Here is a 72,089-nt window from a genome sequence, read left to right as displayed (position 1 = left end):
ATCTAATTTCCGCCCCATCTCGTTATTAAACGTTGACATTAAGCTTTATGCAAAACTCATAGCCTCCAGACTCAATAAGTTCCTGCCACAATTAATTCATTTAAATCAGGTTGGCTTTGTACCCCATAGAGAGGTGCAAGACAATACCATCAAGATTCTAAATTTGCTCGAGTACTCCCAAACCCATGATATCCCTTCAATTTTCCTGGCCATCGATGCCGAAAAGGCTTTCAATAGGTTAGACTGGCTATTTTTAAAATTCACACTAGCCCGGTTTGGCATAGGAGAGAAACTTATAGGGAAAATTTTTGCTCTCTATCATGCGCCAAAAGCCTGTATCAAATTAAATGATTCCATTTCAGACCACTTCCCCATACTGAATGGAACGAGGCAGGGCTGTCCCCTTTCCCCTTTATTGATTATCTTGGCCATGGAAGTCTTAGCCTCCAATGTTAGGAAAAATGAAGAAATACACGGGATTCGAATTGAAGATACACAATACAAAACAACGTTGTATGCAGACATTTTATTTTCATTAAACTCTCCCCTACAGTCTCTTTCTGCATTAATGCCGGTAATAGAGACATATAGTATCCTTTCTAACTTTAAAATAAACATGCTGAAATCGGAGTTTCTGGGTATTGGGATCACGGGCCAAACGGCTAGCCAGATTACCTCACAATACCAATTTATACCAAAACACAATTCCATAAAATATCTAGGGGTGCAAATAACAAATTCAAGGGAATCCTTATATCAGTTGAACCATCAGAACCTCTTAGACTCCGTTAGAGCGGAATTAAGGGTCTGGCGGAGCAAATGTCTTTCTTGGCTGGGCAGGATACAAGCCTTTAAGATGAGTATTTTACCCCGTTTTCTTTATTTGTTCCAGACTGTACCTACTCAGCCCCCTCCGCAATATATACATACTGCACAGGCGCTGGTGAATGACTTTATTTGGGCTCACAAAAGCCCCAGAATAGCTAAGTCCACACTCTACAGAAATAGAGATAGAGGGGGACTGGGAGTGCCCAAGCTCTTATTATACCAACAGGCGGCACAACTGAATAGAGTGGTTGACTGGTGCAAAAATACTCATGATAAGGAATGGGTGAAACTAGAGAACGATTTAGTTGGCTCAAAAAGCCTAGGGGCATTATGCTGGACATATAGACAACACAGAAACATGCCGCCACTCACTCCTTCATTAGTGACCGACACACTTCTAACATGGGACTGTCTCACTAGACCTCAGAGGGGTATATCTACAATCCCCTTGCCATTAACTCCCTTATTACATAATAGATTTCCCTCCACTCAAACATCTATGGGCAGGAGGCTTATATACTATCGCAGCAGGCTTACCCTGCTATCTAGTTACAGAAAGAGGGGCTATCTTGGCCAGAGCTTCTCTAGTAGAAAAAAATATTTTTCTTTTTAACAGATGGTTAGAGTACCTACAACTATCACACTTCCTTTCCAGTCATAGAGATAAGTCTAACTTAGTACGGAGTCTAAACCCTTTCGAGCTATTATGCCGGCGCCTACAGGCAGTGAAGGGTACACTTTCAGCGATATACAAAATTTTAATAACTTCACACTCTAAAAACCTCCCGTCATACACCAGAGTTTGGGAATCTGAATTAGGCCTTGTTGTTCCTTCAGAAACCTGGGACATCATCTTCCAACAAATGGGTAAAGCACCTTCTTCAATGAGCATCACAGAGACAAACATGAAACTGTTGTGTAGATGGTATTTATATCCAAGTAGGCTAGCTAAGATCTATCCACATTCCGACCCCCTCTGCTGGAGGGATTGCAAGCAGATTGGTACTTTATGCCACATTTGGTGGGAATGTCCCACACTTCAACCATACTGGCAGGATATACATAAGGAAATCAAAAAAGTTCTCTCACAGGAAATCCCTTTTGATCCCCTAACAATAATATTTAATAAACCACCCAAGATTAAGTGTAAATACTATTATACATTATGCTTAGTAGTGCAAAACGACTGGTCCCAAGACTTTGGAAACAGCGTAGAACCCCATCCAAAATAGAATGGACACAAAATGTTACGCTCCTTTTGTCCCTTGAGAGATTTCACTACCTCAAAACCAACAGGATGGATTTTTATTGCGCAATGTCTCTATATTGGGAAACATATATTCATGTAAATGACAGGATACCTCCCCAAATTAATAACTCTAACATAATTCCCCCACATTAAATTAAATTAATACACTCACTGGGGTAAGGGGACTGTTAGGGCTTTGTTTTGAATCTGTGCCTCATATAGGAAACATATGGGGAAAACAGGGCAATTGATCAATATGATGTAAAATGGTTTGTAATACGGTACAAATATATTCTGTTATGGCAAATTATGGTGTGTAACGAAATCATATAACTTTATGCTCCATAATATGATGTTAGTCTTCCTTTTTGATTATTGCTACTATCTACATTATGGAAACTTCACTCAGTCAGTTATCACCACTTGTGTTTATGTTGCGTAACAAAGTTTTTATGTTTTTATGTATATTGTATTGAATTGTTTTGTTTTGAAGAAGAAAAATGGAAAACCTACAAGCTTATGTTCCATGAAAACCTCTTTTGTTTACGATGACATGGACTTTAGTACCTTAACAAATGGACAGTTCTTGCCTCGCTTTTATTTTACTTTACTTTTCATATTCATCTGTACTGTCTTTTATGCCGGATCAGTGTTACGGCACTTGTAAACAATTTTCTTTTTTTTTTTTATATCAATAAAGCTTGTTTGAAAAAAAATATATATATTAATTATATGTTAAGTAACCATTCATTACCTGTCTGTGTGTTTTTATGAAAAACTTGATATGGATTGGGAGATAATTCAATATCCAATAGTGTTAGTGACATAGGTGGAGATAAAGCTTCACTCCTGGGTGTTTCCCAACATTGACCGAAGGTAGCGTGGTGGCTGTTTACACTTTATTTTCTTACTTCGCATATCTATAAACATAATAATATAAAAAAAAATTGGAACTAAAAAATTAAAATATAAAAATTTATAAGAATTTTTTAACAAATTGGAAATTATGCATGCTACTACAATTTTATTATTATTATTTTTTTGTCAAGCATTTAAATTTCATTCTACTAACACAGTTATGCATGCTTATTTTTCTTACAATTAAATTTAAAATCTACTAACATTGTTCATGAAGTTCACTTTTAAAGACTAATTACAATTATATTTTACTCTACTAACACAGTTCTGCATGCTTACTTTTCTAACTTTTTAAAATTGTATATACTAACATTGTTAAAGTGCCACTCAACCAAATTGTTTTCTTTCCTGATTCCGAAAGAGCATGTCATTCTAATAAACTTTCTAATTTATAACAATTATCAATATTTTCTATAGTTTAACTTGATATATTTTTTTAAAGCAGGAATGTAAATCTTAAGAGCCAGCCCATGTTTTGTTCAGCCACATGGATAGTGCTTGTTAACTGGAGGTTTCTATTTCCCAACCAATAAGCAAGAAAGGTTCTCAAACAAAAAATGGGCTGTTCCTATGCATTACATTCATGTATTTTAAATCAAGATAGCTATAGAACGAATACATTTTTTTAAAAGTAGTACATTAGAAAGTGTCTTAAAATTGATTGTTGGTTCTGAATCAGGAATTTAAAAAATTGTTTTGTGTCCCTTTAAGCATGTTCATTTTTTCATAATAACTAAAATTGACATAATCTACTAACAATGTTCAGCATGCTTACATTAGTTGATACTTATATATAATCAATACATTTCGGTTTAGTGTTCTCTGACAGTCAATTTTTTTATTATTATGTTGAAAATAAACATAGATGAAAGGGACACTAAACACAATTTTATTATGTAAGGATTATGATAGAGCATCCAACTATAGCCATCTATACAATTTAATACTCTAATGATTTTAATAATCCTCAATATCACATATTTCTAAATTCAAAATAAAAATAAGATTGTAGATTATTTGTCAATGATGATGCAGTTCAAATTACATTATCTGTTTCTATTACAACAAAATTTAAAATATACCAATATTAAACTTGCATGTCCTTATCAATCTTCTAACAGATTTATAATACTTAGGTTCTCTTCTCTTCAAGTCACTATATTTTCGAAGACATTGTCGTCTTGTTCTTTTAATTTTTGAAATCCGATGCATTCTTCTCAGCATCTCGTATATAATTTTGTCACGGCATTCCTGTCTCACTGCCCTTACACCCCCAATATGTTTATGAAAATATTTATCCATGGCATAAACTAATATTACTAATTCGCCATCACCAAAAGATTTAGGACACGACATGCTTGACGATGACGTCATTAATCGTTAAGTCAATCATTAGCGCATTGATCTTGATATGTAACAAAAAAATGTTTAAAATATAATCTATATGTAGATTTATGTATTTAGTTAATGTTTGTAAACAAAGAATATTAATAGAATGTTCAATAATAAAATATTATTACGTTTAAGTTGAAAGGTTTAATAAAGTAAATTTTTTAAATGAACCATTTGTGTAAACATCATGCCATTTGTGAAAAATTTATAATTTACTCCTATTGTCATAAAAAAAAATGGAATGAAAGATTAAGAATAGAACTAACAAGTATTGTTAATAGGAGTAAATTAACAATTTTAGATAAATTGCTTCCATGTTTATAGTTATTAAAAATAATATTTTGTTTAGTAACAATTTCAGTGTTACATATGTGTATATATATATATATATATATATATTTGAATTTATTTTTGTTTACATTAGTTTTTAAAAATATGATATATAATTTTTTAGTATTGTTTGTCAGTTTGTAATAAAACAATTTTGTTTGCATTATTTGTTAAAGATTTTTTTGGGCTTTCTTTATTTTCAATTTGTAGCCCAACTATTGTCACTATTTGCTTCCTACAAAATTCTAATTGGATTAATGTTACATAAATATATATGTACAATGACAATGTTTAATCTATATGAGCCACAATAACTTAAAAAACTATTGAAGGGAAAGCAAAGTTAATAAACATAATAAGTGATAGAGTAAGCCCTGAGAGATTTTTTAATTTGAATATAGCCCAACCTAGGAGCTGTTAAAACTTTAGATTAAAATAAAACAAAGCAAATTACCTTGTTAAAGTCTTTAGAAAAGTTGTTTAAAATAACAACTCCTATCTGAAAGCATAAAATTTTACTTTGTAATAGCCTGTCGTTTGGTAAGTCTACAATTCAATGAGACAGTACAATGGATTAACACCAGCTATTGAGGGATTACATTAAACAAATCACATTATGTAAAAGAGTTATAGAAGCTATAGACAGTATTGTGATGTCACAAAGACAATATATTGTCCAAAATGTTTGGAATGACATTGATCATAAACTCGATTTATAATTAATATTTAAAACCATTGATAATTGAATAGCAACAACTTGATGTAATTATATGTTTATCAACAGTGATTTTTAATACCCTTAAGTATAAATAAAATTTATTTTTATTTTGTTTTAATTGTAAAGCTAATTCTAACCCTAACCCTAACACCCCCCTAAGTTAAATATCATTTTTATCTAACTAAATAAATTAACTCTTATTAAATAAATTATTCCTATTTAAAGCTAAATACTTACCTGTAAAATAAATCCTAATATAGCTACAATATAAATTAAAATTATATTGTAGCTATTTTAGGATTAATATTTATTTTACAGGCAACTTTGTAATTATTTTAACCAGGTACAATAGCTAAAATAGTTAAAATAATTACATAATTACCTGAAAAATAAATCCTAACCTAAGTTACAATTAAACCTAACACTACACTATCAATAAATAAATTAAATAAAATACCTACAATTATCTACAATTAAACCTAACACTACACTATCAATAAATTAATTAAATACAATACCTACAAATAACTACAATTAAATAAACTAACTAAAGTACAAAAAATAAAAAAGAACTAAGTTACAAAAAATAAAAAATATTTACAAACATTAGAAAAATATTACAACAATTTTAAACTAATTACACCTACTCTAAGCCCCCTAATAAAATAACAAAGACCCCCAAAATAAAAAAATGCCCTACCCTATTCTAAATTAAAAAAGTTCAAAGCTCTTTTACCTTACTAGCCCTGAAAAGGGCCATTTGCGGGGCATGCCCCAAAGAATTCAGCTCTTTTGCCTGTAAAAAAAAACATTCAATACCCCCCCCCAACATTACAACCCACCACCCACATACCCCTAATCTAACCCAAACCCCCCTTAAATAAACCTAACACTAAGCCCCTGAAGATCTTCCTACCTTATCTTCACCATGCCAGGTTCACCGATCCGTCCTCGGAAGTCTTGATCCAAGCCTCCGAAGTGTTGATCCAAGCCCAAGCGGGGGCTGAAGAGTGACGTACATCCTCCAGCTGAAGTCTTGATCCAAGCGGGCAGAAGAGGACATCCGGACCGGCAAACATCTTCTTCCAAGCCGCATCTTCTATGTTCTTCAATCCGATGACGACCGGCTGATCTTCAAGACCTCCAGCGCGGATCCATCCATCTTCACCGACGACTTCCCGACGAATGACGGTTCCTTTAAGGGACGTCATCCAAGATGGCGTCCCTCGAATTCCGATTGGCTGATAGGATTCTATCAGCCAATCGGAATTAAGGTAGGAAAATTCTGATTGGCTGATGGAATCAGCCAATCAGATTCAAGTTCAATCTGATTGGCTGATACGATCAGCCAATCAGATTGAGCTCGCATTCTATTGGCTGTTCCGATCAGCCAATAGAATGCCAGCTCAATCTGATTGGTTGATTGGATCAGCCAATCGGATTGAACTTGAATCTGATTGGCTGATTGAATTGATCGGAATTAAAGTAGGAAAAATCTGATTGGCTGATTGAATCAGCCAATCAGATTCAAGTTCAATCCGATTGACTGAACCAATCAGCCAATCGGATTGAACTTGAATCTGATTGGCTGATTGAATCAGCCAATCAGATTTTTCTACCTTAATTCCGATTGGCTGATAGAATCCTATCAGCCAATCGGAATTCGACGAACGCCATCTTGGATGACGTCATTTAAAGGTACCTCAATCGTCGTTCAGTCGTCGGCTGGGATGGAGGCTCTGCGTCGGAGGAGCGAAGAAAGAAGATTGAAGATGCCGCTTGATGGAAGATCCTGCCGGATGGAAGAAGACTTTGCTGCCGCTTGGATGAAGACATCGCCGGGATGAAGACTTCTTCTTTGCCGCTTGGATAAAGACATCGCTGGGATGAAGACTTCTTCTTTGTCGCTTGGATAAAGACATCGCCCGGATCGGATGAGGAATTCGGCCCGGTTGGGTGAAGACAAGGTAGGGAGATCTTCAGGGGGGTAGTGTTAGGTTTTTTTAAGGGGGGGTTGGGTGGGTTTAGAATAGGGGTATGTGGGTGGTGGGTTGTAATGTTGGGGGGGTGTTGTGTTCTTTTTTTTTTACAGGCAAAAGAGCTGTTAACTTGGGGTAAATACCCCGCAAAAAGCCCTTTTAAGGGCTGGTACAGAGCTGGGTATTTTATAAGTTAGAATAGGGTAGGGAATTTTTTTATTTTGGGGGGCTTTATTATTTTATTAGGGGTAATTAGCTTAAAATTGCTGTAATCTTTTTTTTTTGTAATTTAGTGTTTTTTTTTGTAATTTAGTTTAGTTTATTTAATTGTATTTTTAGATAGATATTTGTAGTTTATTTAATTTATTGATAGTGTAGGGGTATTTGTAACTTAGGTTAGGATTTATTTTACAGGTAATTGGGTAATTATTTTAACTAGGTAGCTATTAAATAGTTAATAACTATTTAATAGCTATTATACCTAGTTAAAATAATTAACAATTTACCTGTAAAATAAATATAAACCCTAACATAGCTACAATGTAATTATTAATTATATTGTAGCTATCTTAGGGTTTATTTTATAGGTAAGTATTTAGATTTAAATAGGAATATTTTAGTTTATAATATGAATTAGATTTATTTAATAAGAATTTAGTTAGGGGTGTTAGGGTTAGATAGAGTTAATATAGTTAATATAAATACTATAGTAACTATATTAACTATATTAACCCTAATATAATTAGGGTTAATATAGTTAATATATATAATGTAATAACTATATTAACTATAATATACTTAGGGTTAATATAGATAATATAGCTGGCGGCGGGGTAGATAGATTAAATTAGGGGTTAATAATTTTAATATAGATGGCGGCGGTGTAAGGGGCTTACATTAGGGGTTAATACTATTAATATAGGTGGCGGCGGTGTAGGGAGGGCAGGTTATAGGGCAAAAGAGCTGTTTACTTTGGGGCAAAGCCCCGCAAAAGGCCCTTTTAAGGGCTGGTAATAGAACTTATTACTTTAGGGATATTAGATTAGGGGTTAATAATATTAATATAGCTGGCGGCGGTATAGGGGGATTAGATTAGGGGTTAATAATTTTCATATAGGTGGCGGCGGTGTAAGGGGTCAGATTAGGGGATAGATAAGGTAGATGGCAGTGTAAGGGGTTCACATTAGGGGATAGATAAGGTAGATGGCGGTGGTTTTAGGGGTTCACATTAGGGGATAGATCAGTTAGATGGTGGCGGTTTTAGGGGCTCACAGTAGGGGGTTAGTTTATGTAGATGGCGGCGAGGTCTGGGAGCGGCGGTTTAGGGGTTAAGCACTTTATTAGGGATTGCGGCGGGGGATCGCGGTTGACAGGTAGATAGACATTGCGCATGCGTTAGGTGTTATTTTTTTTATTTTGCAGGTAGTTTAGGTAGTTACGGGGCTCCAATAGTCAGCGTAAGGCTTCTTACGGCTGCTTTTTGTGGCGAGGTGACAATGGAGTAAGATTTCTCCATTTTCGCCATGTAAGTCCTTACGCTGTATATTGGATACCAAACTGCGCGGGTTTGGTATACCTGCCTATGGCCCAAAAAACTACAGGTGATGGCAGAAATATACGGGCGTAACTTCTAGGCTACGCCGTATATAGGATACCAAACCTGTGCAGATTTTGACGTCGCCGGCTTTTGCGGACGACAATTTATATCGGATCGGGCCCCAGATGCCTACCTAGGTATCTCTTCAATAAAGAATATCATGGGAACAAAGCAAATTTGATAAAAGAAGTAAATGGAGGGTTGTTTTTTTTTTTTAATTCTATTTTATTGAGGACAAGAGAAAGTGTACAAATAAGATTACATCTTTACATCAAAGACAGCATTATCATGAATAAGTAAACACTTGTATAGTTAGATACAGGTAGGTACAAAATAAAATAATGCCACACATCAATTTCTCAGGTCCCATTTCTTGGGTTTCAGTTACTTTCCATTTTTTATGGAGTATTAACAAAACTTTCCTTTTCTCTCCCCTCCCCCCCTCCCCCCCTCAAAACTCAAACTTAACCTATCTACACTTAAACTCATCAACCATGTGGTGTCAATTCTATCATCCTAGAATAAATCTGCCGTGATTCATACTTTGCAGTCTACGAGAAGAGAGAAGAAGAAAAAAAAAAAAAGGGGCCCATAAGGGTCTGGGGAGGGGGGTAAGCAGGTGAAAACAGGGGCAGGTAGACGGTTTCAACTCACTAGATAGTAATACTCTCTCTCCCCTACCCCCCCCCGCGTCTGGTGTAGGAATCCCCACTCTCCTCTCAGAGTGGCTGTCAGCATGTATTCAGTGTGCGCAAAGGGAAGCAATAACTGTTTTTTTGAGTCCACAGTTAGGGTTTCAATATATTTCCGCCATTTAGTAATAAAGTGTCTAAGTCTTCTGTCGGTGTCCATCTTAGTATCTAGTTGTTTGGTAAGCAATTGTTTGTGCAAGTTGTGTTTAAAGCAGCACTCCCGGTCCAGACCCCAAGTATAACCTTTCTGGCAATTAAAATCATAGTAGTGAGTATCGAGTTGTGTCTAGAGTCCTGCTCCCCCCATTCCAGGAAGCAAATTTGCTCCACTTCTATCTTGACCCTGATTTTGATGACATTTGTGATCCAGAAGGCTATCCTACCCCAGAACTGCCTAACTCGCGGGCAGGTATAGAAGTAATGAAGAAAATCCGGGTCACTAATCTTGCACCTACTGCACTCATTTGCCACCCCGTGTTTCCATTTAGCTAGTCTTCGTGGGATAATGTAATCCTTATGCAGCATTCTTATCTGAGATTCTCTCAGCGTCATAGACAGCGTTGCTCTTTTAACATTCTCTATACTGCGTTGAATTAGTTCGGATAGGTCTTCCCTCTCTAAGTGTCCTTTCCATTTATTTTCTAACAGGGTTAAGTGTTTAGATTCAACATGATTCAACAGTGTTTTGTATATCCCCGAGATAGAAAAGCTTCCAAGCTTGAAAGCGGACACTGACGCGCTAAATGCGTGCGGCTCCCAAAATTGTGGGTCTTCCCTAATTAGCTGGTCAATGTAATGCCTCATCTGGAGATAAGCATAGAAGTGGGCCCGCGGCAGCCCATATTGAGTTTGTAGCTCCCCAAAGGACCTGATGCATTTTCTAGAGATGTCTAAAGCATCTCCCACCGAACATAGTCCCTTAGTTTCCCAGATGGTAAACGGGGAGGTATCAATCCCGGGGGGGGAAACAGGTATTGTTTCGCAGTGGGGTTAACCTGGGAGACACATGACGACGGCCAGTGTGTCCAAGGGCCAGCCGCCACACCCTCAACACGTCTTTATAAAGAAAGCTATCCTTGACCTCCGCAGGGATGCTATTAAGCGGGGCATAGGGCAGGAATGAGGGATCAAGTCCCCTCAAAGCATTCCTCTCTAGTTCAGATGTATAGAAGTGCTCTGTTTTTAGTTGCCAATCTAGCATGAGGCGGCTAAGTGTTGCCCAGTTATACAGCTTCAGGTCGGGAAGACCCAGTCCACCAGAAGAGGGTCACGCAAATAGCTTCATGAGAGCTATTCTAGGTCTGCCCCCCTTCCATAGAAACTTAGATAGGGCCTTTGAGTATAGTGCCATGTCCTTTCTAGTAATCAGAAAAGGCAGCATCAAGAGGGGATACAGGATCCGTGGCAAGATTACCATTTTTACCAAGTTGATTCATCCTGTGAGGGAGACCGGTAGGTTCCTCCACCCTTCCAAGGTTTGAGCCAGGTCACGACACACCTGTGTGACATTATTATGGTATAAGGTTTGCCTGCTGGTGGACATTTGAATGCCCAGATAAGTCAGGGTGTCTTTGGCCTCCTGAAACGGGTATGAGCAAAACTGCGCCTTACGCTTCCGAAGCCACAGGATTTCCGATTTAGTTTTGTTTATCCTATAGCCTGAAAAGGACCCGAAGGCTTCAATTGTCGCCAAAATTTTCGGAATGTGCTTTGCTGGGTGCTCCACAAATAGGAGCATGTCATCCGCATATAGTGCTAGATGCATTCTCTCATTTCCCAGCCTCATATGGAGGTTTTTTTTAATTGTAAGCTCTATCTAAATCACAAAATATTTTTTTTGGGGTTTCATATCTCTTTAAAGAAGGGATTTCTTACATGAAGTAGATCTGGTGTTTTAAAAAGTTTGCTTTAGAAGCGGCTGCTATTTGAATATTCCAGGGAGAAAATCTCTAAGTTATGTCACCACACCTGCAACCATAAATTGAAGAAGCAGTACCTGCTTCTTATCCACTTCAGAGGTGGCAGACTCAGCTACATCACCTGGAACTCGGGGGGCAGGATTGCGCAAGAGAGCTGTTGTGCAATCTTCAATTTTGCTAAGAGATGCTGCATTGCAAGTGGCAATTGCAGGTGAACAGGTTCTTTGCTTTAAAACGTGTCTGCTTGCAGCTTGCTAAACCTCCCTTATAGCAATAACGCATACTATATTTAGAATTTTTTTATTGATACCAAAAAGCAGTTAACAGTTTCGAAATGCAAAAATATCTTTTATAAGAAAATGTTAATTTATGTAATATTTTAAATGTCACAATTAAATTGTTAAGTAACTTTAATTATAGCTCAAGTTTCATTAATAATGTGAAATTATTGGATATTCTTAAAAATATCTTTAACGCGTTCAAAATAATCCATTTTAACTGTTGGACTGTATACAGTTGTTTACTGATAGCTGTTTTTGCATGATTTATTACCACTTATCTAGGACGGACTGAGACCAACCATGGCCCCGGTTTTTACATTTATTATTTTGTTTTGTTTATGTGGCATCAGGATGTATATGTCATGCTCATAGACGTGTCAACATGTTTGGTGAGCTCAAGTGCAAAGGTGTCAGATTTTTGTGTACCCCAAAGCATGAAAAAAGGGCCAGTGAGGCAGGCTACCCAGACCTGTTACATCTTTTAAGCATAATAGGGACAAGAGTACAAACAGAAGTTATTTTTTATTTTTTTTTAAATTAAATGTTTTATTGATTTTTCAAAATAGTAAACAAATAAACAAATGAACAAGAGGTACAGAGTATTCGCATTTGTCCAAGAAGTAAACAGACAAGGGTTGAGATCGTCCATATTAGGTAATATGTAACAAATCGTCTCAGATAGAGTATTATAAACAAGTAAATAGCATTCGGCTAGATTACGAGTTTTGCGGTATGAGTGAAAAAGCAGCGTTAAGGCTCATAACGCTGCTTTTTCACTACCGCTGGTATTACGAGTCTTGCAGGTTTAGGGGCACCGCACACTTTTTTTGGCCTTAATGCAAATTAACTTACGCAATTTGCGTAAAAGTCTTTTTTCAATGGGACTTCCTTTGCGCCGGTATTACAAGTCTGCCTGGGAGGCCAAAAAGTGAGCGGTACAGCCAATACCGCCAAGATTCATAACGCAATCTAAAGTCAGAAGTTATGAGTTTTATGTTACAAAGCTGTAGCATAAAACTCATAACTAAAGTGCTAAAAAGTACACTAACACCCATAAACTACCTATTAACACCTAAACCGAGGCCCTCCCGCATCACAAACACTAAAATAAAATTATTAACCCCAAATCTGCCACTCCGGACATCGCCACCACTAGAATAAACATATTAACCCCTAAACCGCCACACTCCCACCTCACAAACACTAGTTAAATATTATTAACCCCTAATCTGTCGCCCCCAACGTCGCCGCCACTATACTAAATTTATTAACCCCTAAACCTAAGTCAAAACCTAACCCTAACACCCCCTAACTTAAATATAATTAAAATAAATCTAAATAAAACCTACTATTAATAACTAACGCCTAGATTTAGAGTTTTGCGGCCGAAGAGGTGCGTTAGCTACGCGTCTTTTTTTTCTAGCGCTGCTTCTAAACAATGCTGGTATTTAGAGTTCTCTGAAGGGCTGCGTTAGGCTTCAAAAAGGGAGCGTAAAGGCATATTTACCGCCACTTCAACTCTCAATACCAGCGCTGCTTACGGTAGCGGCTAGCTGGAAAAACGTGCTTGTGCACGATTCCCCCATAGGAAACAATGGGGCAGTTTGGGCTGAAAAAAAAACCTAACACCTGCAAAAAAGCAGCGTTTCTAAGTCTGCACCTAACACCCTAACATGAACCCCGAGTCTAAACACCCCTAACCCCTAACCGTACACTTATTAACCCCTAATCTGCCGCCCCAGCTATCGCTGCATTACACAATTAACCCCTAATCTGCCGCTCCGGACACCGCCGCAACCTACATTATCCCTATGTACCCCTAATCTGCTGCCCCTAACATCGCCGACACCTACATAATATTTATTAACCCCTAATCTGCCCCCCCAACGTCGCCGCTACCTAACTACACTTATTAACCCCTAATCTGCCGCTCCGGACACCGCCGCAACCTACATTATCCCTATGTACCCCTAATCTGCTGCCCCTAACATCGCCGACACCTACATAATATTTATTAACCCCTAATCTGCCCCCCCAACGTCGCCGCTACCTAACTACACTTATTAACCCCTAATCTGCTGACCGGACCTCACCGCTACTCTAATAAATGTATTAACCCCTAAAGCTAAGTCTAACCCTAACCCTAACACCCCCCTAAATGAAATATAATTTTAATCTAACGAAATAAATCAAATCTTATTAACTAAAGTATTCCTATTTAAAACTAAATACTTACCTGTAAAATAAACCCTAATATAGCTACAATATAACAAATAATTATATTGTAGCTATTTTAGGATTTATATTTATTTTACAGGCAACTTTGTATTTAGTTTAACTAGGTACAAAAGCAATTAAATAGTTAATAACTATTTAATAGCTACCTAGTTAAAATAATTACAAAATTACCTGGAAAATAAATCCTAACCTAAGTTACAATTAAACCTAACACTACACGATCCATAAATTAATTAAATAAATTACCTACAATTACATACAATTAAATAAACTAAACTAAATTACAAAAACAAACAAACACTAAATTACAAAAAATAAAAAAAGATTACAAGAATATTAGGCTAATTACACCTACTCTAAGCCCCCTAATAAAATAAAAAAGCCCCCCAAAATAATAAAGGTCCCTACCCTATTCTAAATTAAAAAGTAACCAGCTCTTTAACCAGCCCTTAAAAGGGCTTTTTGCGGGGCATGCCCCAAAGTAATCAGCTCTTTTGCCTTTAAAAAAAATACAACCCCCCCAACATTAAAACCCACCACCCACATACCCCTACTCTAACCCAAACCCCCCTTAAAGAAACCTAACACTACCCCCCTGAAGATCTCCCTACCTTGAGCCGTGTTCACCGAGCCAGGCACCGATGGACCAAAAGAGGACATCCGGAGCGGCAGAAGTCTTCATCCTATCCGGGCAGAAGAGGACATCCAGACCGGCAGACATCTTCATCCAAGCGGCATCTGCTATCTTCATCCATCCGACGAGGAGCGGCTCCATCTTCAAGACCTCCGGTGCGGAACATCCTTCTTCCCCGACGACTAGACGATGAATGACGGTTCCTTTAAATGACGTCATCCAAGATGGCGTCCCTCGAATTCCGATTGGCTGATAAAATTCTATAAGCCAATCGGAATTAAGGTAGGAAAAATCAGATTGGCTGATTAGATCAGCCAATCAGATTCAAGTTCAATCCGATTGGCTGATCCAATCAGCCAATCAGATTGAGCTCGCATTCTATTGGCTGTTCCGATAAGCCAATAGAATGCGAGCACAATCTGATTGGCTGATTGGATCAGCCAATTGGATTAAGCTTGAATCTACCTTAATTCCGATTGGCTGATATAATCCTATCAGCCAATCGGAATTCGAGGGACGCCATCTTGGATGACGTCATTTAAAGGAACCGTCATTCATCGTCTAGTCGTCGGGGAAGAATGATATTCCGCGCCGGAGGTCTTGAAGATGGAGCCGCTCCTCGTCGGAAGGATGAAGAGTGAAGATGTCTGCCGGTCCGGATGTCCTCTTCTGCCCGGAATAGGATGAAGACTTCTGCCGCCCCGGATGTCCTCTTTTGGTCCATCGGTGCCCGGCTGGGTGAACACGGCTCAAGGTAGGGAGATCTTCAGGGGGGTAGTGTTAGGTTTATTTAAGGGGGGTTTGGGTTAGAGTAGGGGTATGTGGGTGGTGGGTTTTAATGTTGTGGGGGGGTTGTATTTTTTCTAAAGGCAAAAGAGCTGATTACTTTGGGGCATGCCCCACAAAAAGCCCTTTTAAGGGCTGGTAAAAGAGCTGGTTACTTTTTAATTTAGAATAGGGTAGGGACCTTTATTATTTTGGGGGGCTTTTTTATTTTATTAGGGGGCTTAGAGTAGGTGTAATTAGCCTAATATTCTTGTAATCTTTTTTTATTTTTTGTAATTTAGTTTAGTTTATTTAATTGTATGTAATTGTAGGTAATTTATTTAATTAATTTATTGATAGTGTAGTGTTAGGTTTAATTGTAACTTAGGTTAGGATTTATTTTACAGGTAATTTTGTAATTATTTTAACTAGGTAGCTATTAAATAGTTAATAACTATTTAATAGCTATTGTACCTAGTTAAAATAAATACAAAGTTGCCTGTAAAATAAATATAAATCCTAAAATAGCTACAATATAATTATTCATTATATTGTAGCTATATTAGGGTTTATTTTACAGGTAAGTATTTAGTTTTAAATAGGAATACTTTAGTAAATAAGATTTAATTTATTTCGTTAGATTAAAATTATATTTAATTTAGGGGGGTGTTAGGGTTAGGGTTAGATTTAGCTTTAGGGGTTAATACATTTATTATAGTAGCGGCGAGGTCCGGTCAGTAGATTAGGGGTTAATACTTGAAGTTAGGTAGCGGCGATGTTAGGGAGGGCAGATTAGGGTTAATACAATTTATTATAGTGTTTGTGAGGCGGGAGTGCGGCAGTTTAGGGGTTAATACATTTATTAGAGTAGAGGCGAGGTCCGGTCGGCAGATTAGGGGTTAATAAATGTAATTAGGTAGCGGCGACGTTGGGGGGGGGCAGATTAGGGGTTAATAAATATTATGTAGGTGTCGGCGATGTTAGGGGCAGCAGATTAGGGGTTCATAGGGATAATGTAGGTGGAGGTTGTGTGCGGTCGGCAGATTAGGGGTTAAAAAAAATTATTATAGTAGCGGTGATGTGGGGGGACCTCGGTTTAGGGGTACATAGGTAGTTTATGGGTGTTAGTGTACTTTAGAGCACATTAGTTAAGAGCTTTATAAATCGGCGTTAGCCCAGAAAGCTCTTAACTACTGACTTTTTTTTGCGGCTGGAGTCTTGTCTGTAGAGGGTCTACTACTCACTTCAGCCAAGACTCTAAATACCGGCATTAAGAAGATCCCATTGAAAAGATAGGATACGCAATTGGCGTAAGGGGATCTGCGGTATGGAAAAGTTGCGGCTTGAAAGTGAGCATTAGACCTTTACCTACACGACTCTAAATACCAGCGGGCGGCCAAAAGCAGCGTTAGGCGCCCTTAACGCTGCTTTTGACGGCTACCGCAGAACTCTAAATCTAGGCGTAAATAATTCCTATTTAAAACTAAATACTTACCTGTAAAATAAACCCTTAAACTGAGATTACGAGTTTTGCTGTAACAGGGGTGCGTTGCTAACGAGCATTTTTTTTTCAACTCTCCCTTACGACAACGCTGGTATTAAGGGTTTTTTTAAACCCGGCGTTAGCCGCAAAAAGGTGAGCGTAGAGCAAAATTAAGCTCCACATCTCACCTCAATACCAGCGTTGCTTACGGTAGCGGTGAGCTGGCAAAACGTGCTCGTGCACGATTTCCCCATAGCAATCAATGGGGCAGATCGGGCTAAAAAAAAACTAACACCTGCAAAAAAGCAGCGTTCAGCTTCTAACACAGCCCCATTGATTCCTATGGGGAAACAAAAGTTATGTCTACACCTAACACCCTAACATGAACCCCAAATCTAAACACCCCAAATCTTACACTTATTAACCCCTAATCTGCCACCCCCGACACCTGCATAATATTATTAACCCCTAATCTGCCGCTCCGGACACCGCCGCCACCTACATTATACTTAAGAACCCCTAATCTGCTGCCCCCAACATCGCTGACACCTACATTATATTTATTAACCCCTAATCTGCCCCCCAACGTCGCCGCAACCTACCTACAATTATTAACCCCTAATTTGCTGCCCCCATCGTCGCCGCTACAATATTAAATTTATTAACCCCTAAACCTAAGTCTAACCTTAACCCTAACACCCCCTAACTTAAATATAATTTAAATAAATCTAAAGAAAATAACTACAATTAAATAAATTAATCCTATTTAAAACTAAATACTTACCTATGAAATAAACCCTAAGCTAGCTACAATATAAGTAATAGTTACATTGTAGCTAGCTTAGGATTTATATTTATTTTACATCCAAACTTTGTATTTATTTTAACTAGGTAGAATAGTTATTAAATAGTTATTATCTATTTAATAGCTACCTAGTTAAAATAAATACAAATATACCTGTAAAATAAATCCTAACCTAAATTACAATTACACCTAACACTACACTATCATTAAATTAATTACCTAAATTAACTACAGTTAAATACAATTAAATTAAATAAACTAAAGTACAAAAACCCCCCCATTAAATTACAAATAGCCCTTAAATGGGCTTTTTGCGGGGCATTGCCCCAAAGTAATCAGCTCTTTTACCTGTAAAAAAAAAAAATACAATACCCCCCCAACATTAAAACCCACTACCCACACACCCAACCCTACTCTAAAACCCACCCAATATCCCCTTAATAAAACCTAACACTACCCCCTTGAAGATCACCCTACCGTGAGATGTCTTCACCCAGCCGGGCACAAGTGGACCTGCAGAGGGGCAGAAGTCTTCATCCGATCCAGGCAGAAGAGAACCTCCAGATGAGCAGAAGTCTTCATCCAGGCGGCATCTTCTATCTTCATCCATCCGGAGCGGAGCGGGTCCATCTTGAAGCCAGCCGACGCAGAGCATCCTCTTCTTCCGTCGACTCCCGACAAATGAAGGTTCCTTTAAATGACATCATCCAGGATGGCGTCCCTTGAATTCCGATTGGCTGATAGGATTCTATCAGCCAATTGGAATTAAGGTAGAAAAATTCCTATTGGCTGATGCAATCAGCCAATAGGATTGAAGTTCAATGGTATTGGCTGATCCAATCAGCCAATAGGTTTGAGCTCGCATTCTATTGGCTGTTCCAATCAGCCAATAGGATTTTTCCTACCTTAATTCTGATTGGCTGATAGAATCCTATCAGCCAATCGGAATTCAAGGGACGCCATCTTGGATGACGTCATTTAAAGGAACCTTCATTCGCCGGGAGTCGTCGGAAGAAGAGGATGCTCTGCATCGGCTGGCTTCAAGATGGACCCGCTCCGCTGCGGATGGATGAAGATAGAAGATGGCGCCTGGATGAAGACTTCTGCTCATCTGGAGGTTCTCTTCTGCCTGGATCGGATGAAGACTTCTGCCCCTCTGCAGGTCCACTTGTGCCCGGCTGGGTGAAGACGTCTCACGGTAGGGTGATCTTCAAGGGGGTAGTGTTAGGTTTTATTAAGGGGATATTGGGTGGGTTTTAGAGTACGGTTGGGTGTGTGGGTGGTGAGTTTTAATGTTGGGGGGTATTGTATTTTTTTTTTACAGATAATAGAGCGGATTACTTTGGGGAAATGCCCTGCAAAAAGCCCTTTTAAGGGCTATTTGTAATTTAATATAGGGTAGAAATTTTTATTATTTTGGGGGGCTTTTTTATTTTATTAGGGGTATTAGATTAGGTGTAATTAGTTTAAAATTCTTGTAATTATTTTTTTATTTTCTGTAATTTAGTGGGGGGGGGTTGTACTTTATTTAATTTAATTGTATTTAATTGTAGTTAGTTTAGGTAATTAATTTAATGATAGTGTAGTGTTAGGTGTAATTGTAATTTAAGTTAGGATTTATTTTACAGGTATATTTGTATTTATTTTAACTAGGAAGCTATTAAATAGTTAATAACTATTTAATAACTATTGTACCTAGTTAAAATAAATACAAAGTTGCCTGTAAAATAAATATAAACCCTAAGATAGATACAAATGTAACTATTAGTTATATTGTAGCTATCTTATGGTTTATTTTACAGGTAAGTATTTAGTTTTAAATAGGAATCATTTATTTAATAGTAGTAATTTTATTTCGTTTTATTTAAATTATATTTAAGTTAGGGGGGTGTTAGACCTAGGTTTAGACTTAGGCTTAGGGGTTAATAAATTTAATATAGTAGCGGTGACGTTGTGGGCGGCAGATTAGGGGTTAATAAATGTAGGTAGGTGTCGGCGATGTTAGGGACGGCAGATTAGGGGTTAATAAAATTTAACTAGTGTTTGCGAGGCGGGAGTGCAGCGGTTTAGGGGTTAATATATTTATTAAAGTGGCGGCGATGTCTGGTCGGCAGATTAGGGGTTAAAATTTTTATTTAAGTGTTTGCAATGTGGGGGGGGGCTCGGTTTAGGGGTTAATAGGTAGTTTATGGGTGTTTATGTACTTTTTAGCACTTTAGTTAAGAGTTTTATGTTACGGCGTTAGCCCATAAAACTCTTAACTACTGACTTTTAAATGCGGTAGGAGTCTTGACAGGAGAGGGTGTACCACTCACGTCTTCCAGGACTCATAATACCAGCGTTAGGCAAATCCCATTAAAAAGATAGGATACGCAATTTACGTAAGGGGATTTGCGGTAAGCTCGAGTCGCGGAAGAAAAGTGAGTGGTACACCCTCTCCTACCAGACTCGTAATACCAGCGGGCATTAAAAAGCAGCGTTGGTACCTCTCAACGCTGCTTTTTAAGGCTAACACAAGACTCGTAATCTAGCAGTTAGCTAGCTACAATATAACTAATAGTTACATTGTATCTAGCTTAGGTTTTGTTTTTATTTCAAAGGCAAGTTTGTATTTAGTTTAACTAGGTAGAATAGTTACTAAATAGTTATTAACTATTTACTAACTACCTAGCTAAAATAAATACAAACTTACCGGTAAAATAAAACCTAACCTGTCTTACACTAACACCTAACCTTACACTACAATTGAATCAATTACCTAAATTAAATATAATTACCTAAATTAAATACAATTACCTAAATTACAAAAAAAACCCACTAAATTACACAAAATAAAAAAGAAATTATCACATATTTAAACTAATTACACCTAATCTAATATCCCTATCAAAATAAAAAAATCCCCCCCAAAATAAAAAAACCCCTAGCCTAAACTAAACTACCAATAGCCCTTAAAAGGGCCTTTTGCGGGGCATTGCCCCAAAGAAATCAGCTCTTTTACCTGTAAAAAAAAATACAAACAACCCCCCAACAGTAAAACCCACCACCCACACAACCAACCCCCCAAATATAAACCTAATCTAAAATCCACTTACAGTTTTGAAGACAGGGCATCCATCCTCAACGAAGCCAGGAGAAGTTTTCATCCAAGCGGCAAGAAGTCCTCAATGAAGCCAGGAGAAGTCTTTATCCAAGCCGGCAGAAGTGGTCCTCCAGACGGGCAGAAGTCTTCATCCAGACGGCATCTTCTATCTTCATCCATCCGGCGCCGAGCGGCTCCATCTTCAAGACATCCGGCGCAGAGCATACTCTTCTTCCGACGTGCAAGTTTGCACCGCATCCCTCATAACGCAAAACTCGTAATCTAGCCCATTGGCAGGTACATTTCTAGTTTGAGGTATACATTACACCACTTTGTAGATACATAAATATGACATTCACAGTATTTTTTGTTCCCATAAAAAAAAGACATCTGCAAAAAAGTCTTGCTTCCCAATAAACACATAATGTATTATTTCTAACGCTAAGATATGATCTACTTCATTTAACCACATAGGTAGTGTAGGGAGCACATTTTTCTTCCATAGCCTTGGTATCAAGCGCTTTGCTCAATTGAGCATACAATGAAATAACTGTTAAACGCACCATGCCTCTGTCTAACACCATATGAACTGGAATATTTGTAGGTACACCCGCAACACATGGAGTCTGTATAGCATGAGAATCTAACAGACTCGGGTTGTTAAGGAGGGGATATCTGGCTAGATATTATTTTGTCTTGGGCCAATAACCTGTCCAAGACTCGTAAGGTAGCTGCTACAAAATAATTTGTACTAGCTCTGAGGGGTCTTTCTTTGGGGGGGGATCCAGCACAGTTCACCTATATTATGACCTCCTATCAGATTGCATTCTAGTTGGACCCATGGCTTATTTGGGCGAGAGTGTTTCCAAGCAGTGATACATGCCAAATGGGCTGCTCTATAATAATCTATAAGGTTTGGGACACCCAAGCCTCCATGCTCTCTACTGAGGTATAGTGTGTTTTTGGCCACCCAGGTTCTCTTATGTGCCCATATAAATAGTTAAAATTGTTTTTGCTGTCAGGATAAATAATGTAGGGGAAGATCTAATGGGAGAACCTGAAATAGATACAGGAATTTAGGGAGTAGATTCATTTTTATAGCATTAATGCGCCCTATCCAAGAGAGGTGGCCCTGCTTGTCCCAGGTCTCAAGGGAGGACTCTTTGCAAAGGTAAATAGTTTAGGTCAAAGAGATCTGCTAGAGTAGCAGGAACCTCAATTCCCAAATAGCCAATTTGCTCACGATCTGGAAACTGGTATGACTGGAAAGAAATTGGGATTCTACCTCTGAGATATTTAAGGGCATTATTGATTTTCCCATATTGATAGTGAAATTAGAAACCTGTTTGTACATGTCTAGCTCTGCAAGGAGGGGAGGTATAGAAGAGTTTGGGGAACGGATCGTGAATATAATATCGTCCGCGTAAAGGAGACCCTTTTGGTGCTGTTCACCGAAGGAGATGCCCTGGATGTTAGTGTTACTTCTGATCCCAGCCACTAATGCCTCCAGCACTAGGGCAAACAACAGGGGAGAAAGGGGCAGCCCTACCGGGTGCCGTTGTTATTGAAGATCTGATGGGATAGTGTGTTAGCGGAGATTCTGGCAATGGGGCTGAGATATAGTGCCTTTATTCGAGTAATCAACATATCCGAGAATCCAAACTTCAACAGTGTGGCCCAGAGAAAATCCCAGTCCACCCTGGGTTTGCAATACACGTATAGTATTATCTTTGGCTTCCCTACCTGGAATGAAACCGACCTGGTCGGTATGTATAAGTAGGGGGAGAATTCCATTTATTCTCATCGCCAGCAGCTTCACGTATAGCTTAATGTCTATGTTTATTAAAGATATTTGGTGATAATTGGTTACCTGATCAGGCGGTTTGCCCGGTTTTGGAATGACAGAGATCATAGACTCTAATAGAGACTGTGGTAGTTGGGCTACATTATCAATGGAGTTATATAGTTGAAGAAGCTGAGGGCTTATTTGGGATTTGAACAGATGGTAGAATTTAGGTGTAAAACCATCAGGGACTGGGGCCTTTCCCTGAGGAAGGTTCTTAATAGCCACTAGGCGTTCCTGTAACGTAAACTGCGAGTCCAGAGTCTCAAAGTGCTCCACCGTCAGGGAACGGAGATGTGTCTGTGAAAGGTAGTTTTCAATTAATTTATGTTTATGGAGTGGGTTTAGGGTTGGTAGATTATAGAGGGAGGAGTAGTATTCTGTGAATTGGTTGACTATATCCGTATTGGAGGTATATGAGGAGCCAGAAGAATACACTATTTTAGGAATAAAAGATTTGTAGTTCTTATTTTTAAGAGATCTCTCCAGAAGACGTCCTGCCTTGTTACTTTCAATGAAAAACTTGGATTTTGTAGTGAGTGCTCGGAGGTGGGCATTTTTAATCAGGTATTGATTAAGTGCTTCCTTGGCCTGTTGAGATTGCAACAAAAGCGGTGAGGATTTGGGGTTACGTTTTAGCTCTCTTTCTTTCTCCTGGAAGTCAGACGTCAAAGTTGTGTATAGCGCTGCTCTCTGTTTGCATAATTTATGGGAGTCATGATCACGCCTCTAATGAAGCATTTGTATACTTCCCAATTATTAGTTATTAAAGGGCCACTAAACCCAAAATCTTTCTTTCATGATTCAGATAGAACATAAAAATTTAAACAACATTACAATTTACTTCTATTATTTATTTTGCTTCATTTTTTAGATATCATTATTTGAAGAAAAAACAATGCACATGGGTGAGCCAATCACATGAGGCTTCTATGTGCAGCAACCAATCAGCAGCTACTGAGCATATCTAGATATGCTTTTCAGCAAAGAATATCAAGAGAATAAAACAAATTAGATAATAGAAGTAAATTAGAAAGATGTTTAAAAATGCATTATCTTTCTAAATCATGAAAGAAAAAATGTGGGTATCATGGCCCTTTAAGGTCTCGGCAGGATTGTTATAATTTAAAAACTCAGTTGTTTTTTCTATTAAATCGGTGGTTATCAAAGGGTCTGAGAAGATCTGGTCATTGAGTCTCCAGAGCTGCTGGTTTTGGGGCTTTGTAGACCATTTAAAAGTGGAGTTAACCATGCTATGATCAGACCAGGAGGTATGATGTATGCGGGAATCAGTCAGGGCGGTCAGCATGCCTTGGTCACAGAGTAAGTAATCTAGGAGCGTATATGAGCGTTGAGGGTTAGAGAAAAAAGTAAAGTCTTTGGTCATAGGCTGTCTTAATCTCCACGTGTCAAAAAAGGGAATGGCACGAAGTGCCTGCCAATTGGCTCTTATTTGGCTGCTCCGGAGATATGATTTACCCGAAGACGTGTCTAAAGCTGGGGAATAGGAAAGTTGATATCACCTCACAGAATTATGGGGCCTTTTGAAATATCTAATAGGCGATTAGCAACTTTTTGAAAGAAAGGAGGTAAATGGCGTATTTGGGCATATATACTGGTCAACGTGAGTGGTCTGCCATAATATGATGGTCTTGGTATTTGTCCAGGAGTTGGAAGTATGTACCCTTTCTGAATGAGATACTGACCCCATTATGTTTCGTCTGGCCAGAATTAAGGAAGTGTTGGTCATAGTAAAGGAAATAGCGGGTTCATTAGTCTTTCAAGAAAGGAGGGTGTCCCTGTATGGTGTGTCGAGAGTTAAATAGGAGCAAGAGTCACTGTAGTACACAGAAACTTCACAGACCCAATAGGTTAAATGTTACCAAACAGACGTTAGTGGTATAAGTGTACCCCCCTCCTCTCACCTCTGATACATCCGGTCCTGGGGGCAGGATCAATGGAACCTGAGAGCGGTATACGCAGTATACCGGTGGCTCTTCTCCTTCAGCCTGTCCGGTGTAGCTTTCAAACCGCGTCCGCTGTTGGTACCTGTACTCCCTCGTCAGACGTTCCTGGAGGGAGGGGGGCGGGAACCACCTAACACTTCCCTGTGTATTTCCATGCGGGATTGGTTGGAAGACGTCCTCTGCTCAAACGCTCACTCCTGATTGGAGGGAAATCGATCTCAGCCAATCCTCTTGCGAATAGGGGAAGCACGGCTGCAGGGTCTGTTCAGCAGTGTGGAAGTTAGGGATAGAACGAGGAGCAATCTCCTCTCTCAGTGCTCACGCTGGTAGGTCACAGAAACAGCACAAAAGAGGAAGCGGAGCACTGAGTTGAATAAAAAGTTCACTTTATTTCAGCAATTTAAAAACGAAGAACTACAAGGAGATAAAGGGTGCTATTCCTTGCATAGGGTTCAGCTCAAACAGCTGCTGACATGTTTCGGCATTCCGCCGTTATCAAAGCTGCTGAACTGTGTAGGGAATAGCCCTCTTTTAAAACACAATTGCTGAACCCTATTGGGCAATAGTACACAGGGGGAAGGATTTCTTATTAACCCCTTGTAACCTATACAACTGGAGTATATAATAATACTAAAACAGATTACCAAAAACAGGTTATGCTAAACCATGAACAGGTTATTACACACAAAACAACTGAAATAACATTCATAAACTTATAGAAAATTCTAATTAAAGTCATAAATTCTGCATTTGCATATTGAAAAGAAAAATAAATAAACTTTATAATTACTAATTGGATTGTAATAGTATATACCATATAAACAATCCAATGTGTAGAATGTTAAAGTGGTAAGCCTGTACTCGTGTGAATAGCTAGCTCCTAGGAGAGGGTATCAGGATAGCTTGTCCTAGACCTGTTAACTGTCCATTTATATATGGCAATCCTAACATCTTAAATTCACTCAATAAAAAGGATATAATTATTGTGTGTCTGAAATAAACCCATGGAAAGGGGGATATAAATTTGTTAATGTCAAAAGAAATGGACAACATCCTATAGTGGATAAAATATAAGGATATTAACCTTATATTTATGCAGGGTCAGGAGACCACTGTTAGGTCTATTAAAAGAGAGTAGGTATCAGTGGTATTTGTAGTTATATGTACTGTACAAGCTAGATGTAAGCATGTTTGTAAAACATGTATGTACTGTTCAAAGATACACAATTCACAATCTCTCTGTTCAGGAGTTAAGTGGAGTTAATTTGGCATCTCAATCACTCCCAGTGGTTGATCAGATCATACATTGAATTCATCCCTATTGGGTGTCTAGTCTTTAATGTAAAGATCCAAAAGATCTCTCGTTTGGATAATAGTTTATCCCTGTCGCCTCCTTTAGGGGGTTTGAGTGCTTTCTCTATGCATGTCCAACGAAAGGTTTCAGAGCTTTTATTGTGTGCAGATGTGAAGTGTTGGACCAGGGGGGTGCTTGCTGTTCCCACCCTTATGCTCGAGAGGTGCTCCCTAATTCTTGATCTGACCTCCCTGGTTGTGAGGCCAACATATTGTTTGGCACACTCTGTGCATGATGCTAGGTAGATCGTATAGGTCGACCTACAGTTGAGACACATATTAATAGGAAAAGAATGACCAGTTGCTGAAGATCTGAACTGATCACCCATTTCCACTTTTTCGCAGGCAACGCAATCTCTATTGTGACATTTAAACATTCCCTTCTGGGTGAGCCAAGATGACTCATGTCTTATGGTGTCCTTACCAATTCTGGTTGGAGAAACCACATTACCTATTGTTTTACTTCTCCGATAGGTGAAATGGCAAGACTTAGTGGTTAGATCTGCCAGTCCTTCATCAGCTCTGAGCATAACCAGATGTTTCTTGATTATCTCACAGATCTGAGGATACTGCTCTGAATGGTCAGTTACAAAGTAGAGATCATTCTGCATATTATGCCCTCTACTCTGCTTTGGTTTGGGATGTAATAGATCCCTTCTATCAATCTTTCTGACCTCATCTAGCGTTGATGTTATGCAATTGCTGGCGTAACCCCTTGCTTTGAGCCTATCTGATAGTTTTCTTGCTTCATCCTCAAAATTGTCCAATTCTGAGCAATTCCGTTTTAAACGGATGAACTGACCCTTGATGATACCTTTGAATACACTCTTGGGGTGACAGCTTGTTGCATGTAGCAATGTGTTGCCCGAGATTGGCTTTCTAAAGGCTGTACTGCAAATTTTTTCACCAATTACCCCCAAAAGTGTTACATCAAGGTAGTTGATCGTATTGTTGGACTCAGAGGTGAAGCTCAATCCCAAGTCGTTTTCATTGAGGAGATTTAGAAATGTGGATAACTTATCTGTGCTCCCCTTCCAAATGAATAGGAGGTCATCAATGAACCTCCTATAAAAAAACACTTTTGAGCAGAGAGGGTTCCCACCTCCAAAGATGTGGTCCTGCTCCCACCAACCCATGTATAGGTTGGCATAGGATGGGGCAAACTTTGCCCCCATCGCAGTCCCACAAATCTGGAGGTAGAACACCCCCTCAAACTCAAAGTAATTGTGGGATAAAAGAAACTCGGCTACGCGGAGCACGTATTCACAGAAGTCAGGCTCCTGACCATGGTATTTGTACAAAAACCAAGACAGAGCTTCCAAACCCTTAGTGTGTGGGATTGACGAATATAGTGACTTAACATCAACTGTCAGCCAGACAAAGTCTTCCTCCCACTTGATGTTCTCAAGAAGTTTCAGAATATGCATAGTGTCTCTTGTATAGCTCCATAAATTAGGAACCATTGGCTGCAGGACCTGGTCCAGACACTCAGACGCGTGCTCCAAGAGAGAGCCTATGCCACTGACAATGGGCCTTCCTACCACATTGTCAAGTGACTTGTGGACCTATTTGGACTTTAACTACTTTGTTAGGGATAATGGAGAACAGGGTGTTAACAGAAACCGATACAGGAAATATTGTTAGCATGAACTTTTACTCTCTAAGAAATGCTAGCGAGAGGGACTCTAATTTTGAACTTGCTGAAAACTTTTTCACAATGGACAGGACACAACAAAGACTTAACACCCTTTTTTAAGAGATGGAACTTTTGATAAATAAAGAGAATAAATACAAATGGGATGTTTGGACTATGGAGAACTATTTGAAGCTTAAGCTCATACCCAGAGGCTTAAGAATAAACAAATACCCCACTTTTTACACAGAGGACAGGGGCTTTATAAATGTATGGAATGAGACTCTGTCAGAATGCTCCTGGAATCTTATGCGGCTCCTCATTACCTATAAAAATAAACAGATTCAAGAAATTACTATTAAAATTAGTCAGGTACAAGAGGAGCTAAATAAGAGATGTGACCACACAGATTTTGCTAGGTTTGATAATTTGTTACAAGAAGCTGTTGCAGAAGCAAAATCTCTTTTACTTGAAATAAAACATTCAAAATATATTAGAGATCAAACAGACTTCAATAACAACACAATGTATATTTGGAATAAAAGGGAAAAAACACAAAAATACAGAAAGAACAATGAGAATTTTGGTGTCTCCAATAGGGGAAGAGGTTTTAGAGGCAGACGCAGGGGTAGGGGTAGAGGCAGACAGCAACGACGAATCAGGTTTTCTGACAGTGAGGCTGACTCAGGGGGAGAGAGTTCAGCATCAGGGGAAGATGAAGGATTTACTCTAGATCCTATTCCTTGTGGCAGTTCTGCCCCCCCTACCCACTATATACAGAACCAAAATCAACACACTAATTTGTCTAACCAGCCTACTATACCTCCAGAAAAAGTAACAACAGTACCACCATCCATATTGAAAAATGTTGCACCACCCTCTAGGTACATTCCACAAACACCTGACACTGTACAAACCAAAGAAACACCCAACAGATCAGAAAGTGTGGAACTTCACCAGGTTTTTTCCCTTCCCCCCCCCCGCAAGGTGACGGGGGGGGGAGAAGGGGCAAAAGCACCAAAAAAGGGGGGGCTATACGCTCAGGAGAAACCAGAAGGGCCAGAGACAGACGAGATATCAGTAATCAATTTATCTGCTTACAATCTAAACGCCACAGAAATCAAAGTGTTGAGTCTTGGATTAGGATTTGTTCCGACAAATACCTTTAATCTATTTAACACTTTGATTGATGTGAACAGACTGATACGCAAGATTACCTTGAGGAAATATTTTTCCACAAGGTCTGATAAGGACACAATGGAAGATTATGCTGAGGGGGCTATGATCTCACTAAACCCCAACATTGCAGATGGTTTTGAATTTCAAGACCACTGTGGTCTGTCAATATTAGAAGCATTGAATACTTCTGAGGCTGAGACACTAACACATTCTTCTAATAGATTCCCCAGGTTCAAATGTCCCTCACGCTTTTACCCCATACATGCCAGGGGAACCATTATCGAAAGGTTCCAAAGCAGGGTAGAAGCAGACCTAAGTAGGCTCTACTATACTGATAAAAACAAGAAACACAATCTCACTGCCAGGGAGAGGGAGGCTTTGGCTGCCTTGGGCAATAATCCCGACCTGGTGATTAGAGCAGCGGACAAAGGTGGGTCTGTGGTGGTGATGAATAAAACAGACTTCACCAAAGAGGCACACAGACAACTGCATAATGCCCATGACTACCGGGTATTGAGCACTGATCCCACTGCCATCTTCAAGAAAAAACTTGAGAATCTGATTGATGATGGCATAGAGGCAGGTTTCTTAAATGAAGAAACCAGTATTTATCTATCGGTAAATACACCCACCATCCCGACCTTTAACCTTTTACCTAAGGTCCACAAGTCACTTGACAATGTGGTAGGAAGGCCCATTGTCAGTGGCATAGGCTCTCTCTTGGAGCATGCGTCTGAGTGGCTGGACCAGGTCCTGCAGCCAATGGTTCCTAATTTATGGAGCTATACAAGAGACACTATGCACATTTTAAAACTTCTTGAGAACACCAAGTGGGAGGAAGACTTTGTCTGGCTGACAGTTGACGTTAAGTCACTATATTCGTCAATCCCACACACTAAGGGTTTGGAAGCTCTGTCTTGGTTTTTGTACAAATACCATGGTCAGGAGCCTGACTTCTGTGAATACGTGCTCCGCGTAGCCGAGTTTCTTTTATCCCACAATTACTTTGAGTTTGAGGGGGTGTTCTACCTCCAGATTTGTGGGACTGCGATGGGGGCAAAGTTTGCCCTATCCTATGCCAACCTATACATGGATTGGTAGGAGCAGGACCCCATCTTTGGAGGTGGGAACCCTCTCTGCTCAAAAGTGTTTTTTTATAGGAGGTTCATTGATGACCTCCTATTCATTTGGAAGGGGAGCACAGATGAGTTATCCACATTTCTAAATCTCCTCAATGAAAACGACTTGGGATTGAGCTTCACCTCTGAGTCCAACAATACGAGCATCAACTACCTTGATGTAACACTTTTGGGGGTAATTGGTGAAAAAATTTGCAGTACAGCCTTTAGAAAGCCAATCTCGGGCAACACATTGCTACATGCAACAAGCTGTCACCCCAAGAGTGTATTCAAATGTATCATCAAGGGTCAGTTCATCCGTTTAAAACGGAATTGCTCGGAATTGGACAATTTTGAGGATGAAGCAAGAAAACTATCAGATAGGCTCAAAGCAAGGGGTTACGTCAGCAATTGCATAACATCAACCCTAGATGAGGTCAGAAAAATTGATAGAAGGGATCTATTACATCCCAAACAGAGCAAGCAGAGTAGAGGGCATAATATGCAGAATGATCTCTACTTTGTAACTGACCATTCAGAGCAGTATCCTCAGATCTGTGAGATAATCAAGAAATATCTGGTTATGCTCAGAGCTGATGAAGGACTGGCAGATCTAACCACTAAGTCTTGCCATTTCACCTATCGGAGAAGTAAAACAATAGGTAATGTGGTTTCTCCAACCAGAATTGGTAAGGACACCATAAGACATGAGTCATCTTGGCTCACCCAGAAGGGAATGTTTAAATGTCACAATAGAGATTGCGTTGCCTGCGAAAAAGTGGAAATGGGTGATCAGTTCAGATCTTCAGCAACTGGTCATTCTTTTCCTATTAATATGTGTCTCAACTGTAGGTCGACCTATACGATCTACCTAGCATCATGCACAGAGTGTGCCAAACAATATGTTGGCCTCACAACCAGGGAGGTCAGATCAAGAATTAGGGAGCACCTCTCGAGCATAAGGGTGGGAACAGCAAGCACCCCCCTGGTCCAACACTTCACATCTGCACACAATAAAAGCTCTGAAACCTTTCGTTGGACATGCATAGAGAAAGTACTCAAACCCCCTAAAGGAGGCGACAGGGATAAACTATTATCCAAACGAGAGATCTTTTGGATCTTTACATTAAAGACTAGACACCCAATAGGGATGAATTCATTGTATGATCTGATCAACCACTGGGAGTGATTGAGATGCCAAATTAACTCCACTTAACTCCTGAACAGAGAGATTGTGAATTGTGTATCTTTGAACAGTACATACATGTTTTACAAACATGCTTACATCTAGCTTGTACAGTACATATAACTACAAATACCACTGATACCTACTCTCTTTTAATAGACCTAACAGTGGTCTCCTGACCCTGCATAAATATAAGGTTAATATCCTTATATTTTATCCACTATAGCAGAGCTTTCCAAACTTCTTATATTAGTGACACACTTTTTAGGCCTACATCATTTCGCGACACAGTAATTCAGTAGTACTAGAAAAAAGGAGGTTAAACTAACTTGCTTTAAGAGATACAGACACATACATCAATTGTATAATAATGAAATGTATTTACAAATAACAGTATGTATGTGCAAGAATTAAAAAAAGTTTAATAACACCAATAGCTACTTACTATTTTAATGAGATGTATGAGGTTGATGGGATGAACACAGTTTCTGAATATTTGGTGGAATATTAGATAAAGACACTCGAATTTCATCATCAAGCATTTTTAAGCTTCCACTTCCTATCCATATATAAAGAGCAGGAGCAGCAATGCACTACTGGGAGCTAGTTGCCAAAAAAAACCCCACCGACTTCAGCTCAGCATTTAAGCTACCGCCCTCAGAGCTCGGTGAGTCCGATTGACTATTGCCCGCGCTGCAAACACACTGCTGTCCCACTCACTGACTACACATGCAGTCACGAGCCAATTAAGGAGACTACACGTGCAGTCAGGAGCCAATTAAGGAGACGACACGTGCAGTCAGGAGCCAATGTGCCGCCAACGGGAATAGTTTCAGTTCCCACTGAGCTGCGCCAATAGGTTTAGATGATCTGTATCCTCCTAGGTATCAATCACATGTCAACCATGTGATATGCGTAGCAGGCAGGTGGAAAGTCAGAAACCAAAAAAAAAATTTAAAAAAAATTGTGCTGAAGCAGGGACACACCTACACACTGCTGCCGACACACTAGTGTGTCCCGACACACAGTTTGGAAAGCACTGCACTATAGGATGTTGTCCATTTCTTTTGACATTAACAAATTTATATCCCCCTTTCCATGGGTTTATTTCAGACACACAATAATTATATCCTTTTTATTGAGTGAATTTAAGATGTTAGGATTGCCATATATAAATGGACAGTTAACAGGTCTAGGACAAGCTATCCTGATACCCTCTCCTAGGAGCTAGCTATTCACACGAGTACAGGCTTACCACTTTAACATTCTACACATTGGATTGTTTATATGGTATATACTATTACAATCCAATTAGTAATTATAAAGTTTATTTATTTTTCTTTTCAATATGCAAATGCAGAATTTATTACTTTAATTTGAATTTTCTATAAGTTTATGAATGTTATTTCAGTTGTTTTGTGTGTAATAACCTGTTCATGGTTTAACATAACCTGTTTTTGGTAATCTGTTTTAGTATTGTTATATACTCCAGTTGTATAGGTTACAAGGGGTTAATAAGAAATCCTTCCCCCTGTGTACTATTGCCCAATAGGGTTCAGCAATTGTGTTTTAAAAGAGGGCTATTCCCTACACAGTTCAGCAGCTTTGATAACGGCGGAATGCCGAAACATGTCAGCAGCTGTTTGAGCTGAACCCTATGCAAGGAATAGCACCCTTTATCTCCTTGTAGTTCTTCGTTTTTAATTTGCTGAAATAAAGTGAACTTTTTATTCAACTCAGTGCTCCGCTTCCTCTTTTGTGCTGTCATTAGTCTTTCTAAAATGTGTTTCTTGGGTCATGATAATGTCAATATGCTTTTTATAGAAGTCATGGAAAGCTATTGAGCGTTTCTGTGGGGACAAGAATCCCTTTAGATTCTGTGTGGCAATGCTAACAGAGCTGACTTGGGGATGTGAAGGTATAGGGATCTGAGTGGTGGTCTGAAAATCAGGCATTATTTGCTAAAGCTGAGACAATATGTTTCTGATATAACTGAGTTATACTTTGTATGTAGTGTAACTGATTTTAAACAATAGGTAAATCACCTAAAGGTGAGGTTGGGGACAGGTAAGGGTAGGGAAAGTTTTTAAAGGTAGGGGGAGTAGGTACGTAAAGGGGTTAAAGATAGACAAGGAAAGAGTCGTCGAGCAGAAGCTCAACCAGTATGAGCTAGGAAAGGAGAGAAGGAGAACAGAGAGTATGACAGCAGGGGAAATTACAGCTCAACAGAGCCCACTCCAACGGGAGGTTAAACAATAAAATACACTTGAGGGTGCATAGCCCCCAGAAGTTATTCTTTTTTATGGTGTTTTCTTTGTAACTGTAGATTAAGAGAAGAAATTGGACTGGCAACTTAAATGGAGCTAGGTACCTTGGTAGGATGCAGGTACCTCTGGAACTTGGTAGGAGGCAGGTACATCTGGAGCTTGGTAGGAGGCAGGTACCTCTGGAGCTTGGTAGGAGGCAGGTACCTCTGGAACTTGGTAGGAGGCAGGTACCTCTGGAACTTGGTAGGAGGCAAGTACCTCTGGAACTTGGTAGGAGGCAACTACCTCTGGAGCTTGGTAGGAAGCAGGTACCTCTGGAGCTTGGTAGGAGGCAGTTACCTCTGGATCTTGGTAGGAGGCAAGTACATCTTGAGCTTGGTAAGAGGCAGGTACCTCTGGAACTTGGTAGGAGGCAGGTACCTCTGGAGCTTGGTAGGAGGCAGGTATCTCTGAAACTTGGTAGGAGGCAGGTACCTCTGGAACTTGGTAGGAGGCAGGTACCTCTGGAGCTTGATAGGAGGCAGGTACCTCTGAAACTTGGTAGGAGGCAGGTACCTCTGAAACTTGGTAGGAGGCAGGTACCACTGGAACTTGGTAGGAGGCAGGTACCACTGGAACTTGGTAGGAGGCAGGTACCACTGGAACCTGTCAGGAGGCTGGTACCTCTTGAACTTGGTAGGAGACAGTTACCTCTGGAACAGGCTGAGACAGGTTAGACAGACCAGGGTCAAAACAAACAAGAACAAAGAGGAACAAAATCAGAATTCAAGAAACTTGGCCAAGGGTAGTAAAAATGTCAGCAATTTAAAGGCAATGTTAGCCAGAGGTAGCACAAAGGGATGCACAAGCACTGAATCCAAAATCACAATCCAGGTAAGCAACTGGAAATCTTCACATAAAGCCAGATTCGGGGAATATAGATAATAGCGGAGTCCATTGCAACAACAATGTCATAGCACTGAGCCTGTGGGGAAACAACCGCCTGTGGGGGAACAACCTTTTATAGTGTAAGGATTACTGAGTAAACACACCTGAGGAACCAGATATGTGCAAGCAGCTAGAGAAAATGAATAGCTAAAAATAAGAAATGCCTCACTAGTCAAAGTCCTCCAATGACTCACAGCTAGAACACTGGGCTGAGAACAAGGAGACCCACATTCAGTTCTCAGAAGGAATAGTTCAGGCTTACATTTTACCTGGCTTCAGTAAGATCTCAGAATGATTTAGAGGCCAGAAAATTATATATGGAAGCCTGAGGACAGGTTTGAATACCAGTGCACTACACTAATAGGATTTTAGATTCGACTATTAGCACTTGGGCATATTATTTAACACACACATACATACACACACACACACACACACATATATATATATATTTATTTATTTATTTTGGTGATCACAATCCGAAATAGATTCAGGACATTAAAAGCCTATGGCTACGCTATCAAGTTTTCAATAGAAAAGTTCATGAAAACGTGATAGTATTTATCAGGATTGAAACTGGGAATCCAACCAAAACTGACTTACACAATGGCCCTTTCACGCCTCTTAAAATTATATGTTTTATTCTTAATACTTTACTTATACTATACTAATAGAAGAGTAAAATGTTATATCACAGTTTAAAGTGTGCCACAGTTAAAATTTGGCATTGAAAAAGGCTAGGGAAATTTTCATGGGACTAATAGCACGTGGGCATATTTTTGAACGCACACGCACAAACACATATATTTGGGAGATAACAATCCGATAGATTCAGGCCGCTAGAAGCCCACAGCTGCCGAAAATGTGTTAGTACTTATCAGGATCGAAACTGGGAATCCAAACAAAACTGACTTATACAATGGCCCTTTCACACCTCTTTAATCTACATTACAGCTTCCTTTGAATGAACCCTTTTGTACAGAAAAGAGAACTGCACCTTTGTGACTGGGCTTTCAGACAGGATCTCACCTTCATGACTGTGATTTTAATAATATAGCCACAAAAACTGAAAACTACACTGTCGTGAGTGGGTTTTGTCTTTGCAGTAGGAAAGGTTCAATCGTTTTTAAAATCCTGGTCACAAAGGCACAATCCTGTTTATTATCATGTTACAAAGGCACAATCCTGTTTAATATCACAGTCACAAAGGCACAATCCTGTTTAATATCAGGTCACAAAGGCACAATCCTGTTTTATATCACAGTCACAAAGGCACAATCCTGTTTATTATCACGGTCACAAAGGCACAATCCTGTTTAATATCAGGTCACAAAGGCACAATCCTGTTTTATATCACAGTCACAAAGGCACAATCCTGTTTATTATCACGGTCACAAAGGCACAATCATGTTTATTATTACGGTCACAAAGGCACAATCCTGTTTAATATCACAGTGACAAAGGCACAATCCTGTTTATTATCATAGTCATAAAGGCACAATCCTGTTTGTGACTGTGATAATAAACAGGATCGTGCCTTTGTGACATTTCAAAGGCATGATCCTGTTAATTATCCCTCACAAAGGCACAATCCTGTTTAATATCAGTCCACAAAGGCACAATCCTGTTTATTATCACAATCATAAAGGCACATTCCTGTTTGAAATGTCACAAAGGCACAATCCTGTTTATTATCACAGTCATAAAGGCACAATCCTGTTTGAAATGTCACAAAGGCACAATCTGGTTTATTATCACAACCACAATGGCACAATTCTGTTTAATATCACAGTCAGAAAGGCACAATCCTGTTTAATATCAGTTCATAAAGGCACAATCCTGTTTGAAATGTCACAAAGGCACAATCTGGTTTATTATCACAACCACAATGGCACAATCCTGTTTAATATCACAGTCACAAAGGCACAGTCCTGTTTAATATCAGTTCACAAAGGCACAATCCTGTTTTATATCACAGTCACAAAGGCACAATCCTGTTTATTATCACGGTCACAAAGGCACAATCATGTTTATTATTACGGTCACAAAGGCACAATCCTGTTTAATATCACAGTGACAAAGGCACAATCCTGTTTATTATCATAGTCATAAAGGCACAATCCTGTTTGTGACTGTGATAATAAACAGGATCGTGCCTTTGTGACATTTCAAAGGCATGATCCTGTTAATTATCCCTCACAAAGGCACAATCCTGTTTAATATCAGTCCACAAAGGCACAATCCTGTTTATTATCACAATCATAAAGGCACATTCCTGTTTGAAATGTCACAAAGGCACAATCCTGTTTATTATCACAGTCATAAAGGCACAATCCTGTTTGAAATGTCACAAAGGCACAATCTGGTTTATTATCACAACCACAATGGCACAATTCTGTTTAATATCACAGTCAGAAAGGCACAATCCTGTTTAATATCAGTTCATAAAGGCACAATCCTGTTTGAAATGTCACAAAGGCACAATCTGGTTTATTATCACAACCACAATGGCACAATTCTGTTTAATATCACAGTCAGAAAGGCACAATCCTGTTTAATATCAGTTCACAAAGACACAATCCTGTTTGAAATGTCACAAAGGCACAATCTTGTTTATTATCACAATCACAATGGCACAATCCTGTTTAATATCACAGTCACAAAGGCACAGTCCTGTTTAATATCAGTTCACAAAGGAACAATCCTGTTTAATATCACAGTCAAAAAGGCACAGTCCTGTTTAATATCAGTTCACAAAGGCACAATCTTGTTTAATATCAATTCACAAAGGCACAGTCCTGTTTAATATCAGTTCACAAAGGCACAATCTTGTTTAATATCAATTCACAAAGGCACAATCCTGTTTGAAATGTCACACATTCACAATCCTGTTAAATATCACTGTCACAAAGGTACAATTCTATTTATTATCACAATCAGAAAGTTTAATATCATGTCACGGAGGCACAATCCTGTTTATTATCACTGTCACAAAGGCACAATCCTGTATAATATCACAGTCAGAAAGTTTAATATCATGTCGCAAAGGCACACTTCTGTTTACTATCACAGTCACAAATGCACAATCCTTTTTATAATCCCAGTCACAAAGGCACAATCTTGATTAATATCACTGTCACAAAGGCACAGTTCTGTTTATTATCACTGTGACAAAGGGACAATCCTGATTGATATCACTGTCACAAAGGCACAATCCTGTTTAATATCAATATCACAAAGGCACAATCCTGTTTATTATAAGGTCACAAAGGCACAATCCTGTTTATTATCACAGTCACAAAGGCACAATCCTGTTTATTATCAAAGTCACAAAGGCACAAACCTGTTTAATATCAGGTCACAAAGGCACAATCCTGTTTAATATCACAGTCACAAAGGCACAATCCTGTTTATTATCACAGTCACAAAGGCACAATCCTGTTTATTATCAAAGTCACGAAGGCACAAACCTGTTTAATATCAGGTCACAAAGGCACAAACCTGTTTAATATCAGGTCACAAAGGCACAATCCTGTTTAATATCCCAGTCACAAAGGCACAATCCTGTTTAATATCAGGTCACAAAGGCACAATCCTGTTTAATATCAGGTCACAAAGCCACAATCTTGTTTAATATTAGGTCACAAAGGCACAATTCTGTTTAATATCAGGTCACAAAGGCATGATCCTGTTTAATATCAGGTCACAAAGTCACGATCCTGTTTAATATCACAGTCACAAAGGCACAATCCTGTTTAATATCACAGTCACAAAGGCACAATCCTGTTTCTTATCACAGTCACAAAGGCACAATCCTGATTGGTATCACTGTCACAAAGGCACATTCCTGTTTAATATCAGGTCACAAAGGCACAATCCTGTTTAATAAATAAAAAGAGAGAAGCGCTCAACCTGGGAACGAACAATAGCATGATAGCTTGTTCTATGGCTAGTTACCACCCAAGAAGCAGCCTCTTTTTGCTCAACATGTGCCTTTCACAGGGAAGAACTTTCCTTAAGCATATCAGTCTGATCCTGACTTAACAGTACAGTCCAGCCCCGAAATACCAGGCAATCCCTCTCTGAACAAAAGAAACAGCAAAACCCCAGACGCACGTTTCGGCCTATTGTGGGCCTCGTCAGTGAGGTGCAGCCATATCACCCTCGGCACACCAAGCAACGGGTCGACGTCTGGATTCCCGCATCACACTTAGGGAGATTTACCCCAAGTTTCATAATTTGCATAAATAGAAAGAGAGAAGCGCTCAACCTGGGAACAAACAACAGCATAATAGCTTGTTCTTTGGCTAGTTACCACCCAAGAAGCAGCCTCTTTTTGCTCAACATGTGCTTTTGACAGAGAAGAACTTTCCTGAAGCATATCAGTCTGATCCTGACTTAACAGTACAGTCCATCCCCGAAATACCAGGCAATTCCTCTCTGAACGAAAGAAACAGCAAAACCCCAGATGCATGTACCACCCAAGAAGCCCACAGAAGGCCGAAACGATCGTCTGGGGTTGTTGTTTTTCTTGTTCAGAGAAGAATTGCCTGGTATTTCGGTGCTGGACTGTCATTGGGCAGGGTCAGACTGATATGCTACAGGATATTTTTTCTCTGGGAAAAGGTAATGTGTGCTAAAAGAACGTGCACCCTAAGTTGCAATGGAAATGAACAGGCATGGAAGTTATTCTAGCTTTTGTTCTATCTCAGGAGTGCTGTTATCTCTCTTTTGATATTTATGCAAATTACTCATGGATCTCCCTACAAGTAATGGGGGAAACCAGAGGTGGACTCCTTGCACACATGCCCTTAGAGAGATACAACTGCACCTCACTGAAGAGGCCCACAGAAGGCCGAAACGTAAGTCTGGGGTTTGTTGTTTCTCTTGTTCAGAGAGGAATTGCCTGATATTTCGGCGCTGGACTGTCATTGGGCAGGGTCAGACTGATATGCTACAGGATATATTTTTTCTCTGTGAAAAGGCATACGGCTAGATTTAGAGTTTTGTCGGTAACGACCCGCGTAGCTAACGCTGGCTTTTTTCCCCCCGCACCTTTTAATTACCGCTGGTATTTAGAGTTCACAGAAGGGCTGCGTTAGGCTCCAAAAAGGGAGCGTATAGCATATTTACCGCCATTGCAACTCTCAATACCAGCAGTGCTTAGGGACGCGGCCAGCTTCAAAAATGTGCTCGTGCACGATTCCCCCATAGAAAACAATGGGGCAGTTTGAGCTGAAAAAAAACCTAACACCTGCAAAAAAGCAGCGTTCAGCTCTTAACGCAGCCCCATTGTTTCCTATGGGGAAACAGTTTCTAAGTCTGCACCTAACACCCTAACATGTACCCCAAGTCTAAACACCCCTAACCTTATACTTATTAACCCCTAATCTGCCGCCCCTGCTATCGCTGACTACTGCATAATTTTTTAACCCCTAATCTTCTGCTCTGTACACCGCCGCAACCTACATTATACCTATGTACCCCTAATCTGCTGCCCCTAACACCGCCGACCCCTATATTATATTTATTAACCCCTAATCTGCCCCCCACAATGTCGCCACCAGCTACCTACAATAATTAACCCCTAATCTGCCGACCGGACCTCACCGCTACTATAATAAATGTATTAACCCCTAATCCGCCTCACTAACCCTATAATAAATAGTATTAACCCCAAATCTGCCCTCCCTAACATCGCTGACACCTAACTTCAAGTATTAACCCCTAATCTGCCGACCGGACCTCACCGCTACTCTAATAAATGTATTAACCCCTAAAGCTAAGTCTAACCCTAACACTAACACCCCTCTAAATTAAATATAATTAAATCTAACTAAATAAATTAACTCTTATAAAATAAATTATTCCTATTTAAAGCTAAATACTTACCTGTAAAATAAATCCTAATATAGCTACAATATAAATTATAATTATATTGTAGCTATTTTAGGAATAATATTTATTTTACAGGCAACTTTGTAATTATTTTAACCAGGTACAATAGCTATTAAATAGTTAATAACTATTTAATAGTTACCTAGTTAAAATAATTACAAAATTACCTGTAAAATAAATCCTAACCTAAGTTACAATTAAACCTAACACTACACTATCAATAAATTAATTAAATACCTACAAATAAATACAAATAAATAAACTAACTAAAGTACAAAAAATAAAAAAAGCTAAGTTTTTTTTAAGCTAATTACACCTACTCTAAGCCCCCTAATAAAATAACAAAGCCCCCCAAAATAAAAAAAATGCCCTACCCTATTCTAAAATTAAAATAGAAAAGCTCTTTTACCTTACCAGCCCTTAAAAGGGCCTTTTGCGGGGCATGCCCCAAAGAATTCAGCTCTTTTGCCTGTAAAAAAAAACATACAATACCCACCCCAACATTACAACCCACCACCCACATAACCCTAATCTAACCCAAGCCCCCCTTAAATAAACCTAACACTAAGCCCCTGAAGATCTTCCTACCTTATCTTCACCACACCGGGTATCAGCGATCCGTCCAGGCTCCAAAATCTTCATCCAAGCCCAAGCGGGGGCTGGAGATCCATCATCTGGCTGAAGTCTTCTATCAAGCGGCAAGAAGAAGTCCAGAAGAGGCTCCAAAGTCTTCATCCTATCCGGGCAGAAGAGAAGATCCGGACCGGCAACCATCTTCATCCAAGCGGCATCTTCTATCTTCATCCGATGACGAGCGGCTCCATCTTGAAGACCTCCGCCGCGGATCCATCCATATCTGATGAAACAGTGTGTAACACTGAGAAACGCGTTGCTGTTGTTTTTATCATTTTAATAATTTTTTAACAATTAGAATATTAACCCTTTATTTGCTGCCGACTATCATTTCCCAAACTTGGGACCCATCCTTTCATTTGGAGCTTTGTATTCCCTCCCCAGGCCTTTGGACTTGTGGGACTGACCATCACCATACAGAACTCCTCTGTGGTTTCTCTGGACTCTCCCTGGCGAGACGAGGATTCCTTTTTTACCTACTGGTCTACCGGACGACGTGTGGTTCCGGACTGCTGGTATTGCACATCTGTGCTTTACGCCTTGTGAGTAGGATTCTTCTACCATTCCTGTATTTACATCTGAATTACCTTATGATCTGCACTATGTGGCGCCCTCTATTCTGATTTGTTTAGATAATTATAATTTATATTGTAGCTATATTAGCGTTTATTTTACAGGTAAGTATTTAGCTTTAAATAGGAATAATTTATTTAATAAGAGTTAATTTATTTCGTTAGATTTAAATTATATTTAATTTAGGGGGTGTTAGTGTTAGGGTTAGACTTAGCTTTAGGGGTTAATACATTTATTATAGTAGCGGTGAGGTCCGGTGGGCAGATTAGGGGTTAATACTTGAAGTTAGGTGTCGGCGATGTTAGGGAGGGCAGATTAGGGGTTAATACTATTTATTATAGGGCTATTGAGGCGGGAGTGAGGCGGATTAGGGGTTAATAACTTTATTATAGTAGCGGTGAGGTCCGGTCGGCAGATTAGGGGTTAATAATTGTATGTAAGGTAGCAGCGACGTTGGTGGCGGCAGATTAGGGATATCACGTATTAAATACTGCCACAGGTTACCCACTACACAAGTGCCACCTCTGCCTGTGACACTCTAGAGGATCTGGGTAACAAGGGGTTAACTACTTCCTAACTCACTATCCCCTATCACCATAAAATGTGTACCCTTGATTGCTAAATCCCTATCACCATACCCAGTAACACTAATATACAACATGATTCAGATAGAGCATGCGATTGTAAACAACTTTCTATTTTACTTCTATTATCAATCAGCTAGATTGCGAGTTTTGAGCTCTAAAGAGAAATTAACGAACGCAACAAAAGTTACGTTATTTAATTTCCTATAGCGCTGCCATTACAAGTTTTCAAATCTACGCCTTTTGTGTGCGATTTGGTTGCATTGAGCTCCATACCGCACCCAAAACAAGCACTGTGTTTGACGTGCTTGTGCACGATTTTCCCATTGACATCAAAGGGGAGAGCTGGCAAAAAAAAAAACTAACACCTGCGATCGCGGAAACAAAAGTTCCGTAACGCAGCCCCATTGATGTCTATGGGGAAATAAAAATACTGTTTAAACCTAACATAAACTCTACGTCTAAACACCCCTAATCTGCTGCCCCCAACATCACTGACGCCTGCCTACAGTTATTAACCCCTAATCTGCCGATCCAGATATTGGCGCTACCTAAATAAAATTATTAACCCCTAATCTGCCGCTCTCGATATCTCCGCCACTATACTACATTTATTAACCCCTAAACCGCTGCCCCCCACATTGCAACAAGCTAAATTAAACTATATTAACCCCTAAACCTAACCCTAACACCCCCTAACTTTAACATAATAAAAATATAGCTAAATTAAATTTACAATTGTTAACTAAATAAACCTATTGACTCCTAAACCGCCAGCTCCCCCCCACATCGCAACAAGCTAAATTAAACTATATTAACCCCTAAACCTAACCCTAAACCTCCTCTTAACTTTAACATAATTAAATTAGATCTAAATTTAATTTACAATTATTAACTAAATAATACCTATTTAAAACTAAATACTTACCTGTGAAATAAAACCTAAGCTAGCTACAATATAAATAATAGCTGTGACAACAGGGAGAGTACAGGCATTAAAGAGTTAACTACCCAGGGCTTCACTATTGTATCCCAGATCCTTTAGGGCCTATGACTTACCCAGATGAACTCTTAAATCTTACCTACACCTCTTCAAAACTCAACGTTCCAACACCTCTTGTCACAAGCAGAGCTACTTGCCAAACTGTGACAACAGTGAAAGTGTGGGCATTAAAGGGTTAACCTCACAGGGTTTCTGGTTGCCGACAAGAACACAATTCCCTTAGGGCCTACCAGCTATCCCCGTTAACCCTCAAAATCTACATACACTTCCCCAAAAATAAACTTCAGCTGCCACCACCCCAAAAGTTATGATACAGGTATTTTGGGGTGCCCCTAAATTATGGTTATAGTAACACCTAAAGAAACACAAAAGTATACAAATAATATTTTGGTAACGATGCCCAGCTCACGGAAGCCGTGGATTTAGTTTCTAGAGCACAAAGACAGATCTGATTATTTATAGTTTAATCTGATAAAAAGCAGTCCTGTCCACTGCAGATGGACTATACAGTACAATGAATCGAGATTAACTTAAAGGGACAGTCTAGTTCAAAATAAACTTTCATGATTCAGATAGGGCATGTAATTTTAAACAATTTTCCAATTTACTTTTATCACTAAATTTGCTTTGTTCTCTTGGTATTCTTAGTTGAAAGCTTAACCTAGGAGGTTCATATGCTAATTTCTTAGACCTTGAAGGCCACCTCTTTTAAGAATGCATTTTAACAGTTTTTCACCACTAAAGGGTGTTAGTTCATGTTTTTCATATAGATAACACTGTGCTCATGCACGTCAAGTTATCTGGGAGCAGGCACTGATTGGCTAAACTGCAAGTCTGTCAAAAGAACTGAAACAAAGGGGCAGTGTGCAGAGGCTTCGATAGAAGATAATCACAGAGGTTAAAAGTATATTAATATAACTGTGTTGGTTATGCAAAACTGGGGAATGGGTAATAAAGGGATTATCTATCTTTTAAAACAATAAAAATTCTGGTGTAGACTGTCCCTTTATTCTGGACCATTTAAACAAATACACCTCTAAAATGTCATCTGTGTCCATTTCAGAGTGTGTTGGTCAGTTTTAGAAAAACTGACTGAAAAAGTGATACACAGGAATATTAATACATAACTTAAATGAACAGTAAATATTTTGAAATTGTATATAAAATGCTTAATTATGCGTAGTAAAAAAAACTTTGCAATACACACTGTCCTTTCATGATTTATTTTGCCCCCTTTTCCTTTAATTTAAGGCCTGAAAAATTAAAGCGCATATGACAAATTCTAGAAGGACATATGTCTTTAATTTGTTTTTCTTAAATTGTCTTTTATGCTGAAGCCATAAGCCCTTTTGTTAACATAATGACAATGGTAAACAAAACAGGTCCAGACTGCCTTCCCCAAATATGGAAATTAGTAGGTGGAGTTTCACAGCTGAGAAACATTTGCAGCAAACAAAGTGTTAGTCTGTTGTAATAAAGTTCAGACCCTCACCCTTCTGATAAGTTAATCTATTGGAATACTGCCGAAAGATATTGCTAGTACAAGGTGTTCCTTTAAATAAATTATTATCAGTATGTAATCATAGTTGGATCTTAAAAAGCCCAAATACCATTTATTGTCCAGGAAAAAAAAAAGTTGATTTCAAAAACCATAAAAGGATTTGTTTTGTATCTGAATATTTTTATCTCTTGTCTGCATTGTTTCACAATATCTACTGATGTGTTCCAATTTTTTTTCAGTGTTCAGAAATATCCATCTTAATGCTGAATAAGTTATTTCCAAAACTTTCCTGACTTTAGTACTGACATTTCTAAAATATACTTAACAACTGTATAATGATGTCATTGGCACGCCAGGAATGATATAATTATATCCCCATGAAATTATGTATCAAGTGTAAGAAAATCCAATTAAAGGGACACTGAACCCACATTTCTTTTGTGATTCAGATAGAGCATGACATTTTAAGCAACTTTCTAATTTACTCCTATTATCAAATTTTCTTCATTCTCTTGGTATCTTTATTTGAAATGCAAGAATGTAAGTTTAGATGCCAGCCCATTTTTGGTGAACAACCTGGGTTGTTCTTGCTGATTGGTGAATAAATTCATCCACCAATAAAAAAGTCCTGTCCAGAGTTTTGAACCAAATACAAGCTTAGATGCCTTCTTTTTCAAATAAAGATAGCAAGAGAACGAAGAAAACATTGATATTAGGAGTAAATTAAAAAGTTGCTTAAAATTGCTGCTGTATCTGAATCATGAAAGAAAAAATTTGGGTTCTGTGTCTCTTTAAACCAAACACTTGGAAAATGGTCATATTGGATGCTCTGTAGATCAGTGCAGGATAAACAGACAGGAACAGCATTACACTGAATTTATTTATTTATTTATAAAATATTTTACCAGGAAGGATACATTGAGATTTCTCTCGTTTTCAAGTATGTCCTGGGAATATGAACAAGCAGTATATTAGTATTATTATTATTATCTGCAGAACAATATGTACCTTATATGTCTATAGAGTATTACAATTTTTACTCATTTGCACTTTTCTAAAAAGAATTGAAATGTAGGTTATTTTAAAGATGATGTGTATATATTTATAGTAGGGACACAAATATGTGTAAGTTATTGGGACAAACAAATGGGAAAGAGCAAATAATTCAGGAGAAATGATCACAATGGGACATCCACCTGTTTCTAGGGTTGCCACCTTGGTTATGTTTTCCTCGACACTTATGAGTTACACATGCTGCAGGGTAAGCAGGACGGAACATGTATTGTGCCTCTAGACATCACATGAATAGTACTGATGAACAGCACAATACATGTACCTCCCTGCTTACCCTGCAGCATGTGTAACTCATAAGTGTCCAGGAAAACATGGCTGAAGTGACAACCCTACCTGTATCCAATCAGAAATGATTATGCTATCTGCAAGGTAATTTTGGTCAGTTTTTTGCACATACTCACACTGAATTTTACTGCAAGAGAGAGACTTCATACTTAAAGAGATATGAAGCCCAACAATGTTCCTATTTGATTCAGAGAATAAAGTTTTTAAAAAGTTTTCAATTTATTTCTAGTATCGAATTTGCTTTGTTCCCATGATATCCTTTGTTGACAAGATACCTATCTAGGTGTCTGGAGCACTACATGGCAGGAAATATTGCTGCCATCTAGTGCTCTTGTAAATGGATAACATTCTTGCAAAACTGCTGCCATATAGTGCACGCTCATAAGCATACGTCCCTGCTTTTCAATGAAAGATACCAAGAGAACAAAGAACATTCTGTAATTGAAGTAATTTAGAAAATTGTTTAAAATTGCATGATCTATCTGAATCATGAAAGAAAAATTTGGGGTTTAATGTCCCTTTAAGAGAATGGTTTTATTGCTCCATATGTGTCAGCTAAGGAGCTAATGATATATTATTATAAACCAATTAAAACAATGAAAACCAGCTGTGGCATTTGTGCTTCATTTACCTGTTATCATGTTTGTTATTTAAAGGGACACTGAACCCAAATTTTTTTATTTCATAATTCAGATAGAGCATGGCATTTTAATCAACTTTCTAATTTACTTCTATTATCAATTTTTCTTTGTTCTCTTTCTATCTTCATTTTAAAAGCAGGAATGAAAATCTTAGCAGCCAGGCCATTTTAGGTTCAGCACCATGGATAGCGCTTGCTTATTGGAGGCTGATATTTACCCATCAATAAGCAAACATAACCCAGGTTCTCAACCAAAAATGGTCCGGCTCCTATGCATCACATTCCTGCTTTTTAAATAAAGAGAGCAAGAGAATAAAGAAAAATTGATAAAAGGAGTAAATTAGAAAGTGTCCCTTTAAGTTTTTCTTGTTCTTTTCTCCCTGTTTTTAATATGTATATTTATATATTTATTATTAATAATGAAAACAATTAACTGAACCTACTGCAAAAGTTCCTGTGCCAATCTTTATGAATATTTGCATTTATACTATACTGGTTGTTATTTTCTTTATAGATATAATGAATCATTATTCAGATTGAGCATGCAGTTTTCTAATTTACTTCTATTATCTAATTTGCTTCATTCTCTTAGAATCTTTTTGTTAAAAAGCATACTTATGTAGACTCCGGAGCAGCAACGCACTACTGGGAGCTAGATGCAGATTGCTGGCTGCACATATATGCCTCTTGTCATTGGCTCACCTGATACAGTTAGCTTCCAGTAGTGCATTGCTGCTCTTTCAACAAAGGACACCAAGAGAGTTAGAGCAACATTGATAATAGATTTTAATTTGAAAGTTGTTTAAAAATCTATGCCTTACCTGAATCATGAAAACTTTGTGTTTGATGTACATTTAATTTATAGTGAAAGTTTGTTTATGCGCTATAAGTTATTATATGTAAGTTCATGGACTCCATTATTATACTAAGACTTAAGTTTTAAAATTCTTGAGTTTTGATCTTCAAACAGGTTTCCTCTAGGTTTTTTAAATACAAGGTCATTTTAGTTTTTTGCTGTAATTTCTAATTGTTTCTTGCACTTTGCTCTGCAATAAAACCCTCCAAAAAAAACAAAAAACCTTAAAACATTTTTGCATTGAGAAGTCTCAACAGTGACATTTCACATCACATCACATTAAAGGGACAGTCTAGTCAAAAATAAACTTTCATGATACAGATTTGGCATGTCATTTTTAACAACTTTCCAATTTACTTTTATCAACAAATTTGCATTGTTCAATTGGTATTTTTAGTTGAAAGCTTAACCTATAGGCTTAATAAAAAAGTTTCACAAAAACATTAAAAATACAATTAAAAGGGCTTTAACATAGAGATACATGTGTGTATATACATATATATATATATATATATATATATATACTGTATATGTGTGTGTACATATATATTTGTATTTATATGTGTATATATGTATTTTCAGACATATATACGCATATAAACACATAAATACATATGCATAGAAATATACACATATATATATATATGTATTGGAGCCCTTTGCAGTTAACATGTAAAACATGTAAAATCATATTTATGCAATATTCATATTTAATAAAAAAGTGTTTAACTGTGTTGTACTGTAAATATTTCACATTACAATGTTCTTCACATAGGGGAATATTTTCTAAGTATTTTTAAATAGATATTCCTATGTATATACTGTATGTATATATCTATACTTATATATAATCAATTATATATAAAAAAAATCCCAACAAGTTCCCTGACGAAATGCCGTATCGGGCATGAAACGAGTAGGATGTTCAAAGGGTTTTGTCAGCTGGCTTCTTAGCTTTGATACTTCATTGCATTCTTGTTTCTTTTAAATGGACACATTAAACATTATATTTTAACATATTACACTGTCTCCTAAACTTGTTGCGATTGTGTCTATATGCTGATTGCAAGTTAGGAGCGGATTGGCTCCGATACCCAACTCTGACGTCATCACTCACCACCACCTGGCGCATCCCAACTGGGAAACTGCAAGACGCTGATCAGGCTCAGCAGCACTGGGGGATCTGTATTTGGAAGCCAGGATACGGCCAACGGTCTACACAGATGAGATCTTGCAATATGGACTGGTGAATGAAAACATCTTAAATGTTATTGTGCGAATGAGATTGCTTATTCGTTTTTTTTACAGGAACTCATGGAGAGTAAAGTACTGAAGTGCCGTCCACTCGGGTGTTGTATAGATAACAGCAATCATTCACTTTACACTATCACATATTTACGATGAAAAGGTCAAACATGGGGTCACTATATATAATCCCATGCTAATGAAATAATTACATATCTTAGTGCAATAATATCACACTGTCAATGGTCAGGCAGCATGTATGAATTGGCATAACTGATCTTTGAATTCATTTTGATATCATTATATATATATATATATAATTTATATATTATAATTTTTTACCAAAAAACATCATATATACATAGAAATATGTATTTAAGAATACATAGAACATATTCTGCTATGTGAAGAACATGGGAATGTGAAAATAGATTGAAAGGAGCACCAGCTTAATAAAACTAGTCTTTAATAGTACTTCATTAAAAACGGATATTCACAGCACGACAACAATACAAAAGAGCTCAAATACAGCTGACGCGTTTCGGCTTGTGGCCGTACTGTAAACTTGTTGTCATGCTGTGAATATTCGTTTTTAATGAAGTACTATTAAAGACTAGTTTTATTAAGCTGGTGCTCATTTCAACCTTTTTTTGCTATTTTTCCTGACCTTAAGTGAAGCACAGCTACGGCAGAAGAGCTATTCGGAATTACGTCTCCTCTGTTCCTGATTGGTCGCCTTACTGTGAGTGACAGCGCTTTACTCTTATCCGGACACTGCTTACGTTAACGTCTGAAAGAGGATTTTGAGGAGTGTTTGAACTCACAGTTCCCAGAATAAAGTGAAGAGTTTCTTTCCATTGTGCCTGCTGGTGAAGCTTTCATTTGGGCATATATATATATCTGAAGACTGGACGACCCAATAGGTAGTGGGGTAAGCAGTTTGATGAGGTCTGAATTGTTGATTTGGAGCACTGGTTTTCAATCATATGTATAAAGTTTGAGCTTCATTGAGCTTCATTTATTTCATCATCTCACACAGCAAGCTTATCCATACTGTGTATATGACCTTTTTATAGTTGTGTTTTTTTCTTCGAACATTGGAATGTGAAATTTTAATATTTCATGTCAGGTTAGTGCACTTGAGAAAATGCAATCAGGGTTTGTACGACTTATTTGGTGTTTAGTTTTTGTCCCTACTTTTTGCGCTCGATTGAAGTTTATGGGAGAATACATTAATGCAGTCAGAATATTCTAACTTCGGCTAAGATTTTATTTTCAACTTGTAATACGTGCGGTATCCAACATGCAAAAAGCCGAAGTGAGGAGCAGTTAGCATGCTATCGGAAGCAATAAATATCAGCTATATTCCTACAGATACTGTGTAAGCCCTATATGCTTATTTACTAAGTTTACTTCTGTGAAGAGTTAGGCTTTTCCATGCTTAGTTTGATCATGGAGGCCGTCAATAAATGAGAGATGAAGATAGTACAGCTGCTTCAGGAACACTTTAATGCTCTCGAACAATGTATATGCAAAACTATTGTGAGTCTGAATTCCTACTTACAGCACAAGACGAGATTACTGCAGGAGAGAAATTGAGTGCTTGTTGAATACTTATCCACTGGTCGGAACCCTCGTTGAGCAAGAAGATCAGAGTAGCATCTCAATAAAGGAAGCAAAGAGTGTGTCACCGGTGTTATATATGAGCAGTTGGAGCTGCATACGGGTTTCTCTAAATCTCACCTATCTATAGACCTCTCTCCAGAAGAAGATACTTATGATAACGCCTTACTAAATTATATGTCCACCTCTGAGTCATCAGAGCTTATAAGAAATAGCTCAGGTGATGAAATGCAAATTTGTAGACTCCAAAAAACAAACAAAGGGCTAAGCATTTAATAAGGAAGGCTAAATCTCATGTGGAAGAGAGAAACTGGGGACAAAACATTCTTTAGACATATCAGTGAAATGAGAAAATCTAAGGTTGGAATAGTAACAGTGAAAACAGTTGATGGTAGAATAGTAGAAGGAGATAAGCAAATTGCAGATTGTATAAAGGATTACTTCAGTTTTTTCTTCACAAAAGATTATAAAGATACATGACTACATTAAGCAATGCTACTAAAAATGGAAATGGAGTTGGCACTTATCTTTTTAGAGAGGATGAGGTTTTATTAGCATTATCAAAAATAAATGTAAAAAAGTCAGTGGGTCCTGATAATATTCATCCAAAGGTTTAAAGGGACTTCAATCTGTGCTAGATTCCTCATTAACTGATCTTTTTAATCAGTCACTATTGACAGGAGTTGTCCTAGATGGCTGGAGAATAGGGAATGTAGTACTTCTTCATAAAAAATAAAGTAGGGAAAAATCTGATAACTACAGGCCAGTGAGCTTAACTTCAGTAGTAGGAAAACTAATGGAAACTCCCTTAAAAAAGAATTATGACTTACTTAAAGACAAACAAATTTTAGGACCAAAATCAGCAGGGTTTTACTCCAGGGAGATCATGTCAGACTAATGTAATTTACTTTTTTGATTATGTAACTAAATTATAAGACCATGGTGGAGCAGTTGATGTAGCATATCAAGATTTAAAGAAAGCATTTAACATTGTCCCACAAACAAATTAGTTCTCAAACTGTATCTACTTCGTCTAGACTTAAAAATTGTGAACTGGGTAGAATGCGGCCTTAAAGATAGACAACAGAGTGTCTTAGTAAATTAAGTACATTCAGCAGAGGTGGCTGTTACTATTGGTGTTCCTCAGGGGTCAGTTCTGGGGAGTGTTTTGTTTAACATATTTATCAGTGATATAAGCAAATTACTACAGGGGAAAGTATTTCTGTTTGCAGATGATACAATAATTTGTAATAGAGTTGATGTTTAATGAGGAGCAGATCAAATGAGAAATGTTATCAAAAAAATTGGAGGATTGAGCAAATGACTGGGATCTAAAATTGAATACTGCAAAGTGCAAAATTATGCATTTAGGAAAATAAAATCAAAATGTTTATTACAGACTCAATGACACTTTACTGACTGTTACAAAAAAGGAACGGGAATTGGGAATAAATATTTCAGATTATTTAAATTTTAGTAAACAATGTAGTATTTCCAGCAGAATGCTTTGTTGTATTGGTAGAGGTATTTGCAGCAGAAATAGTAAAGTTATTTTACCACTTTACAGATTAGGCCTCATCTTGAGTATTGTGTACAGTTCTGGAAGCCATATCTCCAGAAATATATAAACAAACAGGATCTGTTCAAAGGACGGCTACTAAAATGGTAAATGGTCTAAAAAACTAAAACTTACCAGGAAGGGGTCAATGATCTACATTTGTACAGCTTAGAGGAAGAAGGGAAAGAGGTGATATGATAGTAACTTTCAAGTCTATTAAGGGGCTTAGTAAAGCTGAGGTTGTGAGTATTTTTCATAAAAAGAAAAATTCAAGAACAAGGGGTCATGATCTCAAACTGAAGAATGGTAGATTTAAGAGTAATTTGCGGAAGCACATCTTCAGACACAGGGGGGTAGTTATCAAGCCGTCAACCTCAAATACGCTGGAATTCTGCAGCGTATTTGTGGCGAGGCTGATTCGCCTTAGTTATCAAAGGCTAGAGACCGGCAAAAGTAGAATTTAGTGACATAAGCTTCGATCCGCCGGACTCAGTCCGACACAGATCGATTCTTACGTCACTCCAGATGTTCCGCACACAAGTGCGGCACAATCTGACTACTTTTGCTAGTTATCAAAAAAACTAGCAGGTACGCTCGGCACTTTTCCGGCCCAGCGTACCTGGTTTTCAAACCGCCGCCCTGGAGGTGGCGGATCCCATAGGAATCAATGGGAGTCTGACCATAGCGAAAGTTCATGTTCGCTGCTGCCAGACATCCCATTCATTCCTATGGGAGCTCTCTACACCTAACACCCTAACATGTACCCCGAGTCTAAACACCCCTAATCTGCCCCCCCTACACAGCCGCAACTAAATAAAGTTATTCCCACCTAAACCGCCGCTCCCGGAGCCCACCGCAAGCTATACTAAATATGTTAACCCCTAAACCGCCGCTCCCGGAGCCCACCGCCACTATAATAAACTGATTAACCCCTAAACCGCCGCTCCCGGACCCGCAGCCACTATAATAAATATGTTAACCCCCTATACTGGCGCCCCCGGAGCCCCCCGCAACTAAATAAAGTTAGTAACCCCTAAACCGCCGCTCCTAGACCCCGCCGCAACTCTTATAAATGTATTAACCCCTAAACCGCCGCTCCCAGACACCACCGCCACCTACATTATACCTACTAACCCCTTTCCTGCCCCCCCCTACACCGCCACCACTGTAATAAATTTATTAACCCCTAAACCTAAGTCTAACACTAAACCTAACACCCCCCTAACTTAAATATGAATTAAATAAATCTAAATAATATTTCTCTTATTAACTAAATTAATCCTATTTAAAACTAAATACTTACCTATAAAATAAACCCTAATATAGCTACAATATAAATAATAATTATATTGTAGCTATCTTAGGATTTATTTTTATTTTACAGGCATCTTTCAATTTATTTTAACTAGGTACAATAGCTATTAAATAGTTATTAACTATTTAATAGCTTACCTAGCTAAAATAAAGAGAAATTTACCTGTAAAATAAATCCTAACCTAAGTTACAATTACACCTAACACTACACTATACTTTAATAAATTATTCCTATTTAAACTAAATACTTACCTGTAAAATAAACCCTAAGATAGCTACAATATAATTAATAATTACATTGTAGCTATTTTAGGATTTATGTTTATTTTACAGGCAACTTTGTATTTATTTTAGCTAGTTAGAATAGTTATTAAATAGTTATTAACTATTTAATAACTACCTAGCTAAAAGAAATACAAAATTACCTGTAAAATAAATCCTAACCTAAGTTACAATTAAACCTAACACTACACTATCATTAAATTAATTAAATAAATTAGCTACAAATAACTACAATTAAATACAATTACATAAACTAACTAAAGTACAAAAAATAAAAAAGCTAAGTTACAAAAAAATAAAAAAAATAAGTTACAAACATTTAAAAAATATTACAACAATTTTAAGCTACTTACACCTAATCTAAGCCCCCTAATAAAATAACAAAGCCCCCCAAAATAAAAAAATGCCCTACCCTATTCTAAATTAAAAAAGTTCAAAGCTCTTTTACCTTACCAGCCCTTAAAAGGGCCTTTTGCGGGGCATGCCCCAAAGAAAACAGCTCTTTTGCCTGCAAAAGAAAAATACAACCCCCCCCCAACGTTAAAACCCACCACCCACATACCCCTAATCTAACCCAAACCCCCCTTAATAAAACCTAACACTACCCCCCTGAAGATCATCCTACCTTGAGTCGTCTTCACTCAGCCGAGCCACCGATGGAACCGAAGAGGAGATCCGGAGCAGCAGAAGTGATCCTCCAAGGGGCGCAGAAGAAGTCTTCCATCCGATGAAGTGATCCTCCAAGGGGCGCTGAAGAAGTCTTCCATCCGGGCGATGTCATCTTCCAAGCGGCGCTGAAGAAGTCTTCCATCCGGGAGATGTCATCTTCCAAGCGGGGTCTTCAATCTTCTTTCTTCAGGATCCATCTTCATCCCGCCGACGCGGAACATCCTTCTTCCCCGACGGACTAACGACGAATGAAGGCTCCTTTACGGGACGTCATCCAAGAAGGCGTCCCTTCAATTCCGATTGGCTGATAGGATTATATCAGCCAATCGGAATTGAGGATCGGAACAGCCAATAGAATGCGAGCTCAATCTGATTGGCTGATTGGATCAGCCAATCGGATTGAACTTCAATCTGATTGGCTGATTCAATCAGCCAATCAGATTTTTCCTACCTTAATTCCGATTGGCTGATAGAATCCTATCAGCCAATCGGAATTGATCTTGGATGACGTCCCGTAAAGGAGTCTTCATTTCATCGCCGGATGGAAGACTTCTTCAGCGCCCCTTGGAGGATCACTTCATCGGATGGAAGACTTCTTCTGCACCCCTTGGAGGATCACTTCTGCCGCTCCGGATCTCCTCTTCGGTTCCATCGGTGGCTCGGCTGAGTGAAGACGACTCAAGGTAGGATGATCTTCAGGGGGGTAGTGTTAGGTTTTATTAAGGGGGGTTTGGGTTAGATTAGGGGTATGTGGGTGGTGGGTTTTAACGTTGGGGGGGTTGTATTTTTCTTTTACAGGCAAAAGAGCTGTTTTCTTTGGGGCATGCCCCGCAAAAGGCCCTTTTAAGGGCTGGTAAGGTAAAAGAGCTTTGAACTTTTTTAATTTAGAATAGGGTAGGGCATTTTTTTATTTTGGGGGGCTTTGTTATTTTATTAGGGGGCTTAGATTAGGTGTAAGTAGCTTAAAATTGTTGTAATATTTTTGAAATATTTGTAACTTATTTTTTTATTTTTTGTAACTTAGCTTTTTTATTTTTTGTACTTTAGTTAGTTTATTTAATTGTATTTAATTGTAGTTATTTGTAGCTAATTAATTTAATTAATTTAATGATAGTGTCGTGTTAGGTTTAATTGTAACTTAGGTTAGGATTTATTTTACAGGTAATTTTGTATTTATTTTAGCTAGGTAAGCTATTAAATAGTTAATAACTATTTAATAGCTATTATACCTAGTTAAAATAAATACAAAGTTGCCTGTAAAATAAAAATAAATCCTAAGATAGCTACAATGTAATTATTAATTATATTGTAGCTATATTAGGGTTTATTTTAAAGGTAAGTATTTAGTTTTAAATAGGATTCATTTAGTTAATAATATAAATATTATTTAAATTTATTTAATTAATATTTAAGTTAGGGGGGTGTTAGGTTTAGTGTTAGACTTATGTTTAGGGGTTAATAATTTTATTACAGTGGCGGCGGTATAGGGGGGCAGGATAGGGGTTAATAAATTTATTATAGGTGGCGACGGTGTAAGGGGGGCAGATTAGGGGTTAATAAATTTAATATAGGTTGCGGCGGGGTCCGGGAGCAGCGGTTTAGGGGTTAAACTATTTATTTAGTTTCGGCGAGGTCCGGGATCAGCTGGAAAGGGGTTAATACATTTATTATAGGTGGCGGCGGTATAGGGGGGGCAGGATAGGGGTTACTAGGTATAATGTAGGTGGCGGCGGTGTCCAGGAGCGGCGGTTTAGGGGTTAATACATTTATAAGAGTTGCGGCAGGGTCTAGGAGCGGCGGTTTAGGGGATAGTAACTTTATTGAGTTGCAGGGGGCTCCGGGGGCACCGGTATAGGGGGTAGAACAGTGTAGTTTAGTGTGGGTGCTTAGTGACAGGCTAGCAATAAAGCTGTCACAAAGCCGAAGAGCAGCGAGATCGGATGAGTGATAACTATCACAGTCCGCTGCTCATTGCCCCATACTTGGTGCGCAGCGTTTTGACAGATTTATTGATAACTTAGGCGAAATTTTGCAGGTCCATGGCGGCGATGGTAGGCGAGCTTAGGCGGGCGTATTGGGCACTATGGGACTTCAAGAATGCCTGGAATAAGCATAAGGCTATCCAACTAACTAGATAAGTTTATGCTTTTAGGAAATTTTATGCAGACTTGTTGGGCCTATGGTTCTTTTCTGCTATAAAAATCTATGTTTTTCTGCTGTGGTATTCACACCGTGCTCAAAGCTATGGCAAACGTTATGGAGCCTAGACTTACTCCGCTGCAGCGGGGAAATTGGAACAAGCTGGTCCCTCCTAAAATGGCCTCTGTATCAGGGAACATGGATTTGGGGCAGAGAATCTACTGAGGGCCTCCTTTGTCTTAGAGGTGGCTGAAGTTGGAGAATGGTTTCCTTGCTTTGATGACACTCGTCTGCCATCTCCGTTGTTCATCAAACAGGGTGTGAGAATTGGAGTGGGATGAGAGCTGCTAACCCGAAATAATGCCCTAGGAGTTTTAGCAGAGTCTATGTCACCACTGCCTAGAACTCCAAGTAGGGACGTCTACACTAATCAATCTGAAACTCTTTATTTTCTTGTTGGACCTCACATTCTATATTTGCCTAACTATGTGTGAGTAATACAGGTGTTCTATAACTTTTTTACTGTTTAGCGTCTAACAGAGTTGATAAGTTTACTGCTATTTAACATATACATATATATTTATTTGGGAGATCTTCAATGATTTAGTGTTTATCACAAATATATGTACACTTTTAAGCATGTTTTCTTATTCATAATGATAATATAGAGATGTGTATTGGATAAAAATATTTACTATTGCATATATACACATATAAACACATAAATACATGTGTATACATATATAGAAATATATATAAGTACATTGGAGCCCTTTGCCGTCAAGTAGATGAAAACATGAAAATACATATTTATGCAATATTCATATTTAATAAACTGTTTAACTATGTATTTACTGTAAATATTTCACATATTTATAAATAGATATCCCTATATGTAGAGAAATATATTTTAAATATGTATTTAACAATAAATAGAACATATTCTGCTTTATGAAGAACATTTGAATGTAAAAAAATATTTATATTTCATGTCTGGTTAGCGCACTTTATAATAATATCACATAGAGAAGCATACTCTTAGTCCATCACAGACAGAGGTAGGATATGTTAACAAATGAGCTATCAATGGAAAGTATCTTTATCAAATATACATTTATTCTTAAACCATGCACAAGAAAAATCAGGTGAGGTAGCTCAGTTGGTAAATTCCCTGACTACAAAAAAGCCTGTTTAAAAGATCCAAGGTCACAGGTTCAAATCCTGACAGGGCCAACTCAGCCCTTCATCCTTCCGAGGTCGATAAAATGAGTACCATTAAATTGGGTAATAATAACAACTATTACTATTCAGCTGTCAATTTGGTTAATTCCGAGAGCAAGCGCTGAAAAAGCCACTGGGAGAAAGGCGCTATATAAATACTAGTTATTATAAGATAAAGATATTTAGCTTTCCTAATTATCCAATAGGTTTTAATGGCATATAAAACCTTTATATGACAAACCTTATTGAGAGAGTGTGCCCAAAATGCCCATAACCTTTTAAAAAAATTGCGTATAAATTTGTTATATACTTTCCCAGTCCATCTATGTTCTTTTAAAAAAAGGTGAAGAATGAATTGTAAAATGGACATTAAAGACAATTTGTTGAGTTCATAAGTCTGATAAAGCATAACATTTCTTCTAGTATCACATTTATTTTGTTCTCTTGGTATCATTTGTTAAAAAGCAGATAGGTATACTGTATGGAAGCAGTTTTACACAATGTATAACATTTTTTTAAATATAATTGCAAATTGTTTGCAATACAATTCTCCAAACAACTGCATGCTGCCTACAAAAGTATTCTCTTCATTAAAGAATACCATGAGAATAAAGTAAATTGGAAACTTTTTTTTTTTATTGTATGTTCTGTCTGAATAATGAAAAAAAAACATTTAGGTTTTCATTTCCCTTTAAAACTTGATTGCACTTTGGAATTTAGATGGGATTTCTGTCCAGACATCAGCACATCTATGAAGCCAAATTTTTATTGATAGCAAACACATTAAACAGCCAATAATTATATTCTATTTCCTGTGAATTCTTCATCTGCGCAACAGATCACATTCATATTAGCTGAATTAGCATCACATTATGTTGCATGCTCCCCCATATAAATGTGTTAGAGTGGTCTGTGATTTGTGCAGTTGCTATCTGATCCTCATGAAATAGACATAACTGTGCTAAAGTCATCTACTTTATTGCTGTGGTTTGCTTGTCTGCCAGTGACCTATTGAAAGAATTGTTTGTTTTGATTCTATCATATTGACTTATTAGACAAACAGAATGGCTCTCTCAAGTAACTCAAATTATTTCAGTCTATTGAAAGTTTGTACATTGCGCTGTTTAACCATTAAGGGCTCCATGTACTAAGCAGTCAGCGAGCTACCCTCAAAAAATCTTGCGTCAAAACTCGCAAACTGATATGTACAAAGTCGTCAACTATGTTCAAACCCGCATATTTAAAATTGCGAGCGTACTTATCCGCCAAACCTCGCTACCTCTCCATTTTTCACTGTAAATAGATACATTTGACCACCAACTCGCCATAAACTAATGTACTAAAAAATCTATTTGTCCGCTTGCTACAATTTCTGCTCCCACCTCGTTATTTTTTTATATTAATATTTATATTTTTTTATGTCCTATTAGGAGATGGAGGGTACTCATGTACAGAATGGCTGTTGACTCCCTATAACAACCCACAGACCAGAAAGGTACAAAACAATAGGAAAGTCAATGTAGACGCCAGTCTAGACATATAAAAAAGGCAGTAATATCAGCATTGTACTTACATTTTTGATTTCAGCAGCTATGGAGACACTTCTGTATTTGTTTATTCTCCGTGTGATGCAAATCCGGTCTAGAAGACAGAATACTGGAAATGTCGCTAATCGATTGGTTAGAAGAAGGAGAGTTCGTGTCCCCCGTGTATTCCTTCCACGGGTTGGTTTGCACGGCCTTTCTGACCGAGAGATTATACAAAGATTCCGGCTTGATCGTGAATCCATATTACACCTGTATCGAGAGATTAAAAATTATTTGGAGCCGATGACGGCTCATTCACGAGCTATTCTGGGACTATTGAAACTATTAGCTGCATTGCATTTTATGGCAACAGGATCCTTTCAGGCAGTTTCTAGCGTCATTATTGGAATGAGTCAATCAGCTTTTTCACGCCACTTATCAAAAGTCATAGGGGCTATGATGATTATTTTTCCTCGATATGTTTGTTTGCCATCTACCCCAGAAGAATGGCAATCTATAAAGTCAAATTTCTATAGGATGGCTGGGATGCCCAATGTCCTAGGGGCCATAGACTGTACCCATGTTGCTGTAAGACCAATTCAAGCTCATGAGGATATCTATAGGAATAGAAAGCATTTCCATTCCTTGAATGTTCAGATGGTCTGTGACCCCAACATGAGGATAATCAGTGTCTGTTGAAACTACCCAGGCTCATGTCATGATTCTTACATCTTAAAGGGACAGTTCACCCAAAAAAATTATCCCCTTTAAATTATTCCCAATGATCCTTTTAACCTGCTAGAGTGTATTAAATTGGTTAAAAGTAGCTCCTTTACTCCTATTTCAGCATTTGAAATAGCTGATTTAGCCTGTGGTATTGCCACCTACACTGAACAAATTAATACTGGAGTATAGGCTATTGAATAGCCTAAGTATACACAGCCAGCAGAAGAGATTACACTCTCAGTGGGATGCAGGATAATTAAGTAATAAAATGATCATTTTCCATTGTTCTCTCTATGTATTGAGCTTTGGTGTTCCAGCCAAATAAAAGATAAGGAAGCAAGTCTGTTTAAACAAATTTAGAACATAATGAGATCTGATATCACCTTTAAGTTCAACCCATTGTAATAGGCTGTGGTTTCAAAGCACAAAATCAGCTACTTCATATACACAAATAAGCATGAAAATGGAATTTCTCAAATATTTTATACTCTGCAGTTGGTATAACAAGTCATTTAAAATATATTAATGGAAAAACAATTTTACAGTGTACTGTCCCTTTAAGGCAGACTGGCTTATACCGGAAGTTCGAGGACGGAGATATGCCTGAAGGATGGCTTCTAGGTAAGCATAACTGGCATCTAATTTGTCGTTTTTAATTTCCATGTACATAAATTGTGCCAAATTTGTCGACTGTAATTAAAGTATAATATGTTGTATATTTTTTAATTTGTATCGTATTAGTTCTCAATCTTTATAATTATTTTTATATTAATATTTATATTTTTTTATGTCCTATTAGGAGATGGAGGGTACTCATGTACAGAATGGCTGTTGACTCCCTATAACAACCCACAGACCAGAAATCAAGTACGTTTCAATGAAGCACATTGATCTACCAGGGGGATAATTGAGAGGACTTTCGGTCTTTTGAAAATGTGGTTTCAATGTCTTGATCATTCTGGCAGCACTGTGCAGTATGCACCTGAGAAAGTCGCAAGAATTATATTAGTTTGCTGCATACTGCACAATATAGCAATTAAAAGAGGCTGCCTATTAGAGGAAGAAAATACCATAGATGCTGACAATTTTGCAGAAGAAATATGTATAGAACAACCTAATAGGCGTGGTATGGCAACAAGGGACATGGTTTCAGAACAATATTTTGATGATTAAATTTTATGTCTTAAGTTGATAAATAAATAAATCATTTCCTTTATTAAATTGTCATTGACTCTTTCTTTCTTTCTTTTTTTTTTTTCAAATTTCCTTTATTGTTGATAGTACAGTAAATACAGAACAATCTCAAATGAAAAACATAACATAAATCAGTGAGTACAAGCTGGATATCATAATGCTATTACAATTCGTCTTTTTCATTGAAAACATAAAACATTTGTTCAGTGGGATGCCAAATAGTCCTCCCAAAGGAATCTCATATTACCGTAGAAGTCTAGTTGTTGGGATTGACCATAGTGGTATCTCTCTAGAGACAATAGATGTGTAATATGTTCTTTCCATTCAGATACCGTGGGGACCTGCTGTTTCTTCCACAATCGTGGTATCAATTGTTTAGCCCCATTTATCATAACATTTACTAATTTCAATCTCAGTTTACATTTCAGTTTAGGGGGGAAATTAAACAGAAAAAACAACGGATCTATCCCTATCTTATAAGATATACACTTTTCTATTTCTTTATCAATGTCCATCCAAAATTTCCGAATATACGGACAATTCCACCATATGTGGGACATGGAACCCACTTCACCACAGCCTCTCCAGCATGTATTCTCCACATTAGTGTATATTTTTGAAAACCTAAGTGGGGTTAGATACCACCTATACAATAATTTCACATTCATTTCAGTAATAGATATCGAAGGAGAGGTCCTTCCCATATTTATAAAGATTTTTTCCCATTCTCTAGGTGAGATTTCTCTCTGTAATTCAGTTTCCCATGCCTTACAGTAGGCTGGTAATGATCTAGAGTGGTAGGTTATTAATAAGTGGTATAACAGTGATAGACCTCCTCTAGTAGGGAATTGTGAGAGACAGGTGCTTTCAAACATAGTGGGGGGTCTAAGTAGTTTAGGTTTCTGTGGGTTGCTAAATATAAAATGTGACAATTGTTGTCTAATGTACCAGTCATTTGCTAAAAGGGGAGTCAATTCCAGCACTTCCTCCTCTGATTTTAACTTGCCGTCACGTATAAGTGTACAAATAGGGATAAGTGAGTTAATGGTGAATGAGGACTCCTTCGCAAGTTGACGCCCTATGGGGATCTCAGGGTTATTGAGTATCGGTGTAAGTGGAGAGGGATTTGAGGAGATACCCATATTCTTATTAGTGATATTATCCCATATTTTTAGTGTCTCTGTCACAATACGGGGAAGTGTCTTGTTAGTATCTCTATGTATCTTAGTGGTCCAGCAAATCCCACCTAGGTTAGGGCTGTTAGCTAACTGTTGCTCCAACCTGACCCATTCCTTATGTTCCCCATGTTTACACCAGTCTATAACTCGGGTAAGGATAGCTGCTTGTCTGTAATAAGTTAGGTTAGGGACGCTCAGTCCGCCATTTTTCCTATTACAATACATAATCTTTTTGGCTATTCGTGGCCTTTTATTTTGCCAAATATATGAATTAAACATGGCTTGTAAGGTATTCAGGTATGATTGTGGGACTGGGATGGGAAGTGTTTGAAATTTATAAAGAATTTTTGGTAAGCTAGTCATTTTAAGTGCCTCCATCCTTCCCATCCAGGATAAACTTTTGTTTTCCCAGCTATGTAATTCTTGTTGGAGTTCTCCCAGGAAATGTTGGAAATTTTGCTGGAACAAAAGTTGCTGATTATGTGATATCTGAACCCCTAAGTATTTTATAGATGAGTTTTGTATGTGATAGCGATATTTTTGTGCTATTTCTTGCATTTCTATTTCAGAGGCATGTATTCCTAACATCTCTGATTGATTTTGAACCCAGAGAATTTACTATATATATCCAACTCGGCCCTTAATGCTGCTATGGATTGTAATGGGGATGTAAGTGATAATATGATGTCGTCAGCATATAATGCCTGTTTGTATTGGGTGTCTTGTACTGTAATACCTTTTATATTCGGGTTGTTTCTGATCGCTGCTGCAAGAGTTTCAATTGTCAGCACAAATAAAATGGGCGACAGTGGACAGCCCTGTCTGGTTCCGTTATTGATCCAGATCTTGTTGGAAAGGGAGTCATTTAATTTAATCTTAGCTGTGGGAACGTTATACAGTGTAAATATTTTGTTTATAAAGCTTTCACTCATGCCAAATCTTATCAATGTACTTTTTAGGAAGGACCAGTTTAGCCGATCAAAGGCCTTTTCTGCATCCATGGCCAAAAAAACGGCTGGAATGTTACGTGTTTGTGCATACTCCATCAGATTCAAAATTTTAATGGTATTGTCTCTCGCCTCTCTATGGGGGATAAAGCCTGCTTGATTTGTGTGTATAAGTTTTGGGAGAATTTTATTTATTCGTAGGGCTAGAATCTTTGCATATAATTTTACGTCCACATTTAAGAGGGAAATTGGTCTATAACTTTGAGGTTCATCTGAGGGCTTCCCCGGCTTTGGGACTACTGTTATGTGAGCTTCTAGCATGTTTGGAGAAAATGGGCTGTGAACATTAACTTTGTTAAACATCTCTAATAGGTGGGGAATTAGCAATGGAGCAAGAGTTTTATAGTATGAGACGGAGAAGCCGTCTGGGCCAGGGCTTTTCCCTGCATTGAGATCATGAATTGCCGCCTTCTCCTCTTCCGGGGTGAACGGAGCTTCCAGGTCTGCTGCTTGATCTTCGTCTAACATAGGAAGAGGGATCTCCCTCAAATAGTTTTGTAGGTCTGGGACCTCTCTGGGCCTATCTATGGTACCAGGGATATTATATAGCTGTGTATAGTACTTATCAAATTGTGTAAGAATGTCTTTAGTAGAGTGGACCTTTTTGTTTTTAGCTGTTTTAATTTCATGTACAAAAGATTTAAATTTCTTAATTTTAAGGGCCCTCGCTAGTAGTTTGCCTGCCCTATTGCCTTCATAAAAAAAGTGTTGCTTAAATTTCGATGTGGTGGCTGCGTGTTCCTGTAATAGTAAGTCATGAAGGGCCTTTCTAGTGTTTTGGAGTAACAGTTGTACAGATTGGTCATCCTGGTTTTGTCTATGCTTATGTTCTAAAGCTGAAAGTTTCGAGGTAAGATCTAGATATTTCTGCCTTGCTATTTTTTTAAATTGTGCCTTTCTTTTAATGAATTCCCCTCTCATGAAACACTTGTGCGCTTCCCAAACTGTAATGGGGTCCATATCATCAGTTGAGTTAAAAGTAAAATATTCTTGCAGTGTTTCTTGTGTTTTAGTTAATTGTATTTCTCCTCTTAGTAAGGAGTCATCCATTTTCCATATATATGGGGCAACTGGGGTATGGGGCCATGAAATGTCAAAGAATACAGCTGAGTGATCTGACCACACTGTGTGCATGATCCCTGCATTCTTAATGTGTTCCAAACCTATCTGGTTAGTGAGCAGATAGTCAAGACGGCTATATGTCCTATTTGGGGAGGAGAAAAAGGTGTATTCCCTCTTGTCCGGGTTGTGTAACCTCCAAGTGTCATACAGATTATAATCGCGCATCAGTTTCCATAAATGTTTGAGTGTACGCCTAGATGTGCTGGGGTTCGGGTTGGAACTATCCACTTCTGGATGTATGGGTATGTTAAGGTCCCCCCAATAAAAACTAGCCCTTTAGCTATGTCCAGTATATGTCTAAACATCTTTTTGTAAAAGGGAAGTTGAAGGGTATTGGGCGCATAGACATTAATTAAAGTCACTGGCCTACCATGTAGCAGTCCAAAAACCCCTAAAAAACGGCCTTCAGTGTCATTATGTGTTTGAATATGATGAAAGGGGATAGATTTGTGCATCAGGATGCTCACTCCGCATTTCTTTGAAATGCCAGAGCTATGGAAATGCCTGTTGTACTGTGAGCTCATATAACGTGGTTCATGTGAACGTTTAAAGTGCGTCTCCTGCAGAAATAGGATATCTCCTTTTCTTTTTTAAAAATCTGACATGCCTATAGATCTTTTAATTGGAGAGTTTAAACCTCTAACGTTTTGTGTAATAAATTTAAGTGTTCTATTTGGGGCAGTCATTGGCAATTAAAATAATAGATTTCCCTGAAAAGTGTCTCATATAACATCCAGCTCTAAACAGTATTATTCCTCTGTTATGACATTCAATTTGTAATTTATACAAACCTCGTAGGAAATTCACATAAAGATTCAAACAAAAATACAACACACATATCACAAACAAAAACAATGAATCAGCGCCTCTCCTATCTCCGGAGAGAAGCCAATGGACCATATTGATCCAAATTCAAAAGGGGATCAGGCTAGATTAGAACAATTTGCAGTGTATCTTATTGCTTAACCATATAAAATTAAGGGCTATCTCTCCCCGTACTTTTTTTTTTATTTTTATTTTTTATTTATTTATTTTATATATATATATATTTTTTTTTTCCCCTCTTCTCACCCTCCTCCATAACTTTCCATACCTAAATGTAAGGTAGATACCCATATATTCTGTGCTAGGTAAAATACTATACCCTTTAACATTTAAACTTTCACAGTTACCTGCCTCTGTGGGTAAGAGAGAATAGTAACATTGCAGTGTAAACTTTTGAGTCTCAAACATATAAACTATTAAAGTCAAAACTATACTTTACAGGGTTGTTACTCTTCACCATCAGGAAGATCGACTCATATCTCCAGGGTTATTTCTCAGACTTTCAAGTTCCTTCAACTGCAGTGGAATTAATTGCCTTCCTTTTTTCTGGTGGAGCTCCTGAATTAGTGGGCTTTTTGATAGTTCTTGATGGTGCTGGTGACCACTTTTCAGGTTGTTGCCTTTTCTCCTGTCTCCTTGAGGGGTGTGGTTGGGTATCAGACGTTGGGAAATCCTGAGGATCAAGATTTAGGCCTCTGCAAAATTCTGGAACATCTGAAATTTTCCTGCACACCAATCTTCTGGTATCACGTAGCACATACAGGTGGAAAGGGAATCCCCACCTGTACAGGATTTCTTTGTCACGCAGTAGCTTTGTCAAAGATGACAATTCCCGGCGTCTTTGTAGGGTCCTAGGAGCCAAGTCGGTGTAAAATTGTAATACTGTCCCCCTGAACCTCACTGGCTGATGTTTCCGTGATAAGGTGAGAATGTCTTCCTTTTCCAAGTAATTTTTAACTTTCATTATAACGTCCCTGGGGGGTGCAGTATCAGGAGGCTTTGGTCTCAACGCCCTGTGGGCCCTGACCCATTGTATGTCTACCGCTTGCTGTGATCCCTTCAAGTGAGCAAACAGAGATCCAAAGTAGGTATAGAAATCTTTAGGGAGTACTGATTCGGGAATGCCTCTAATGCAGAGATTCTTCCGCTGACCTCTGTTCTCGAGCTTGTCGTTGAGGTCTTCAATAATAGACGCCTGTGAGGACACTTGGTCCTGTATAACAGCAATCTCCTCCTTGACAATATCTGATTGATCCTCTATGGCCTCGACTCTAAAGCCCAGAGTATGAATGTCTTGTTTAATTTCTGCCATTTGTTCTCTCATACATGTCCTCACGATATCAGCTATATCTTGTTTGGACGCCAGAGAAGAGAGCAGAGAGAGGGATATTTGTGTAGAGATATCTTGATCTTGGGAGTTTTCATCATCCACAAGGGAACTAGGTGAAGAAGGCTCTCTTATAGATTTTGATAGAGATTGCCTCTTATTGTCTGGTGTAGAAAAAAACGAGCTCATTGTATGTTCTCTATCTATTGTTTTCAGTTGCTTATTGGGCTTGGTATTTTTCTTTGCGGCCATAATGTCTTTATTTATTTGCCACAGTTCAGTATTCAGAACAGGGTTAATAGTATGTTACAAGGGGAAGGTCAGGTTTTAACACTGTGTCAGAGCGAACTATATTAATAAAAAGACACGAAAGAAAAATGTCCTCTTTCTTCACTCTGCTCTCCCTCCCCTTTGTTTTCTTTTAACACAGTCCCTTTTGGCACTCCTATGAAATGAAATTATCTAAAGTGGCATAGGAATCCCTGCAAGTTAAATCTCTCTGGGAGGGAAGATGAGGTTAAGTCCTGTAATACAGACTCCACAATGCGATATTTGGCAGTCCGCTCTTTATTTATGTAGTAAGGAAAAGCTTTGCTGCGTGTGCCTGAGCGGTGCCGTTATGTGTCCTTTCCTATATCGCTATAAAAGTGACTCGTGGCATAAGTTATGTGAAGTGTAGGACCTACGATCAGGACGGCCTGTTAACTAGTGAGCACGGCAGTTATTTATGTTGATGCCACAAGGCTCATACCTCGTGGGGTTGCGACGTGCTCACCGGGTGTGCTCGTGATGTCGGGCCGCCTTCCGCTCTGCTCCTCAGTGTTCCACAAGAGTGGATAACCAAACTGCAGCTGCAATTTGTCCCTGGATAGTTGAGCGATCACCTCCTCAATAATGTAGGTGTTTGGAGACACTGCTGCTTAAAATTATATACTTTGAAAGTGCCTGCTATTCTGGAGCTCTGGATTTATGCAGCCATCTTAGCTGCGGCCAAACTCCGCCCCCCGACTCTTTCTTTTTTTTAAATATAATATGATGTAAAAGAACATGTAAAGGAAAAAAAATTATCATGTTTCTCATAAAAAGACAATATAAGTTAAAAAATATTTGTATTACGGGGGCGTGTCCAGGCAGCGGCTCTGTTCAGCCGCATTTTCTGGAGCTCTGGGAGAGTGGGTTATAAGCCGCTCAATATCAACTCACAAATACAGCATTTGACAAATACACAATATAATTTGCACTCCTAAGCAGGGTCAGCTCTAAGGGGGGGCATTGGGGGTAATGCCCCCCAAATGGAATGCTGTGCCCCCCAGGGCAAAAGAAGTGATTTAAAAAAAAAAAAATTTTTTTTTTTTACATTTTAAAAGTGACGGAACGTCCAGGGTCCCAAATGTTGCATCAACCATTTGCAGCCACTGGACCCTGGAGATCCGCCACTGGAGGGCCCAGCTAATCTCTTTACTCTCCTCTATTTACAACCAGATAACAAATAAAGTTGCATTTCCCTGCTGGTGCTCTCACAGTTAACCTAGGGCTTGCAATGCCCCTCCTCCTGCTAGCCCACTTACTACAGAGCTGAAGTGAGATGATGACATCATCAGACCTCTGCAGGAAGTGCTGGGAGAAGCTAACAGTCAGTGAGAGGGAAGGCAGAAGTAATTTTGTGAAAAAACAGCCGTATAACCAATGTGTGTGTGAGAGTAGTATCCCTTCCCTATTGTGCTTTATATCCTGGCAGCCACAGATAAAGAAGCAAATTGGGAATTCCTTGGTTTCCCCACTGCAGGTCACACAAAACAAGTGTGCATTGTGCCTGCTTTATCTGCAGTGATCAGTGTAAAATGTGTGTCAGATTATAGGTGCTCAAATACACACACTTCAAATGTAGCTGTGGGACAATGAGTGAAATAGCCTTATGTTTATTATTTACATGTTTCAAAACATCTCCTATTTGTCCCCAAGGTTGTTTGATTTTATATATATATATATATATATATATATATATATATATATATATATATATATATATATATATATATATATATATATAATATATATATATATAACATATATATATATAATATATATATATATAACATATATATATATATATATATATATACACACATATATATATATACACACATATATATATATATATACACACACACATACATACACACAATACACACACTGTGTGTATATATATATATATATATATATTGTTTGTGTGTATATATATATATATATGTGTGTGTATATATACATATATACAGTGTGTATGTGTGTGTGTGTGTGTGTATATATATATATATATATATATATATATATATATATATATATATATATATATATATATATATATATATATATATATATATATACAGGGAGTGCAGAATTATTAGGCAAGTTGTATTTTTGAGGATTAATTTTATTATTGAACAACAACCATGTTCTCAATGAACCCAAAAAAACTCATTAATATCAAAGCTGAATATTTTTGGAAGTAGTTTTTAGTTTGTTTTTAGTTTTAGCTATTTTAGGGGGATATCTGTGTGTGCAGGTGACTATTACTGTGCATAATTATTAGGCAACTTAACAAAAAACAAATATATACCCATTTCAATTATTTATTTTTACCAGTGAAACCAATATAACATCTCAACATTCACAAATATACATTTCTGACATTCAAAAACAAAACAAAAACAAATCAGTGACCAATATAGCCACCTTTCTTTGCAAGGACACTCAAAAGCCTGCCATCCATGGATTCTGTCAGTGTTTTGATCTGTTCACCATCAACATTGCGTGCAGCAGCAACCACAGCCTCCCAGACACTGTTCAGAGAGGTGTACTGTTTTCCCTCCTTGTAAATTTCACATTTGATGATGGACCACAGGTTCTCAATGGGGTTCAGATCAGGTGAACAAGGAGGCCATGTCATTAGATTTTCTTCTTTTATACCCTTTCTTGCCAGCCACGCTGTGGAGTACTTGGACGCGTGTGATGGAGCATTGTCCTGCATGAAAATCATGTTTTTCTTGAAGGATGCAGACTTCTTCCTGTACCACTGCTTGAAGAAGGTGTCTTCCAGAAACTGGCAGTAGGACTGGGAGTTGAGCTTGACTCCATCCTCAACCCGAAAAGGCCCCACAAGCTCATCTTTGATGATACCAGCCCAAACCAGTACTCCACCTCCACCTTGCTGGCGTCTGAGTCGGACTGGAGCTCTCTGCCCTATACCAATCCAGCCACGGGCCCATCCATCTGGCCCATCAAGACTCACTCTCATTTCATCAGTCCATAAAACCTTAGAAAAATCAGTCTTGAGATATTTCTTGGCCCAGTCTTGACGTTTCAGCTTGTGTGTCTTGTTCAGTGGTGGTCGTCTTTCAGCCTTTCTTACCTTGGCCATGTCTCTGAGTATTGCACACCATGTGCTTTTGGGCACTCCAGTGATGTTGCAGCTCTGAACTATGGCCAAACTGGTGGCAAGTGGCATCTTGGCAGCTGCACGCTTGACTTTTCTCAGTTCATGGGCAGTTATTTTGCGCCTTGGTTTTTCCACACGCTTCTTGCGACCCTGTTGACTATTTTGAATGAAACGCTTGATTGTTCGATGATCACGCTTCAGAAGCTTTGCAATTTTAAGAGTGCTGCATCCCTCTGCAAGATATCTCACTATTTTTTACTTTTCTGAGCCTGTCAAGTCCTTCTTTTGACCCATTTTGCCAAAGGAAAGGAAGTTGCCTAATAATTATGCACACCTGATATAGGGTGTTGATGTCATTAGACCACACCCCTTCTCATTACAGAGATGCACATCACCTAATATGCTTAATTGGTAGTAGGCTTTCGAGCCTATACAGCTTGGAGTAAGACAACATGCATAAAGTGGATGATGTGGTCAAAATACTCATTTGCCTAATAATTCTGCACTCCCTGTATATATATTAATATATATACTGTGTATGTGTGTGTGTGTATATATATATATATATATATATATATATATATATATATATATATATATAATTTGTGTGTATATACATACTGTATATACTGTGTGTGTGCTGGTAAATATCATTAATAATATCTGTACAAGTAATGTACTGCTTGGCACTCAAACTTATTGTCACGTAAAAGCTTATTTGATCATTAGTAGGGTCATTGGTAGAGCTACACATGCAAACAGTGTCCACTGGCTGTGTCATAAGTGGGAGACATTCCTGATATGACAAATGCAACCCCGGCACTGCCAGACATCTTATAAATGTAACCCCTATACTCCTTGCGATATGACACATGTAACCGCTGCACTTCCAGAAATATAAACAAATCTAACTCCTGCACAGTCAGAGATCTGATAAATTTAACCCCTGGACTGCCACAGTAGGTCTGCTCTTATTTTGACTCTCATGCTTTTTAAATGCGTGCCCCCACGTGAAAAAAAATGCCCCCCCATTTCATTCGTTCTAGAGCCGACCCTGTTCCTAAGTACTATACTGATTGACTCAACTACTTTTAGCTGTACGAATGACCCCAGGGTTGGAAATGGACAATTGTGGCCTGTACTAGCGGCGATCACACAGGCAGCGCATCCGCCCGGTTACTCGGGGTGCTCAACCAGAACCGAACTCTAATAAAACCCATCTTACCATTTTGAATTCTATTCAGCATTCCTTTGATTTTCCTGGCAGAATTTGCCTGTCATACACTCCGGACAAAAAAAAATGGCGACCACTGCAACAGACACGAAGACCGGCATAACCCTAACATCACTAGTCTGCACACTGTTTAAGTTAGAAGCGTTATTCCAGCAACTAATAGACAAGGCTCCATCAGAACAGGAACGGCACCATCTTATGCAGAAAGTACCGCCGACATTGCCGAAGCATCCGTTGCCACTGCAATCAAAGATCCCGGAATGCGGCCTACCCTTAGGGCCCAGGAGGGATGCACAACCCTGTACACAGTTGGCAGGGGACTTTTATCAGCTGGATCCTCTCAACTTGCCCCCATACATGCTGTCAATGCAACATGGAGACTGCGAGTTGGTGGTGACCGCTAACAAAGAAAAAAACACGAAGAAGCCCTTTCACTTACCATCGGACATTCTAGCGCACAAATATCCTGTCCTCAACTCTAGTTTGACGCCCATCCAACTCACTCCCGCCATCCAAGCCATAAAGACAAAACATGGCAACCAACAATAAAGGTACACAGGTACTAATTCCTAATGCGCCATACTCATGGGATCCTCCTGACACAGCAAGATCACTTACTTCATCCTTTTCAAGAACTGGGTCTAGGCAGATGCCCTGGGGTCTTGGGGGGGTACCCTAGGGAGCCATGGACTCAGTATTAATGAAAAACAGGACTGTGATCAGATCAACGTATACCTCGCAAGTTCCTATAGAGAAATGGAACACTTTTCCTGTGCCATTTGACACATCATGGTACACAAGGGTGTCAAATACGCTTATAAGTATAATGTACTATGCCTAATTATTGATCAGCTATTAAAATCTGAAACAGTAAATGTAATGCCTTATTTAGATTCTATTTGTAAGTAGAATTTGTAAGTTAAGTTCCTTTATAACATTCACTATGTTTGATATGCTTAGTTCATAGGCAAGCTAATAGAATGATTTGCAATATCCCCATACTATACTGTTCCCAATATGAAAATCATATTTA

Source organism: Bombina bombina, chromosome 5 (assembly GCF_027579735.1).
Source record: "Bombina bombina isolate aBomBom1 chromosome 5, aBomBom1.pri, whole genome shotgun sequence".
In the NCBI taxonomy this organism is placed as follows: Eukaryota; Metazoa; Chordata; class Amphibia; order Anura; family Bombinatoridae; genus Bombina; species Bombina bombina.
Note: the sequence above shows the minus strand (reverse complement) of the source record.